We start from the raw sequence: 72,089 nt of genomic DNA, 5'->3' as shown, positions 1-72,089 counted from the left end.
TTTGATTGAGAATAATAATGAATCTATGGATGTGAATTTTGTTGGTAGGAACAATTTTGGTAATAACGCGCATAGAGGTAATTTTAATCCTATGCCGTTCCCTAGTAATTCCTCTAATAATTATGGTAATTCCTACAACAACTCTTATGGAAATTATAATTATATGCCCTCTGAATTTGAGAATAGTGTTAAAGAATTTATGAGTTCGCAAAAGAATTTCAATGCTTTGATTGAAGAAAAATTGCTTAAGATTGATGATTTGGCTAGGAACGTGGATAGAATTTCTCTTGATATCCATTCTTTGAAACTTAGATCTATTCCGCCCAAGCATGATATCAATGAGTCTCAAAGCTATGAGAATTTCCATTGATGAGTGCAAGGAAAGAACCGCTAATATGCGTGCAAAAAAGATTAGTTTATAAAAGCATGTTCTTCTAGTTTCCGTGAAAATAATGATGAAGATCTTAAAGTGATTGATGTGACTCCTATTGAATCTTTGTTTTAGAATATAAATCTTGATAAATATGGGACTGGATATATGTCAACTTTAGTTAGAAGGCGTCCCAATGATTCAGAGTTTTTAGATCTTGATGCAAAAATTGATAAAAGTGGGATTGGAGAGGTCAAAACTTTAGGTAGTGATGAACTCACTCTTTTGGATTTAAAGGAATTTAATTATGATAATTGTTCTTTAATAGATTGTATTTCCTTGTTGCAATCCATTTTGAATTCTCCTCATGCTTATAATCAAAACAAAGCTTTTTACTAAACATATCGTTGATGCTATGATGCAATCCTTTGAAGAAAAGTTTGAATTGGAAGTTTCTATCCCTAGAAAACTTTAGGATGAGTGGGAACCTACTATTAAGATTAAGATTAAATATTACAAGTGCCATGCTTTGTGTGATTTGGGTGCTAGTGTTTCCACGATTCCAAAAACTCTTTGTGATGTGCTAGGTTTCCGTGAATTTGATGATTGTTCCTTAAATTTGCATCTCGTAGATTCCACTATTAAGAAACCTATGGGAAGGATTAATGATCTTCTTATTGTTGCAAATAGGAGTTTTGCGCCCGTACATAGATTTCATTGTTCTTGATATAGATTGCAATCCTACATGTCCTATTATTCTTGGTAGACCTTTCCTTAGAATGATTGGTGCAATTATTGATATGAAAGAAGGAAACATTAGATTTCAATTTCCGTTAAGGAAAGGCATGGAACACTTCCCAAGAAAGAAAATTAATTTGCCTCATGAATCTATTATGAGAGCCTCTTATGGATTGCATGTCGAATATGATGATACTTAGATATATTCGTGTTTTATGCCTAGCTAAGGGCTTTAAACAATAGCGCTTGTTGGAAGGCAACCCAATTTTATTTTTGTTTTTACTTTTTAGGTTCTGTTTTGCAATAAATAATTCATCTAGCCTCTGTTTAGATGTGGTTTTGTGTTTTAATTAGTGTTTGTGCCAAGTAAGACCTTTGGGATAGCTTACAGTGATAGTTGATTTGATCTTGCTGAAAACAGAAACTTTTGCGCTCAGGAAAACAATTCTAATTTTTAGTAGAAGCGTGATAAAATACTGATTCTTTTTGAAGAAGATTAATAAAAAAATTTCTTAGGTCTTCCTAATTTTTTCAGAACTTTTGGAGTTACAGAAGTATTTGAAATATCCAGATTGCTACAGACTATTCTGTTTTTGACAGATTCTGTTTTCTATGTGCTGTTTGCTTATTTTGATGAATCTATGACTTGTATCGGGGTATGAACCTTGGATAAGTTGGAATATAGTAGATATTACACCTATATAAATAAAGAATGAGTTCAAAACAGTACCAAAAGTGGTGATTCATTTTCTTATACTAACGGAGCTTATGAGATTTTCTGTTGAGTTTTGTGTTGTGAAGTTTTCAAGTTTTGGGTAAGGATTTGATGGACTATGGAATAAGGAGTGGCAAGAACCCAAGCTTGGGGATGCCCAAGGCACCCCAAGGTAATATTCAAGGACAACCAAGATCCTAAGTTTGGGGATGCCCCAGAAGGCATCCCCTCTTTCGTCTTCGTCTGTCGGTAACTTCACTTGAGGCTATATTTTTATTCACCACATGATATGTGTTTTGCTTGGAGCGTCTTGTATAATTTGAGTCCTTGTTTTTTAGTTTTCCGCAATCATCCTTTCTGTACACACCTTTTGAGAGATACACGCATGAATCGTGATTTATTAGAATACTCTATGTGCTTCACTTATATCTTTTGAGCTAGGCAATTTTGCTCGGGTGCTTCACTTATATCTTTTTAGAGCATGGCGATGGTTTTATTTTATAGAAATTTATGAACTCTCGTGCTTCACTTATATTATTTTGAGAGTCTCTAAAAAACATGGAAATTTTATTTGGTTATAAATTTAGTCCTAATAGGATAGGCATCCAAGAGGGATATAATAAAAACTTTCATATAAAGTGCATTGAATACTATAAGAAGTTTGATTCCTTATGATTGTTTTGAGATATAAAGATGGTGATATTAGAGTCATGCTAGTGAGTAGTTGTGAATTTGAGAAATACTTGTGTTAAAGTTTGTGAGTCCTATAGCATGCACGTATGGTGAACCATTTGGTAACGAAGTTAGAGCATGAGATATTTTTTTGATTGTCTTCCTTATGAGTGGCGGTCGAGGATGAGCGATGGTCTTTTCCTACCAATCTATCCCCCTAGGAGCATGTGCGTAGTAATTTGTTTCAATGACTAATAGATTTTTGCAATAAGTATGCGAGTTCTTTATGACTAATGTTGAGTCCATGGATTATACGCACTCTCGCCCTTCCACCATTGCTAGCCTCTCTAGTGCCGCACAACTTTCGCTGGTACCATAAACTCACCATATACCTTCCTCAAAACAACCACCATACCTACCTATTATGGCATTTTCATAGCCATTCCTAGATATATTGCCATGCAACTTTCCATCGTTCCGTTTATTATGACACACATTGTCATATTGCTTTGCATGATCATGTAGTTGACATCATATTGTGGAAAAGCCACCGTTCATCATTTTTTATACACGTCGCTCTTGATTCATTGGACATCCCGGTACACCACCGGAAGCATTCATATAGAGTCATATCTAGTTATAGTATCGAGTTGTAATTTCTGAGTTGTAAGTAAATAGAAGTATGATGATCTTCCCTTTTTAGAACATTTTCCCATGTGAGGAAATAAAAGAAAGAAAAAAGGGAGAAAAATAAAAAAAAAGAGAAAGAAAGAAAAAAGAAAAAAGAAAAAAAGGAAAAAAAGAAAAAAGAAAAAAAAAGAGAGAGAAAAAGAGAGAAGGGGAAATGTTACTATCCTTTTCCATACTTGTGCTTCAAAGTAGCACCATGATCTTCATGATAGAGAGTCTCCTATGTTGTCACTTTCATATACTAGTGGGAATTTTAATTATAGAACTTGGATTGTATATTCCAACGATGGGCTTCCTCAAATTTCCCTAGGTCTTCATGAGCAAGCAAGTTGGATGCACACCCACTTAGTTTTTTTTGAGCTTTCATAAACTTATAGTTCTAGTGCATCCGTTGCATGGCAATCCCTACTCACTCACATTGATATCTATTGATGGGCATCTCCATAGCCCGTTAATACGCCTAGTTGATGTGAGACAATCTCCCTCTTTTTGTCTTCTCCACAACCACTTTCTACTCCACCTATAGTGCTATGTCCATATGGCTCACGCTCATGTATTGCGTGAAACTTGAAAAGGTTTGAGAACATCAAAAGTATGAAACAATTTCTTGGCTTGTCATCGGGGTTGTGCATGATTTGAATATTTTGTGTGATGAAGATGAAGCATATCCAGACTATATGATTTTGTAGGGATAAACAGTTTTTGGCCATGTTATTTTGAGAAGACATAATTATCTTGTTAGTATGCTTGAAGTATTATTGTTTTTATGTCAATATTAAACTTTTGTTTTGAATCATATGGATCTGAAGATTCATGTCACAATAGAGAAAATTACATAGATAAGTATGTTAGGTAGCATTCCACATCAAAAATTATGTTTTTATCATTTACCTACTCGAGGACGAGCAGGAATTAAGCTTGGGGATGCTTGATATGTCTCCAACGTATATATAATTTTTGATTGTTCCATGCTATTATATTATCTGTTTTGGATGTTTTATATGCATTATTATGCTATTTTATATTAATTTTGGGACTAACCTATTAACCTAGAGCCCAGCGCCAGTTCTTGTTTTCCCCTTATTTTAGAGTTTTGTAGAAAAGGAATATCAAATAGAGTCCAAATGGAATAAAACTTTCACGATGATTTTTCTTGGACCAGAAGACATCCAGAGGACTTGGAGTACATGTCAGGAAAGCCACAAGGCGGCCAAAAGGACAGAGGGCGCGCCCAGGGGGGTAGGGAATGCCCCCACCCTTGTAGGCCCCTCGTGACTCCACCGACCTATTTCTTTCACTTATATATTCTCAAATATTGCCAAACTAATCAGGAGAGCCCCGAGAACACTTTTCCACCGCTGCAACCTTCTGTACCCGTGCGATCCCATATAGGGGCCTTTTCCGGTGTCCTGCCGGAGGGGGATTCGATCACGGAGGGCTACTACATCAACACCATTGCCCTTCCGATGAAGCATGAGTAGTTTACGACAGACCTACGGGTCCATAGCAAGTAGCTAGGTGGCTTCTTGTCTCTCTTTGATTCTCAATAACATGTTCTCCTCGATGTTCTTGGAGATCTATCCAATGTAATACTCTTTTTGCGGTGTGTTTGCCGAGATCCGATGAATTGTGGATTTATGTTCAACTTATCTATGAATATTATTTTAATCTCCTCTGAATTCTTATATGCATGATTTGACATCTTTGCAAGTCTCTTCGAACTATTGATTTGGTTTGGCCAACTAGATTAGTTTTTGTTGCAATGGGAGAAGTGCTTAGCTTTGGGTTCAATCTTGAAATGTCCTTTCCCAGTGACAGTAGGGGAAACAAGGCACGTATTGTATTGCTGCCATCGAGGATAAAAAGATGGGGTTTACATCAGATTGCTTGAGTTTATCCCTCTACATCATGTCATCTTACTTAATGCGTTACTCTGTTCTTCATGAACTTAATACTCTAGATGCAGGAAGGAGTCGGTCGATGTGTGGAGTAATAGTAGTAGATGTAGGCTGGAGTCGGTCTACTTGATACAGACGTGATGCCTATATTCATGATCATTACCTTAGATATCGTCATAACTTTGAGCTTTTCTATCAATTGCTCGGCAGTAATTTGTTCACCCACCGTAATATTTTCTATCTTGAGAGAAGCCTCTAGTGAAACCTATGCCCCACGGGTCTACTTTTCATCATATAAGTTTCCGATCTACAGTTATAGTTTACTATTTACTTCCTTTGCAATCTTTTACTTTCCGTTCCATAAACCAAAAATACAGACAATATTACTTTACCGTTTATCCATCTCTACCAGATCTCACTTTGCAAATAACCGTGAAGGGATTGACAACCCCTTTATCGTGTTGGGTGCAAGTTGGTGTCTGTTTGTGCAGGTATTGGTTCTCAAAATCGAGGGAAATACTTACTCTACTTTGCTGCATCACCCTTTCCTCTTTAAGGGAAAAACCAACACAAGCTCAAGAAGTAGCATTGTGGCTGCAGGTGCATGCTCACGCGGCCATGGCGAGCACGCAACATGGGGAAGTAGGTGGCGGGGCAGAGCAGAGGCTCGCCAGATAGCAGGGGTCGCCGATAGGCAGAGGAGATCGGGCGCGAGGCATGCAGTCCTCTCTGTCTCTCTTCCTGGCGGTGCGAGAAGGGAGGAGAGGATCGAGACAAGGGGGAGGAGAGGCTGTGAGGGGTCGGGCTAGGGTTATAGGTAGAGGGGCGGCTAGGCTCGTGGACGCCGACGGCTGGGCCTTGGGCGGTGATGGCTGGCTGCAGCGGCCTGGAGGCAAAGAGAAGGACCCTCCTTTCTCTATTAAAGAAGAACAAAGAAAGAAAAGAGGGGAGGTGAAGAGTGATGCTTGGGCAAGATGGTATTCTTCTCATACTCACAAAAATGAGCTTGTACCGAGAAAATGGAAGTGGGCATGATTGCAAGAATTAAATTCAAACTCATGTAAATTTAATTCAAATGGGTTCAAACTAGGTCTAGGTTTAGAAGTGATCAAAAAAATGTTGAGATTTTTGGATGAGCCAGAATAAATGGAGAAAGAATTATGGAGAAAGTTTGGAGAACAAACTTGAGGCAAAAAGGCATGAGAATTAAATTGCAAGTGGGCTGCGGTTAATTCCAAACTAATGGAATATATATTATAGCTCCCAAAATACCGGGAGGATATGTTATAAAGAGAAATCACCACGTGAATTCCCTCGATTGAAATGGATCGAAGATCCATACAATTTATTTATTTGAGTTACGAAAATTAATGAGATGATGCATGATGACATGATGCAATGCAAATGATGCTATGAAGAATGCAACAAACAAAATAGAATGCACGGCGAACACAAAATATATGGAAGGCTTCTGGAGCATCGGTCTCAGGATGTCACACACCTTCAGGTCCCTGGTGAACTCGTGCCCTTGGGAGCACCACACATAGTTGGGGATGACTGTTGAGCAGAGCATCTCCATGCCATCGGAGACCCGCACGCGATAAGCACGTGAAAGTGGTTGGGCGCCCGCCAATTAATTCACCAATGGGGAGTCGATGGAAGAGTTTGTGCTGCCAGAGTCGACTAACATGAGCACCTCCCGGCTTTGTATCCAAGCTCGTAGTTGAAAAGCTTTGGCAGATACACCTCCTGAGACGGCGGATTTGGAGATGGCCATCGCCGTGTCATTCGGTGGAGGCAGTTGCATGGCTATTGTGTTGTCGATGCCGAAGAGGTCGAAGATCTCCTCAACGACATGGAGTTGGACCAAGGTGGGGCACACGTGATCGTGCCCCCACCGCTCGCCCCACTTGAAGCAGAGGCCGCGGGCGCGGTGACATTTTGTAGCGTCTTCAATTTTGCGGAATCCGCGCGCGCAGCGTCTGTGCCATGACGGTCGGTGGCGCCCGAGGAAGTCGCTGGCCTATGCGGAGGCAGTCGTAGCGGCAGTGGAGTAGCTGCATGCTGGATCGGGTCAGGGAAGAGACGTGAACGTGCCATCCTCCACATCCTCTTGCAGCAAGGCGAGGGCGCACGCTGTATCCAAGTCCGGTGGCCACTGTACGAGTACCACCACTCGGATATCTGTCCTCAATCCCTCCACAAATCGAGTGAGAAAGTAGGAAGGATGAATCGAATCAGAGTACGAACTCAAATGATTAATGATCAACTCAAATTTCTCGATGTAGTCTGCAACAGATGATGTTTGCCTAACAATGTAAAACTGTCGAATCAGCATCTGATGTCGATCGCGGCCAAAACGCATGTATAACAGGGAGGTAAATGAATCCCAATCAAACTCAGCCAACCATTTCTGGATCATTTGTAACCAAATGGAAGCGGTGCCAGTGAAATTGAGGGTGGCCATGGGAACCTAGAAGGTAGCATGGATTCCAAACATAGAGAAATATTGCTCACACAGGGTTTTCCACAAGTTCGGGTTCTCTCCCATGAACTGAGGAAACGTGATAGAAGGGTGGGCTTGTCAAAGACCAGCCAACATCTGACTTGCGTGAGAAAAAAGGGGACAAGGCTGAAGGTGATAGGAGGGAATCAGACTAACCGCTGGCCGGGATCGGCGGCGGTGTTTGGAATGACACCGTCGACGGCCCCCGTGGTAGGTTGAAGACGCCGTGGCCATGAGGCCCTGGAGGATGGGTCGACGCGTTAGTCACGGGCCCGGCGGGGACGACGTGTGTCGCAGACGGAGGTTGGGTCGGATCGTGAGCAGTCAGGCCCGTGCTGCCGTCCTTGGGCGGCGGTGGTTGCGCCAACTATAGTGCGGTCACCGCCTCGCTGAGATCCGCGACGCGATGCTCCATATCGGGACGCCACACGAGGAGCTTGTCGATCTTGGTCGAAGTGACCTGCTGGGCCTTGGTTTGGGCGTTGATCTTGTATTCGAGGTTGGCCTCCATCTTGGTGAGGAATGTGGAGATGCCGGGATCCATCACTTCCAACTGCGCTCGGGCTTGGCGCAGACTTCTGGTCTTGAAGAGTTTCACGAGAGCGAATGGAGAGAGAGGTGAGTGGTCTCTGATACCAGATGATAGGGACGAACTAGACTCTCGATTACTTGGCAACATTTCTCCCAGGAATATGATTTAGGTGGCAATTACAACTCGATTGCAAGTATCGTGGCTAGGGTTCATGCGAAATGGGGAACGGTAGTAGGTAGCTGAGCCCCCGGGTGCCTGATCCTCTGGATGGTTCTCTCCTCCTAGCGATGCAGGTTAAGTAGTAGGAGGAAAGAGTTGGGCCGCGGTTACCCAGTCCGGCCCGCTGACTCGTGGGTTGGCAACTCGTGGACGCTTGGCCCGTGCATCGTTCGCCCCTTGAGCCCATGTGGATAGTCCTGCCTTGTCAGGGGCGCTGACAGACTTCATCATTAATGAACAGCAACACACCGTTCATCACAGGGAATGCCCCAAGCCACGCATACCCAGGGAATGCCACAAGCCACGTGTACCGAATCACCACAACTGACCACCACAAAGTCGAAGAGGCAACTCTTATTTTGGCAAGCCACACATGTCGTCTTCCTCGACACGACAGCTCCGACTTCAACACGTCTTGGAAAAGTGATGACCCAGGTTGCGCCACCCCCTGCATCACAACATTGCTCATCTGTGTTCATCGTCACCGCACACCTCGAACAACCATAGGTCACGAGGCAGCCTCTGGTGGCCATGCCACCGCCCTCAGACTACCCACAGTGGGAGTAACATAGGTAGTAACATCACACATATCTAGATAAAATAGATGATGTGGCAAGCAATAAATGAAGAAAGAGAGGCATGTAGTAACATAGCTAGTTACTACTAGTATGAGTAACATCACACATATCAAGGTAAGATGAGTCTATAGCATAATAAATGAAGTGTTGCATGTTACCACACATATGTTACTCCCCACTATAGAGGTAGTAACATAGAGTAGTAACATGGGCATGTTACTATGCTATGTTACTACCCATTGTGGCTAGTCTCACTGCCACTCCAGAAGTAGAAGCCAACACCAACACACTCACCAGCCAATCCGGAACCACACCTCACTGGCCACCACCGACCACCACCACACCACAACTTGCCACAGCCACACCTCATCGTGGGCACTGTCGCAGCCACCCTGACACCCACAATCCAATCCCGGCCACCAAGCCAGCACACCTCCTGCCGCTCGCCTTCCCAAGAATGGAACCAAGAACCGTGTGGCCCCGGCCCGCATGGGACAGATCCGGCACCTGTGCCTCCGCCTGCCCAGTAGGAAATCTGTCGGCCCGTCCAGCACGAGCTAGATCCGGCTGGATCCGACACCCGCGCCGTCGTCTAGCGGACCGCTTCCCCACAGCGACACCTAGCACAACAGCGACATGCTTGCTGCCCTTGCCGCGCCGACGACCTCAACACATGGGCCGAAGCCCCGCGTCGAGCCCCCAAATCAGTGCCTCCGCACCTTTTGCCCCACTTTAGTTTCCCATTAGATAATTTCCCCTAGAGGCTGCCGGGTGGTCCGGAGCCACCGGTCATTAAAACAACCCTAGGGCAAATCATCCAACCCCTTGTAAAGTGAGACAAATCATCCAATCCCCTACTGGATGGATGGTTGTTGTGAGTGTTGAAGTTCAACGGTCTACTGTTCCGCCTTAGACTCCCTATAGTGGGAGTAATATAAGTGTCATCACACATATTTAGGCAAAATAGATGATGTGACAAGTAATTAATGAGGAAAGAAAGGCATGTGGTAATGTAGTACTCCCCTGTTTTTATTTACTTTGCATATTTGGTTTGTCTAAAGTCAAACTTTATATACTTTCAACAAGTTTGTTGAAAAATATATTAACATATACACCACCAAATATATATCATTAGATTCATCATTGCATCTATGTTCACATCATATAAATTTGGTTACTGTAAATGTTCATATTGTTTTCTATAAACTTGGTTAAACTTTATGAAGTTTCACTTTAGTCAAAGGTAATATGCGGAATAAATAAAAACGGAGGGAGTATGTTAACATCACACATACCAAGACAAGATGGGCCTACAATCTAATAAATGAAGTGTTGCATGACACCACACATATGTTACTCCTCACTATAGAGGTGGTAACATAGATAGTAACATATGCATGTTACTACTCTAAGTTACTCCCTACTATGGGTAGTCTTAGGGTACTAATTTTGGAGATACAGGGTATTGATCGTCGTGCCTCTTGCATGCTAAGCGAGCGTGAGCTACATTCCCCACGTTGTTTTATATTACCTTTTACTATGTATAATTGAGTTAATAAAAACTGTTCCATTGTTCATGGTGTCAACCCTACGCTCATCAAGATCAATCTAGGATATGAGCATCTACGAGAGGAGAGATTGTATCTACATACCCTTGTAGATCGCTAAGCGGAATCGTTAAGAAACGCGGTTGATGTAGTCGAACGTCTTTGCGATCCGTCCCACGAACTCCTGACCAAGTGCCGAACGGACGACACCTCCGCGTTTAACACACGTATGACTTGATGAAGCCTTCACCTCCTCGATCCAACGAGCAACGAGGAAGTAGTAGATCGAGCCCTCCGGCAGCACGACGGCATGGTGGCGATGGTGGTGGTGGAATCTCGGCAGAGCTTTGCTAAGCACTACGGAGAGGAAGAGGGCTACGAGAGAGAGGGAGGGCAGCGTCGTGGCATAGATGGGTGCGGCTGCCTTCCCTCTGCCCCTCTATATATATAGGGGGAAGGGGGAGGAGGAGGTGCCCTAGGGTTTCCCTAGGGGGGCTGCCGGATTCAGGGCTCCGCAGACCCAAGAAGGTTCAAACTCCGGGGCGTGTGCGAAGATCTCAACCTCTCAAGTCTCAAGCTCGTCACCCTACATCCTAGCTTCGTCGGGTATGCCCTCAAGCGGGGAAGAAGATGAACATGACAGTTTACCCAGGTTTGGGCCTCCTTGCGTTGTAAACCCCTACTCCTGCTTTGTGGTGGATTGGCCTCACGAGGGGCTGAGGATGAACTAGTACAATGGATGAACAACCTCGTGAGGGCTATGGTGGTGAGGGTGGAAAGTATCCCATCCCCCTCTATGGTGGTGGCTAGCCTATATTTATAGTGGCCTCGGTCCTCTTCCCTCAAAACTTAGGCGGAAAGGGATCCCACAGTGGCCAATTTGAAAGGGGACAAGAAGTACATCTAATCCTGACGAAAGGTGGTCTTCTCCTGCAAAGCTTCTAGTCATGACGCAGTGGTGGGCTTGGCAATGACATCCATCCTGCCGAGCTCGTGGTCTTGGTCTTGTTGCACTAGAATGGAAACCTTTGGGGGATTCCTTGGGAACCCGCGCTCGTCCTTGTCTCCTTAGCACCAAAGAGGAAATTGTCTCCTCTGTGCCCGCCTAGCCATGGTCGTCATGGCTCACATCATCGCAGCCTTGTGAGGCTGGGTACCTGTATAGAAATCTTCGCTCCTCGGGAGGCAACTTGGGGAGGCTGCCTCCCTTGGGAGGTCTTGGCGTCGTCTACCTCGCGAGGCCAGGGCCCTCGCGAGGTTCTTGTCCCGGAGGTCTTGGCGCTAGGCCGTACCAGGCCATCGAGGGAGCCACTTCATGGGCCGCAGGCAGGCAGGTATGGGTACCCCCATTCCTAGAATGCCGACAGTAGCCCCCGAGCCCAAGCCGCGCTTGGGCTAGCTTTTGGGCGAAGCCAAGGGGCAAGGTCAAAGCGTCGTGGGCCCTAACCGCCTGCGGGCCAGGGTTGATGCGTGGCGCTTGACGGGACTCTGACACCTTCGCTCCCCCATGTTGCCTCGGCAACTGCCCAGGCTGACAAAAGACTGGCGTCCGCAGCCGAGCCATCATCACTTCCCCTTGCCTGGCTCTAGATCCCCTTCTTTCCGCCGAAGGCTTCACCAATCGCACTCCTCCCCCTTTCTCCTCCTTCTCTGGTGCTGATAACCATGCGGATGGCGCCCGGGAAGTCGAAGCCCGTGGCGCAAGCCACAAGCTCTTCCTCTCCCGCGCCAGCACTCGGCGTGTCCTCCATTGCCGAGGTGCGGCATCTCAACCCCGTGCTCCCGCAGACAGCGAGCAACGATGACGAGTGGAATGAGACCGTGATCTGGGCTGGCTCCACCGAGTAGAGGACCTTGGCATGGATGGTCTATCCCTTCTTCCTCCATAGTATCTTTGCGGGGCTCGTCCCGCCTCTCTCGGAGTTCTTCGTTGCCGTCCTCGACCATTACAAGATTCATGCCTTCATCTTCAACCCAAATCCATCCTCCTCCTGTCCATCTTCACCTTCTACTACGAGGCCTTTGTGGGCGTGAAGCCCTCGGTGCCGCTCCTTCGCCACTTCTTCTGCCTGCAGCTGCACGATCAGACGCAGCGCTCTGCCTGCGTGTCCTTCGTTGCGGTCCACAAGGGAAATGTGCTCATGAAGGCCGAGAAGAAGGTTGAAGGCTTCTGGCACGGTGTCGGGACCCCGATACCAAGTCACATCGATCTAGCCGATAACACCTCATATCACTTTGCGGCCTCATGCACGGTATCCCCACGGGTGTTGCCTTACCCTGGCCCGGGACCGTTTGTGCCTTTTGGCTCACGTATATGATTGTGTCGCTAGCATCCATATGATAGAGAACCCGGGCTGACATGGCTAGTCGTGAACCCAAAACGGCACTAACATATGGGGACAGGCATACATGATTCACATCGAGCATGTCGGTCAGCAGCGTGTGAATCCGGGCTATAGCACTGGGCTAACAGGACTCCGGGAACCCGGGCTGTAGCAGGCTAGGCAGGACTCCGGATGTCACCGCATGACATTTCCCCGAAGGGACAGACACAGGAACGAAGTGAAACACATGCCGGCCAGTCAAGTCTCCTGAGCAGTAGTGCTGGGCTAGCAGGACTCCGGTGAACCGGGCTGTAGCGGACTACTATGGCTCAAGGAAGCACTAGACTACATTTCCCCATAAGAGAGGCTGCCAAGGATAGACAACTAGATTGTCGGATCCCACACATAGCAATACACGTCACACGTACGCATAACATGCAAGTATGTGCTGTACAACATGGCATCACAACATAACGCAAACTCATATAGATAAAGGCCCAGAAGAGCCACATAACAGGGGTCACATGACCCATCATTTAGAGCATACAAGCAAGGGAAGCATTACATGTCTGAGTACAGACAACTACAAAAGAAAAAGGCTGGGAAGCCTGACTATCTACAAGTCCCTCCCAAGGGTACAAGATCATAGCTGAGGTAACAAGCTACTCGTCGAAGTTCAAGCGGTACTACTAGTGAGACAGATGTCTCATCTGCAAAACATAAATAAAGCAAACATGAGTACCAAGGTACTCAGCAAGACTTACATCAGATCCTATCATACATGCATTTGTATCAAGAAGGTAATGTGGGGTTTAGTTGCAGCAAGCCAGCTCTGACTCAGTGGCTATCCTGTTCTACAACAACGAGAAACTTCTTTGAGATGAGGCAGTGCACACGAGTCCACTAATCACCACATCAATACACTACTATGGATTCATCCCCGTATCTCCACGAGAAGGCCATCCGTAGCACTCACACTTGTGTTGAGCATTTTAGAGTATCCACTTTAAGTTTTCTATGTACCACGTAAGCATCCAAGAAGTCCATAACCGAGGACACGGCTATTCGAATAGATCATGATAACCCTGCAGGGGTGTACTTCTTCACACACGCTCTCACCACTTATCACCATATACACATCATGTATCTCGGCAACCTTCAAGCGGAAGCCTGGCGAGGGTGTCGGCCACGACCTGACTAACCAAACAAGACTCTAATCCAGGTTTATCGCCTATTCGGGTTCCATCCGCAAGGAGATCCGGCCGGGGTTTCGCTGACGGCCCCAAACGATGTGTACAGGGTTCCCGAGCCCACCATCCGGGTGCCACTCGGTACACCGGGCCACGTGTGCCTAGTCTGTCCCAAGTCCACCCTGCCGGGTGCCACTCGGTAGAAAAATAGCACTACCTATAAACACCAGAAACTATTTGCAACTCCTGGACAGAGATCAAGTTGGCTAATAAGTCGAGAGGGGTCGAGTTACCGGAACCCAATATGTGGTAGTAGCTAGTCCTTGGGCAACATACACAGAACTCAGTTCTTAGGGACGGTTCCAGTGAGACAACCCACCATGTACTCCTACATGGCCTCTCACCGCTACCTTTACCAAATCGTGTTCACACACTTAACTCTCAACATCAGAACATAGCACTGTACTCCAATTCATTCCCAATGAATCAGACCTAACATACTCTAAGCAATAGCAGGCATGGCATGGCAAGAACACAACATGTCTCAAGCAACTCCTACACATGCTAGTGGGTTTCAACTATTTACCGTGGCAATGACATGTCATGCAGAGGGATGGGTTCAACTACCGCATCACAAAGTAGCAGTTGAATCGTTGTTGTCCTAATGCAGTAAAAGGGAGCAGGAGCGAGAGAGCGGGATTGTATCGGAATGAACAAGGGGGTTTGCTTGCCTGGTAGATCAACAGGGGGCACTACTCCTCTGACAGGTACTCTGGATCGATCTCCGGAGTAAGACCTATCGAGAAGGAACGGTGTCGAAAATCAAAGACAAGTATATGCAACAATATGATGCATGATCATGGCATGAATATGTGATATTGTTTGAGTTAAAGCATCTAGCAATTATTTGGTTGAAGTCCATTTGAGCCAAGGGTTCAAATACAACTCCAAATTAAGCTCTTAAATATGCCATAAGTGTGTTTTCATATATACAGCATGTATAGGTTGTTTTGTCATGCATGAAAATGGTACAAATGGATAGATTGAATTTTTTTGATCATTTTTCATATATAAATTATTTCAATCTGAGCTATGGTTGAATTTCTATGAATTTTTGAAGCTTATATCAATTTCTGGAATTCTCTGAATTATTTAAAACCCAAAAAAATAATTATTGCGTCAGCATGACATCACAGAGGCGTCAGCAGGGCTGACCAGGTCAAACCTGACGTGTGGGGCCACACGTCAGTGACACCGGGGCTAAACCCGAGTCAAACCCAGCTGACCAGGCTTTGACCGAGCACTGGGGCCCATAGTCAGTGGCTTCGGGGGGTGGATTAAGCGGCAGGGTTAGCAGCTAATCACGCGCCACGTCAGCCGCCAGAGTTTTGCCGGCGACGACCTCGAGCCACGGCGGAAGTTCACCGGAATGAGCTGGAGGCCATGGTTTGGCACACGGAGGCGACCGGCGGGTAGCCCGTGCACGGGCGCATCCAGCCGCGCTCAGGGGAGGCCGCGGGAATGGCGGAGCTCGCTGGAGCAGAGCTCGCGGCGGCGGCCGGAGCTCGGGTGGGTCCGGGGTTAGCACTGCAGCTTGCAAACAAGTTGGCTGTTGCGCTAGCGTTGCTCCACGGGTCGTTGCGAGTGCAACGGACGCACGCGCTGGGCCAGTTGGTCACCGGGGCTTCGCCGGCGACGAGCCCGTGCGGCGGAGCGGCTCGGCTCCGGTAGAGGAGGCGGCTAGAGGAAGCATACGAGCGCGGGGAGCAGGGGAGAAGATGGCGGAGCTCACAGGGAGTCGGATGGGCGGCTCGTTTAGCTTGGGGAAGCGTCGGAGCGAGCGGGCGGCGAAGGGGATCTCCGGCGGACCGTGGTTGAAGAAGAGGTCGGGGGAGCCGCTGCAGGGCGCGTCCGCTCGTGTGGCTTGGGGGAGAGGTTGTGGACGAGGTGGCGGAGCTTCTGGACACAGCAGCGAGGCGAGGGGTGCACGGTGGCTGCGGCTACGGCGTGCGGCAGCGACGGCAGCGCTCGGGCGTTCGCGGGGGAGGGCGAGAGAGAGGAGGGGAGGCCACTGGAGAGAGGGAGAGAGGTGCGGGGCGTCGCGTGGCGTCGCGCGGGGCATCCAGGCGAGGAGGAGGAGGACAGGCAGGCAGGCAGGTGCCATGGCGCGCGGAGCGCGCGCGCGCCGGGCACACGCCTCGCCTACTGGGGCGAGGTGGAGGACGGTGCGGTGGCCAGTGGGCTGGGCCAGCACAGTTGGGCCGGCACAGTGCCAGGCCATAGGTGGCCCAGGTAAGCATTTTTCCATTTTGTTTTCTTTTCTATTTTCTGACATTTGTTTCTGATTTAGTAAAGATACTAAATCATTTTATTTAATTCTGTCAAATTTTGCAGGGACCTAAGGAATTAATCCAAAGCCCCTCACCAAAATTCAGAATTATTGGACAATATTTTGTATATATAAAAATATTTATCCAACGCAAATAAATACTGGATTAATTCCAAATGCCCAAAATAATTACTTATGAGCTCTTTAAAATATTGGTTTGATTTTTATCTCTGTCCAATATTTTGAGAGAGCAACATGAGCATTTTCTTGGACCCTTTTGGAGCAATTTTTACTTGGGTCATTTTCAGAAATGATTTCTGAGGGTTTCACAAATCCCCATTTCAAAGTTAAATGGAATTTAAACATGATGCAAACATGAAGGCTAGCCTAGGTCATACCAGAACTAGGGATGTGACACACGGCTGGGTCTTCCTGGACACCAAGGGTCTCAACGCGTGGCTCAAGCTATCAACCGAGCTACCCAAATAGCTCGAGAGGTGGAGCCATGAGAATCTCTCCGACCCCCGGGCGGAGCCCTTCCTGAGGAGGATGACCTCGGATATGGAGGCCAAGGTGCTAACGGGGGGCATGCTTGTGAAGGAGTTCTTGACGCAGTGCCTGGCACCGCTCCAGGCGCACACTCGCCCCATGTGGGAGTTCCAGGGCACATTGGACGACAACAGGCTGTGCTCTGGGAACCTGACGGGCTAGGAGGTGGACATGGCCATGGCCGTCCTGCTCAATAGCGACCCGGGGGACCTCCCTATGGCCTATGTCCCGCTGTACTACCGCGATGATAGGGAGGATCTGGTCGCCTCCATGCCTACCTTCAATGAGCTGGGGCTCATGTCGCCCGAGCGCCCCAACTCTCCCGTGCCGGTGTCCTCCGGTGACAACGGCGGTGAAGAGGACTCGGAGGAGACCGAGGACGACGACCTGGAGGAAGTGTCTCCTCCGTCGCAGAGCAAGCTCCTCCGCAACCTCGCGGACGACGACGACATCGACGAGCTCCTGGCCGTCGACTCCCCACGCCCCACAGGGGTCCTCACGAGATTAGGATCCATGCCCTGGACCCCGCGAGCGTTGGGCCAGGCGACGCCGAGGAAAAGCGTGGAGGCGCCCCATCAGGAGGGTGCCCCACACCCCGGCGGGGCGGTCAAGACGCCGGTCCCATCCCTGTCCAAGCCGCAGCGGGTGGACGGGGCATCTGCCGCTGGGGCGGACGCGGCCCCTTAGGGTGACCCCTTCGCCTCTCCAGGCGGCAGCGCCGCGCCGGGGCCAGCCGAAGAGCACCCCACCGATCCCCAAGCATGTCCAGGGCCGCATCAAGGAAAGGCGGGGGCGCCCCAGCTCCGGCCAAGAAGGAGAAGAAGAGGACGTGGGTCAACCCTGATGAGTAAGTAACCTACCTTGCTCTTGTGTTAAGCATAGATTGCCACTATGTCCACATCACTCCCCTCCTGATGACCTGGCTTGGCGTCATGACGAAGAAGCAGAAGGCGAGCGTCGAGCCAAAGGAGACCCTAGTCCTTAGAGCGCCATCAGCCTCTGGTCGCGGCCGTGGTGGGCGCGGGAGCACATCGGGCCGGCTCAGTGCAACCCCCGGGCGCTCGGGTAACGCCACGCCCGGGCGCTTGAGTGCTCTTCCTGCTCCTAGAGCCTCGCTGACGCTTCCTAGAAGAACGCCTGTCGAGGGTGCTATGGCTTAGAAGGAGGCACCCATTGTTGCGGCTGCAATAGCCCCTGCGCGGGTGGAGGAGGTGGTCCCTTGTCCTCTCATGATGGAGCACGCCCCCGAGGACGTGGTGATGCAGCCTCAGGAGGAGCCAGCCCCCGCAGGTCAGCAGGCTGCAAAGCTGTCCGCCCTTGTCATGCCTGAAGGGAGCTCGGAGCCTCCGGTGCCACAAGCCGTCCATGCCACCACTTCCTTGGTCGTGGCGTCGGTTGACGTGCCTGTGCTGCCTCCTAGCCAGTCCATCGCACTGGCGAACTATAGCCCCCTCATCAGGCCCGAGGCCTTGGATGAAGCCTTCATCGCGCTCGGCCGAATACGGGCCGACCTCCAAGACGCTGATAGGTGCCTCGCGAGGGAGCGCCTGGGGCTTGTGTGATGCCCCAAGACCGGAGCTTCAGCTGCCTTCCATGTTTTCCGAGTTTCGTCGGGTGATTTTGTTTTTGCTTGTTGCATTCATCATAGCATCATGTGCATTGCATCAGGTCATCATGCCATCTTTTTCTGAAACTAACTAAAACTCACTTAAATAAATTGCATAGATCTTTCGATCTATTTAAACCGAGGGAATTCACATGGTGAGTTCTCTTTATAACATACCCTCCCAATATTAGGGAGCTATAATAAATATTCCATTCTTTTGGAATTAACCATAACACACTTGCAAATATTTCCCATGCCTATTCCACTTCGAGTTTGACCTTCAAATCTTGTCTACAATTCTTTATCTCTTTTTTCGAGGCTCCTCTAAAAAGCCGTACATTTTTAGACCCTCTTTTTACCGAGTCCTAGTTCAAACCCATTTGAATTAAATTCAAATGAGTTCGAATTTAAATCTTTCAATCTTGGCCTTTTCTATTTTCTCGGAACAAGCACATTTTGTGAGTTCGGGAAAATTATCCGCATGCGCAAATTCTTTTCCTAACCCCCTCTTTCTTTTTCTTCTCTCTAATGGTTTTTCGGTTAAAGTTTAAGAGTAAGAGATAGAGAAGGAGTGCCAGCCTAGCTGGGCCTCCCCAAATCCTCTCGCAGCTAGGCTGGCCCATTTCCACCAAGGCCCAGCCTGTGCCCTTCTAACCCTAGCTGCAGGAGAGAGCTATGCTAGATCCCATCTCCTCCTCTCTTTCCCTCCGCCCGCCGCCACACACCCAGCGCTCCATCCCCTCTGCTCGATCCCTCTCTCTCTCTCCCTCTCCTCGCAACGCACCAGGGAGAAGCCCCGCACCCGTTTCCCCAACTCCTCGTGCCCCAGGGCCTCGCGCACGAGCTCGACCCCGAGCGCCTGAGACGGTTTTCCCGCTGGCCTCCTTCGGGCACCGCCCCTTGTCGGTCTCCTTTGCCCGCGAGGTTTGCTGCCAGTGAACCTGGCCGCCATGGCGCCTCCTCGTCGGCAAGTCGTCCAGGTCCCGAAGCACATCACCGTCTTCTGCGCCAAGTCCCGACGCCAGCACAGCTGCTCGCGGTGCCCTGCCTCACATCGTTGTCGTCCAGAGCCACGGACACGACGACAGCTTAGGCGCCGACCCCGCCTCCTCTGCCCGCTAGTTCCCGGTCCTCCACCAGCAGGAACCTAGCTGCCACCGTGACCAAGACCTGCTCCTCACCGAGCGCCTCCTGCCGTGATTTCGCCTGACCCGCACGTCGCACGCCCGACCTCCTTCTCATGCTCCTCGCTATGGGCGTCTGGCGACCTCCCCTTCCCCTGCTCCTCCTCACCGTGCGCTCGAGGTCCATGTCACCTCCAGCCTCCAGGAGCTTCGCTTCCCTAGCTCCACGCCAAGGGTGAGGGTAGCCACTCCGTCCTGCTGCTACTCTTCCCGTGCCGCGCCGCCGCCGACCTCCTGTTGCCACGGGACCACCGCCTCGCTACCCTCGTGCGCCTTGCCTCCGAATGTGGCTGTTTCGTTTTGGGCTTCATGGAAAAGTCCTCTCCGACAAGTGTACGAGTACTCAGTGTCGCGTCCAGTACCTCTACCGGCGCCTCCGGAATCGCCAAGGCCTGCAAGTTCACCAAGACCTCGACCACAGTACATGTACGACTACAACGTGAACGAGTACCACGGTGACCCTCGAAGAGCTTGGATCCGTCAGGTTTCCACTACCACCGACTAGTACGACTACCGTCGCAAAAACGAGACCGTCAAGACCGGACCGACAAGTACCCCAACGACCTTGTACCACTGTCATCGCAATACCGCGAGTACCCCTACCGATGGCCCCGAACATCTACGGAAGTGTATGACTACCATTGCCCAAAGAACCATGGATCCGACAAGACCAAGTGTACAACTACCGTCGACCGTGGATTCGGCAAGTTCCTATCTGAAACGAACGTGTACCACTTGAGGGAGTCCTAGATTAGGGGGTCTCCGGACAGCGGGACTATATCCTTTGTCCGGACTGTTGGGCTATGAAGATACAAGATTGAAGACTTCGTCTCGTGTCCGGATGGGACTCTACTTGGCATGGAAGGCAAGCTAGGCAATATGGATATGTATATCTCCTCCTTTGTAACCGACCTTGTGTAACCCTAGCCCCCTCCGGTGTCTATATAAACCAGAGGGTTTTAGTCCGTAGGACAACAGACAATCATACCATAGGCTAGCTTCTAGGGTTTAGCCTCTTTGATCTCGTGGTAGATCAACTCTTGTAATAATCATATCATCAAGAACAATCAAGCAGGATGTAGGGTATTACCTCCATCAAGAGGGCCCGAACCTGGGTAAACATCATGTCCCCTGCCTCCTGTTACCATCCGCCTTAGACGCACAGTTCGGGACCCCCTACCCGAGATCCGCCGGTTTTGACACCGACATTGGTGCTTTCATGAGAGTTCCACTGTGCCGTCACCATAAGGCTCGATGGCTCCTTCGATCATCGCTAGCGATGCGGTCCAGGTGAGGCTTTCCTCCCTGGACAGATCTTCATATTCGGCGGCTTTGCACTGCGGGCCAATTCGCTTGGCCATCTGGAGCAGATCGAGAGCTACGCCCCTGGCCATCAGGTCAGATTTGGAAACTTGAACTACACGGCCGACATCCGCAGATACTTGATCTTCGACGGATTCGAGCCCATGCCGGACGCGCCGCACAGTCGCGACGAGCAAGACGTAACTCTGCCATTGGACAATGTTCAGGAGATCGCATCCGCAGCTACTCCAGCCGTTAATCCGGAGCAAATCGCGCCATCCAAGAGCAGAGGATAGACCCCGCCATGGAGGCCGCACTCTTAGTGGCTATAAAGCCAGATACTGACTTCACCCCTTTTGAGAGCCGCATCACTGAACCACTGGATTTATCCCCGGCCACGGACTCCGAGCCGCCTACATCCGTGCCTGTCGAATTCGATGGGGCGCCGGTCATGGAGTTCACCTCCGCGGATATCTTTCAGCACTCACCTTTCGAAGATGTGCTAAATTCATTAAGGTCTCTCTCCCTATCAGGAGAACCTTGGTCGAACTATGTCCGGCTAGAGTGGGATGCGGACGACGAAGAAATTCGCTGCCCACCCACCGCCCACTTAGTAGCCACTGTCAACGACTTAACCGACATGCTCGACTTCGACTCCGAAGACATCGACGGTATGGACGACGATGCAGGAGACGAATAGGAACCACCGCCCACAGGACGCTGGACCGCCACTTCATCACATGACATATACATGGTGGATGCACCCAGAGAGGGAAATGGCAAAGAGACAGCGGAGGATGCCCCCTCCAAGCAACCCAGGCGCCGACGTCAGTGACGCTGCTCTAAGTCCCGCCATAGCAAAAATAGCGATAACAACGCAAGAGGAAATAACAGTCCAGTCGACTCTAGAAGAAACAACGACTGCACCACTCCGGTGCCAGAGCACGATAAAAATGCAAACTGCAAATATAGTACGGATCCGACGTCCGAACACGACGACGCCAAGGATAAGCCTCATGAAACCCCGTCTGGGGAAGAAAACAGTCCGGACGAAGATGCACACATCATCCCGGAAACGCACTTGGAGCAAGAAAACCTCCGCAGAAGGCTTATTGCTACTGCGAGTAGCCTAAAGAAGCAGAAGCAAAGGCTCAAGGTCGCACAAGATACGCTCAACAACAAGTGGAACAAAGTAAAAAAGTATGGTGGAAGTTACCATAAAAATAGCTATCCAAAGCGCAACCTATTACCGGAATTCGATGATGAGGCCTTAGAGCCCATACAGCCGAAGAGTGATACAGCCAACCGGCCGAATCCACCACCTTGTGAACGCGATAGAGCGGCTAACATAGTCGCGCATAAGTCAATGCACGATCTACGTGAGGACTTGCGTCAAAAACTCGGCGCGACCAGATCCATCTATGGATCTAGGAAGCGCGCTATGGTACAAAACCAACACCGAATACTACAACCGTCCGAACACCATGGCGCATCCCAATACAGGGGTGCCGCACACCCCTTATGTTTCACTGATGAGGTGCTGGATCACGAATTCCCAGAGGGATTCAAACCGGTGAACATTGAGGCGTACGACGGGACCACAGACCCTGGAGTCTGGATAGAGGACTTCATCCTCCATATTCATATGGCTCGTGGAGACGATCTCCATGCCATTAAATACTTGCCCCTCAAGCTTAAAGCGACATCTCAGTACTGGCTGAAAAGCCTCCCCGAAAACTCAATTGGAAGTTGGGAGGAGCTCGAGGACGCTTTTCGGGCCAATTTTCAAGGGACTTATGTCCGACCTCCGGATGCAGACGATTTAAGTCATAAAATCCAACAGTCGGGAGAGTCCGCCCGAAAGCTTTAGAATAGTTTCCTCACCAAGAAGAATCAAATCGTCGACTGTCCGGATGCCGAAGCCTTAGTAGCTTTTAAACACAGCGTCCGAGACGAATGGCTCGCCAGACACCTCGGTCAAGAAAAACCGAGAACAATGGCAGCCCTAACAAGCCTCATGACCCGTTTTTGTGCGGGCGAGGACAGCTGGTTGGCCCGTAGCAGCACCAGCGACCCAAGCACATCCGAAGTCAGGGATGGCAATGGTAAACCACGACGCAGCAAAAACAAGCATCGAAATAAAGAAGGTAGCCAAGATAACACGGCGGTAAACGCCGGATTCAGGGGCTCCCGACCAGGTCAGTGGAAAAAGCCTTTCAAAGGCAGCAGAGAAGGACAATCTGGCCTAAACAAAATTCTTGACAAACTCTGTCAGATTCACGGCACCCCAGACAAACCTGCAAATCATACCCACAGAGAATGTTGGGTCTCCAAGTAGGCCGGTAAGCTAAACGCCGAACACAAAGGGGAAGAGACACCAAGCGAAGACGAGGATGAGCCTCGCCAGCAAAGCGCCGGAGGAGAGAAAAAGTTCCCACCAGAGGTTAAAACAGTAAACGTGATCCATGTGACAAAGAGGAGAAGCAAGCATGCACTCCGAGGCACACGCGCCATAGAGCCCGTCACCCCTAGGTTCAACCCCTGGTTGGCCTGCCCGATCACTTTTGATCGTAGGGATCACGAGACAAATATCCGGCACGAAGGACTGACGGCCTTGGTGTTAGACCCAATAATAAATGGGTACCATTTCACACGAGTCCTCATGGACGGCGGCAGTGATCTAAATCTGATATATCAGGACATAGTCCGCAAAATGGGGATAGACCCGACACAAATAAGCCACAGTAATACTACATTCAAGGGAGTAATACCAGGCCAAGAGGCCCGCTGTACAGGCTCTTTACTACTATAGGTGGTATTCGATTCTCCCGATAACTTCTGAAGCGAAAGGTTAACTTTTCACATCGCCCCATTCCGAAGTGGCTATCAAGCACTACTCGGAAGAACGGCTTTCGCTCGTTTTAACGCAATACCGCATTATGCTTTTCTCAAGCTTAAGATGCCCGGTCCACGTGGCATCATCTTAGTTAGCGGAAATACCGAACGTTTCCCACATACGGTAGAGGATGCGGCGGATCTAGCAGCCGCAAACTAGACGGCCTCACCAACCAGAAAAATGGCAGGTCGCCAAGACCACGGACACGGACAAATGAATCCGGTGTTCCATCCTATATACATGAGATTGGTTTGATGATCAAACCCTCATAAACGATACCACGGGCTTCCCGCGTGTAATCAGGGCCAGCCCAGCTCAACTTGGCTTCTCTTGAATTTTGATAGTTCATTGATAATAAACAATTCTTCTTTTTGGCATGAAAACTTTCACCTAAGTTCTTTCCTTTTGCAGATGACAATCATGCTACACCCGTCCAGGACATGGCACAACGAAGACACAGGCGCAGACGTGCAGCAGGGACCCGCCCAAAGATTTCTTTTTAGATTAAGACCCCGCGTAAACCTTTTTTACTGTCTCTTGTTGCTCACATCCTCCGGATACTCCATACAACCGAGAAGGATGCTGGCGTTATTAGCATGTGGCCACGTCAGGATTTTGCACGTACCTGGACACATGGGGTTTCTTATTAAGGGCATTGTTTAGCCCGGTATATGTTCTCAAGACCGAACACCTTATGGAGTGTTCGGCGTCGCGAGTTTGGCCCTATATGCATCAGCTCCGAATCATGTCTTTGGTCACATGTTGGGTTTGCCCGGCTCCCATGTTTTGGTACCTTACATTCCGTTATATCGGCTAAGGTAGCACTGGGAGAACTACTGCGATTGTGCCCTGGTTCATTCGGATGAGCACCTCAGTAGAGAAAGCCGAAAACTAACTGTCATGATATAGCGAGAGACTGGTCAACCACTCAATGACTCATCGGAATCTTCGGGATCACTCCGCATTAACGAAGGGCCATTTCTCGGTCATGTACGTACGCGACCCGTATTTGGACGAGCGCAGAAGTACCAGGGGCTATATAGTAGCCCCACCGTCAAACTCCTATGTCTAAGTGAAAGTGTTAAAGCAATATAGTCCGATTGCCTCGTTCGCTGTGCTATCACCTCCTTAACGGACCAAGCCGTTTGATCAAGTGTGGATATGCATTTTCTGCGAACACCCCCGCATTATATGCATGGGGGCGGAAGCCGGCGACTGCAAACTTTCAGGTTATATACATATATACATAAACGGCCGCACAGGAGGTGTCGTGGTTTTGTCACGGCAGATGTCCTAGAGAAAGGACTTAGTCGTGGAGCCATCGTGACGGGTTAGCTTGAAGGGGTTAAAGCGGACAAGGGATGCAAGAGAGTTTATACTACTTCGGCCCCTTTGATGAAGGTAAAAGCCTAAGTCTAGTTGTGATGGAATTGATGGGGTTTCGATGACTAGGGAGCAAACAAGCTTCGCCTATGTCTCGAGTTGTTGCCTGTTGTCCTTGAACCGCCGCCGGGTCGTCCCCTTATATACACGGGTGACGCCCGTCGGTTCCTAGAGTCCCAATACCGGCTCATAGATGTGTCCGGTTTGGTCTCTACTTATTCCTAACTTACAATACAAGTTAACTACCAACGCCGGTTTACGGCTACAGGCCTTGAACCGACCATGGGCCTTGAGCCCTCATCTGCCTTCTTGGGCTTTAACATACTTAACTACTGACAAAGTTAACCCGGCCCAGATAGGCCGGTTTACGCCCAATAGTAATATCCCCAACATTAGGCCCCAGATTGATTTGAACGGGTTCATGTCAATCCTTTAGCAAAAACTTCATCTTCAACATCTTCTCATGATTGCTGTAAACCGTCATGATGTCATCTTCTCTGATTGCTGTAAACCGGAGTGACGTCACCTGTCATACCGAAACTATCCATTATGCTTCCTTGTTTAATAGATCTGCGGGAATCGAGGCGACAGTTCCGTTTCGTGGCCCCTTGATTGTCGCGCCTGACACATGTCTTTTTGCCTTATAAATAGGACCGAAGGGTCATTTCTTTCCTCCCCTTCGTGCCTTTCTTCTTCGTCTTCCTCGCGTCGCCAGCCTCGGAGATCCGGCGCCGCCGTGAACTTCTGCACCAACCTTAGCCGCTGCATCAACCTGAACGAACCAGAGCACCGCGGCAACCTTCCGCGTCTTCCTCAACTCTGGTAAACCTTCTGCTCTTCTCAACACAGATTTGTTCTAGGGTTTCGTGTTCTTGCAGTGTTCATCACCTGTTCCTGTTCATATACTAGCTCCTGGATGCATCTGTGGACCCCTGCTCTGTGTAGCGGTAGCTTTTAGTATCCGCCTTTAGTTTCATACCCAAGACCATAGATCTCACATATATTTCTGCCCATTGATTCAATATTGTTCTGCTTCGAGATTTTGAATGTTTTTCTTATTTTTTGAACTTGCTTCAGATCCAACGCTATAGAGAAATCTTGTGAAATCTGTTTTTGCATACTTATCCATCTGCAATCTCAGCTTTTCAATGCTTAGATCAGGCGGTTTAACCTTATAGAAAATTTTCCAAACCGGTATATGCCATTAGTCCCCTTGTTGAACAGCCAGATGTTGGTTGCTTCATGAAACTCCGGTTCAGATAGTTCTGTCTCCGGTTTAACAGTGCCCATACCAACGTACCTTGATCAAATGCATTTTTGAACCGGGATCTTCTACCTTGTAGATTCCATCATGGCTAAGCAAGTATATGAGTGCAATTGGGTTCCTTCTCGCGTCACAGAGGATCAACTGGACGATTTAGTCCTGATTGGCGCTTTAGGCAGCAAAGATACCATCCATTGGAGGGCTCCTGGCAAAGAATGCCCTCCCACACCTCGAGAAGGAGAGGTTGTTGTTTTCGTAGATCACTTAGCTCGGGGCTTTAAGCCACCCGGTTCTAAGTTTTACCGGGATGTTTTAGCCGAATTTCAACTCCATCCGCAAGACACTGGCCCCAACTCTGTTACAAATATGTGCCACTTCCAAGTGCTCTGTGAGGTGTTCTTTCAAGAGGAGCCCACAGTGGAATTGTTCAGAGATCTTTTCCATCTAAACCGCCGTACTAAGTTTACTGATGGCTCTAATACGGAGTTGGGTGGCATGGCGATTCAGAAAAGGAAAGAGGTCACATACCCTCACGCCAAGCTGCACAGTCACCCCAAGGAGTGGAATCAGACATGGTTCTACTGCAAAGACACCTCCCCTGCTGGTGAGAATCCCTTGCCTGGCTTTCGTCCGGAGCGGCTCAGCAATACACACCCTTTTCCTCAAAGATTGACTGCCCAGGAGAGAAGCAAATATGCTCCCCAGCTGTCAAAGCTCAGAGCCTTTATGGCCAACGGTTTAACAGGGGTTGATCTCGCTCGCTGTTGGATATCATGGAGCATACTCCCCCTTAGTCAGCACTCCGGTTTGATATGCGAGTATACCGACAGTGTTGATGACCCACTGCGACATTCAAAACTCCAGCTCTCCGGTGAAGAAATCACAGAGGCTGTGCATAAGATACTGAATGAACCGGAACACGTCTGCGCTAGAACCGGCCTGCTTCCCTTCTGTGCCACCAACAAACCGCCAGCTGTAAGACTTTGATTTTTCTCTTTGCTGAATCTGTTATTGATATGTCTAGTCATTGTTTTTAATATCAGTGTCTGCATAATCAGGGCGATGATCCGTTTTGGAGCAAAAAACTGCCACAGGAGAAACCAGAAAAACCAGACAAACCGGAAAGAGCAACCCGGCAAAAGACTAAAGCTATGAAGAAGACTGCCCATAGGAAAAGAACCACTGCATCTTCTAATCTGGCCCCTGATGATGAGGTGGATAATCCGGACTTTGAGGTAGAGCTTGACTCACTTGGTTTATTTTTCATGCGTCTTATTGATGATGATATTTGTCAGGATGATGCCGAAGCCAGCCACGCGGATGTTGTAGAGGTAATTATTCTCTCTTCCGATTCAGAAACTTTGCCTTCACAAAAAATCCGTCAGGCAAACCGGAAAGTTAAATTTTCTCATCCTCTTGCTTACTTGGATCCTAAACTTCTTATGAAGACCCAACAACACGAAGCTCGCTGCACCACCCGGCACAGCGGCCAGGTAGTTACCTCCGCCGGTTTACCAAACAGTCCGGTTCGGAAACGCCATTCCGAGGTCTCTAATTTGCTTGTCAGTGCTTGTCCTAAAGCGGGCTGCTTTCGTCAACCTCTTAATTCGTCTGACTCCGATTACCAGGTTACTTCCCACTCATCTTCTGGCGAGTCATCGGCTACTCAGCTCCCACCGCTCAAAACGGTGCTTGGGTAAGCTATACTTATTGTGATGTTTGCAGTAATTGCCTTAGAACATATGCCGTATTTGATTTTGTTATTCTTCTCAGGGCCAAACCTAGGCTAAGCAAGAAGGGCCGCCTGGACAAAGCGGTCGAAGAAGATGTCATTCTTGAACTAGGCAAGACACCCAATCTTGAAGCGGCTATTCCTGAGGATATACCCAACGATCCACCGCAGCAGGACGATGATCTTATTGCTGATGAGAGACCTACTGACGCCTTAGGTCCTGTCAATCAGCCCACAGGTCCCATCCGGATTGAAAGTTCCACCGGTCCAGCAAAACCTACTAACAAGCCAATAGCCCCAGTGCAAACTGGCAGTACCCAGGATGATGAGGTTGTCGTTACTGGCACTGCCATACTGAGCCAAGCAATCCTGTCGCTTTATCCAAACATTCTGCCAAGGAAGAATTTGCTGCCTTTGGCAAAGGCAAGTGGAACACTGATCTGACAACTTATGCTGCTCTGAACACCCAAGATATCCATTCCGGCTATCTGAACCAGTTGTATACCAGTCGCGACTATGAAGCCGGTCTGGTTAATATGATGAAAGAGAAATATGAGGTAACTTCCATATGCTCCTTCCTGCTTGTATGCTTCCATTCTTGCTGACTCTCCTAGCCCCCAAGGCCCGGTTTGTTATATTGTTTCAAACCGGGACTTACCAATATAAATCTTGATGCTTTGAAGTTTGCTGATGTAGCCCCCAAGGGCCGGTTCAACTTAACGTAGTTAAACCGGTACTTTAAGTAATTGAAATTGCCACATCAGAATATATACGAGCAAATAGCCATTAGCCCCCAAGTGCCAAGTTGAATACTTGTATTGATCTTGGGACTTTGTAAGCAATTGAAAGATGAAGATCAAATATGCATTAGCCCCCAAGTGCCAAGTGCATAACTTGTTATGTGGTTGGTACTTCAATCCTTGTACCGTTTTGTTGAAGCATATAACTGTCTGCATGCAGGCTGAGCTGAAGACGAAAGAAAGCCAAGTCGCCATCTCCAAGAAAACCTGAAAACCCAACAAGCTGAAACCTCCAAAGAAAAAGAGGAATTAGCCAGTGCTTTAAGCGCCATGGAACAACTTAAGGAAAGCTTCAAGAAGAAGCGGCCGGATTGGGCCACTGAAAAGTCCGCTTTAATCAAACGAGTAGAGGATGCCGAGGCTGCACTAAAACCGGTGGCGGATGAACTGACCAGCATAAAGCGGCACGTGCATGCCATGACCACTGCTATCTTTGGTAAGCCAGTTTGACTTCTGAATTGGCTCTGCCTTCTGACAGAGTCGCCAGTTTATTAACCCTTTATGGTATTTCAGGGACACGCATTGATCACTTGGTGTCAGATGTGCGGAAGAAACTAAAAGCTGCCTATACATTGGTTGAACAATTGTATACTGGTGCCCAGCGGATCATCTGTACCGCATCTTATAACAAACCGGTGCCCACTTTGATTCAAGATACTCTGATGAAACTGTCGGTGCTTCCTACCCGGGTTGAAGAGCTGAAGAAATCTGCTGCTCGAACCGGTGCAATCAATGCCTTAATCCGGGCAAAAGCCTAGGTGCCGGATTTTGATCCTATTGAAGCGGCTCAGGGCTATCCCAGCTTGAAGGAAGATGGGTCAGAATTTGGCGAAGCGGATCTGCGAGCAATAAACCGGGAGGTACGTCCGCTAGCTTGTCAACTGGCTGAGGAAGCGGACTTGTCTCATTATCAAGCCCAATATGACAGTCAGAACAAGCGAATAGCTGCACCAATCCATGAATCGGAAAATCTGATCCCTCCAATCCGTAAGCATACTTACGCTCCCGATATTGACCCGTCATTGCTGATCCATGATGAAGCTATTTTTCAAGCATTAACGGGAATCGACTGGACAACTGTGGATTTCCAGCCACTGGGTAGAGAAACGGAAGCTGAAGCGGCGCAGGATGACCCACAACCATCAGGCCAGGCTGGTGGCCAAGCTTGAACCGGAAGCCGGTTTTAAAACTGCCTCTCCTTTGTGAAAAACAATTATATTATTATGGGCACCATGTTGCCTTGTAATAGGCTAGCTGATACCTTTGATGTTGATATGCCTTCGTGCATAACTTGTTCTTCCTGTGGTAATGAACTTTCCAAAACACTTTCTGAAATAAGAAATTCGTCAAGTGCCACCACGGTTGTACCGTCAGGCGGAATATGATATCTGTATATATGAAATCAAAACATCCAAAACAAAATTTTAAGTATATGATCAAATTTTTGAGATACATAATACCTGCCACCGTTGAGTGTGAAGTTGGCTTTGCCAACCTTGAAGCGGAGTTTTGCAAACCCACACTGTTGGAGGAGATAACAGCTCCTGTATATATATATACGTTGGTTTACCATGTAAACCGTGCCGGGTTATAATAAACACCATGTTACTCCATAAGAGGATGTTAACAACAAGGATCAAACCGGACAAACAGTCTCCGGATTGACGTGAACTGTGTTCCGTCAATTGATTGGTTAAAAAACTTTGTTGGTTTAAAAAACACAATGAAAAGCAAAAACCCCCCTTCAAAGAAAAGTGTGAAGCAAAAGCAACGACAAAAACGTTTTCCAAAAAAGGTTTATTTAAGCTGATCAAATGACGTTACCATGGCCAAACACGACCAAGCTCCCGTTAGGTGTAACTATGGTTCTAGTCAGCCAGGTCCCCAAGTGATTCTGTGGCATTTATGCCAACCAAATGGCATGGTCATGGTTCGGGTTCGACCGAGCCCCCAAGTGATTCTGTGGCCTTAGGCCGATCAAGAGGCATGACTGGTTCAGACATGACCAAGTCCCCAAGTGATCTGGTGGCTCTCGCCTATCAAGAGGCATGGTATTGGTTCGGACACGACCAATCCTCCAAGTGATATAACACGATGCTTTTAGCAAAGCGAACTCAAGGGGTAAACCGGAGGCCGCTTTAGAGCAACTCCATGTAACCTCACATGATGTAAAAGAACAGATACCCCGCTTTAGCTGAGGTTCTGGTTTATTATATTAACCATAATATATACATTGTCGTAATATGTACATAAGTATAGCCAATGGCTCAGGTATAGTAAGGCCGAAGATGAGCTATATTCCACGGCCTGTTAGTCTCCTCCTCTGATGTACGTGAGTCCTTATGCTCTCGAATATCGATCAGATAGTACGACCCGTTGTGCAGATTCTTGCTGACCACGAAAGGCCCCTCCCAAGGTGGGGATAGCTTATGCATATCAGTTTGATCTTGGATGAGCCGAAGCACCAAATCTCCTTCCTGAAAGGCTCTGGTTCTGACCCGGCGACTATGATAACGACGAAGATCCTGCTGGTAAATAGCCGATCGGGCGGCTGCGATGTCACGCTCTTCATCCAACCGGTCCAAAGCATCTTGCCGTGCTGTCTTGTTGTCTGCTTCAATATAAGCCGTGACACGAGGTGAATCATGACGGATATCACTGGGGAGAACCGCCTCCGCTCCATAAACCATGAAGAACGGTGTGTATCCTGTTGATCTGTTGGGTGTTGTATTGATGCTCCATAACACAGATGGTAATTCTTCTACCCAACAACCCGGCGTTCTTTGCAAAGGAACCATGAGCCGGGGCTTGATGCCTCTCAAGATCTCTTGATTAGCTCTTTCTGCTTGACCATTGGATTGTGGATGTGCCACTGATGAAACGTCGAGCCGGATGTGCTCCCGTTCGCAGAACTCCTTCATAGCACCTTTGGACAAATTGGTACCATTATCTGTGATAATACTGTGCGGAAAGCCAAACCGGAAAATCACCTTTTTGATGAACTGAACCGCCGTTGCCGCATCACACTTGCTAACAGGTTCTGCCTCCACCCACTTTGTAAACTTGTCAACCGCCACCAGGAGGTGGGTCTTCTTATCTTTGGACCTTTTGAAAGGCCCAACCATATCCAGCCCCCAAGTCGCAAACGGCCAAGTAATTGGAATCATTCTCAATTCTTGAGCCGGTACATGAGCACGCCTTGAAAACCTTTGGCAACCATCACATCGTCTGACCAGATCCTCCGCATCAGCATGAGCAGTTAACCAATAAAAACCATGGCGAAACGCTTTAGCCACCAGAGACTTTGAACCGGCGTGGTGACCACAATCTCCTTCGTGGATCTCACGCAAAATTTCACGGCCTTCTTCAGGAGACACGCAGCATTGAAAAGCTCCTGATATACTGCAATGATGCAACTCGCCGTTGATGATAGCCATGGATTTGGATCGCCGGATTATCTGCCGGGCTAGAATCTCATCCTCTGGGAACTCACCCCGGTTCTTGTACGCCAGGTAAGGAAGCGTCCAATCTGGAATAACATGAAGAGCCGCCACCAATTGAGCCTCCGGATCAGGAATAGCCAAATCCTCTTCACCAGGGATCTTGACCGACGGGTTGTGCAGCACATCCAGAAAAACATTGGGTGGGACCGGTTTGCGCTGAGAGCCCAGCCGGCTTAAAGCGTCTGCCGCTTCATTTTTCCGCCGGTCCACGTGGTCCACCTGATAGCCTTTGAAATAACCTGCGACAGTATCCACCTCACGACAATATGCTGCCATGAGTGGGTCCTTGGAGTCCCAAGTGCCAGACACTTGCTGAGCCACAAGGTCCGAGTCACCAAAGCACTTAACTCGACTTAGATTCATCTCCTTAGCCATTCGGAGACCATGGAGCAAGGCTTCATACTCTGCTGCATTGTTAGTACAAGGGAACATTAAACGGAGAACATAACAAAACTTATCACCTCGTGGGGAAGTTAATACGACTCCAGCCCCGAGCCTTCCAACTGCCTGGATCCATCAAAATGGATGGTCCAATACGTATGATCTGGCTTTTCTTCAGGTGCTTGCATTTCCATCCAATCATTGATGAAATCAACAAGTGCTTGAGACTTAACCGCTGTCTGAGGCACATACTTCAAACCGTACGACCCCAGCTCTATGGCCCACTTTGCAATCCGGCCAGTTGCTTCCCGGTTCTGGATGATATCTCCCAAAGGAGCGGAACTGACCACCGTAATTGAGTGCCCTTGGAAATATTGTTTAAGCTTCCGGCTTGCCATAAAAACTCCATACACCAGCTTCTGCCAATGCGGATACCTTTGCTTGGACTCAATGAGCACCTCACTGATATAATAGACCGGACGTTGAACCGGATTCTCCTTACCTGCCTCCTTTCGCTCCACCACAATAGCTACGCTGACCGCCCGAACATTAGCAGCAACATATAGCAGTAATGGCTCCTTGTCAACGGGAGCGGCGAGCACAGGCGGATTGGCCAATTGCCGCTTTAAGTCCTCAAATGCTTCATCAGCAGCAGAACTCCAGACAAACTGATCCGTCTTTTTCAACATCTGATACAAAGGGATTGCCTTCTCACCCAGGCGACTGATAAACCGGCTTAGCGCAGCAATCCGGCCTGCCAGGCGTTGAACATCGTTGATACACTTTGGTTTAGCCAGGGAGGTGATAGCCGTGATCTTCTCCGGATTAGCCTCAATTCCCCTGTTGGACACTAGAAAACCCAATAGCTTGCCCGCCGGTACACCAAAGACACACTTGTCCGGATTAAGCATCATCTTGTATGTTCTCAGGTTATCAAAGGTTTCCTTCAAATCATCAATCAGAGTCTCCTTCTCCCTGGATTTAACCACGATATCATCCACGTAAGCATGTACATTACGGCCAATCTGCTTGTGAAGACAATTTTGTACACATCGTTGGTAAGTTGCCTGGGCACTCTTGAGCCCGAAGGGCATAGACACATAGCAGAAGGCTCCAAAGGGAGTTATAAATGTTGTGTTCTCCTGGTCCTTAACTACCATTTTGATCTGATGATAGCCAGAATATGCATCCAAAAAACTTAAACGCTCACAACCCGCCATAGCATCAATAATTTGATCAATACGGGGGAGGGCAAAAGGATCTGCTGGACAAGCTTTATTAAGATCTATGTAATCCACACACATGCGCCAGGTGCCGTTTTTCTTGAGAACCAGCACCGGATTGGCAAGCCACTCGGGGTGAAAAACTTCAACAATAAAGCCAGCTGCTAAGAGCCTGGCTACCTCTTCCCCAATCGCCTTGCGTCTTTCTTCGTTAAACCGGCGGAGGAACTGTTTCACCGGTTTATATTTAGGATCCACATTAAGTGTGTGCTCAGCGAGTTGCCTCAGTACACCTGGCATGTCGGAGGGCTTCCATGCAAAAATGTCCCGATTCTCACGGATGAACTCGATGAGCGCGCTTTCCTATTTCGGATCCAAGTTGGCACTGATGCTGAACTGGTTGGACGAATCGCCGGGTATGAGGTCAACAAGCTTAGTTTCTGCTGCCGATTTGAACTTCAGGGCCGGATCATGCTCCGTAGTTGGCTTCTTCAACAGAGTCATGTCCGCCGGATCAACATTGTCTTTATAGTACTTCAACTCCTCGGTGGCACAAACCGACTCTGCATAAGCCGCATATCCTTCCTCGCATTCCAAAGCAATTTTGCGGCTTCCGTGAACCGTTATTGTCCCCTTGTGACCCGGCATCTTGAGCTGCAAATACACATAATAGGGCCGAGCCATAAACTTGGCGTATGCCGGTCGCCCAAACAGGGCATGATATGGACTTTGGATTTTCACCACTTCAAACGTCAATGTCTCCGACCTGGAATCATGATCATCCCCAAGGCCACTTCGAGAGCTATCTTACCAACGAGATATGCTGATCTGCCAGGCACTACACCGTGGAATACTGTATTAGACGGTTTGAGATTCTTATCTGTTAGTCCCATATGACGGAAGGTCTCATAGTACAGGATGTTAATGCTGCTCCCTCCATCCATGAGCACCTTGGTGAACTTATAACCTCCCACCTGAGGCGCCACCACCAGAGCCAACTGACCCGGTTTATCGACCTGGGGTGGGTGATCCTCTCTGCTCCATATGATTGGCTGTTCAGACCAACGTAGATAACGGGGTATGGCCGGTTCAACAGAGTTGACTGCCCGCCTCTGAACCTTCTGGTCTCTCTTGTCCAAGCTAGTGGTAAAGACATGGTACTGCCCACTACTCAACTGCTTTGGGTTGCTCTGGTAACCTGACTGTTGCTGCTGCTGGTTGTAACCACCCTGGTTGTTCTGACTATTTTGACCATTATGTCCGCCCGGATTACCATTAAATCCTGAACCGGAACTTCCTCCACCGTAACCCGGCCCGGACCCTGAGCCACCGCCAGATTCATGATCATACCGGAAATTATTAGAATTCTTGAACTCCTGCATAATAAAGCAATCCTTCCAAAGGTGGTTTGCTGGCTCCTCCTTCGTCCCATGTCTTGGACAGGGCTGGCTTAGTAGATAGTTTAGGCGGTTTGGGTTAGGGTTGGGTGCTCCATTACGATTTTTCGGCCTACCCTTGCATTGCCGGCCATTGTCCTATGCGTTGGTATTAGCCACAAACTCCATGTTACCATCCGCTTTACGCTTGCCTCCTCCGCCATTGGGAACCCAGTGATGCTGCTGACCTTTGGAGCTGCTGTTCTTCTTCCCTTTCCCTGTCTTGTCATCATCAGATTCGGGATCCTTGGTACTATCAGAATCAGCATATTTCACCAAAGAGGCCATGAGGGTCCCCATGTCGGTGCATTGACGCTTCATCCGTCCCAATTTCAACTTCAGGGGCCCAAACCGGCAGTTGCCTTCTAGGGTTAATACTGCGGTGTCAGCGTTGATGCGGTCTGAGGAGTGCAACACTTGTGAAACCCGGCGCACCCATTGAGTCGTTGATTCTCCTTCCTCCTGGACGCATGCAGCTAAGTCCACTATCGACATAGGCTGTTTACAGGTATCCTTGAAGTTGCTGATAAACTGGGCTCGTAATTAGGCCCATGAACTGATAGAATTAGCTGGCAAGCTTTTTAACCAAGTACGGGCCGTTCCTTCAAGCATCATGGTGAAGTATTTCGCACACGCCGTGTCATACACATCAAGCATCTCCATGGCCATCTCATAGCTCTCCACCCATGTCTCTGGAGGTTGATCCACCGTGTAATTTGGTACCTTGCGCAGGCCTTTGAAATCCTTGGGCAGGCGCACGTTGCGTAAAGCGGGGATAAGGAAAGGCACCCCCAAAGAACTAGAAGTAACACCAGATTCGATCGAGATGGTTGGACGAACCGGCGTGAGCTGCCGAGACTGATGCTGTGCGGCTAACTCAGCCTCCCTGCGCGCTCGGGCCCGGTTCACCACTTCCTGAGCATCATCAGCACCACCCGTCGGGTTGTTTCCACGGGTGCTCCACGTCGTTCATTACTCGACACTGCTGGTTCATCCATACGTCTGCTATAGCTTCGGCTTGGACGGGGGGTCGAGTGGATCCGGTCGCGGCTGTACGAGTACGCTTCTTGTTGGGCCAAAGCTGTCCTCAGAAGTTCCTTGACCCGTCGCGTCTCCACTGCCTGCGGCGAGTCACCTTCAATTGGAATGGCCTCCAGCCGTGCAGCAGCGGCAACAAGATTGTCCATTGGGTTGGTGTCACGACCGGATTTTCCAGACATTGATTTCCAGAAAACGGCCGTCGTGCTCACCAGCCCCAGGATTACTGTTAGCTGATGAGGCACCAACTTGATACAGAAATTCCAAGCAAAAGTGCAAAATATGTAGTACAAGACCATTGTGGCCTATGAGTACAACAATTGGGTTTCTAGTGGTTGATGGCGGAAGTGGTTTGTGAGTCGTCAGTGTCTATGGGACTCCATTTCCCACAGGAACAGCTGACCAGGTCAACTCCTATCTTCGCGAGGCTGCTATCACCGTTGCTTAGTTTCCGGGGCTGTCACCGCAACGCTCCTCTCCATGCAGAAATCTGGCCAAGACAATAGCCAGGGACAAGCCAGTGAGTACTTTGAATGTACTCGCAAACATTATGAACACTGGGATAATATAATTGATAATCATGCACTAAAAAAATTCTATGATCACATCGTCAGTCATAAATAAAACATCTGAACAACACCACCTAAAGGGCTTATAAAGTAAATAAATAACAAGCAATGCCACAGTCGGGCGTCTCAGCGACACCACATAAAGGGCTTATAAAATAAATAAATAACAAGCAATGCCATAGTCGGGCGTCTCAGCGACACCACATAAAGGGCTTATAAAATAAATAAATAAATAAATAACAAGCAATGCCACAGTCGGGCGTCTCAGCGACACCACATAAAGGGCTTATAAAACAAATAATCACAATGAATATCCAGGAGGTAGAACCGTCCCAGGGATACTCAATGATATAATGGGTTAGTCCATAATAATAATAACCATAATCTTCACAAGTCACAAGTCACAGTCCAAGTTCTGGTTTAACAATCTCTTCTCCGAAGACCGACACTAAGACCAACCCTTGACCCATCCCAGACTGTAATCCTTAACCATGGACACGGCTATTCGAATAGGTTTAACCTCTGTAGAGGGTGTACTCTTTACCCACGAGTAACGGATTCCTTTAGTCCATCGGGACTAATTCCGTCTATGGCCTTTTTGTTGAAAACACGCCTAACTTGCACACACCAGCTTAACTCATCGGTGTCTGGAATCACCCATGACACTTGTTAAGCAAAACTCTAAGTGGGGAGGCTACAACCTCGCGTAGCATGGGATCAAATTTATATCGCGCGCTCTAAGGGGTGGCCTCCCCTCTCGATCCCAACCGGAAACACCCATGCCCCCTGACCAGGTGGCATGCCTACCGGCTACAACCGACATCTTCCACCATGGCCTCTCTGTACGGTGTGTGCTGGAAAGGGGTTGACGACTTACTGAACCGTACCCTACCTGCGGCAGGGACGAGTGGTAGTACGAGGCAAATATGGGGGTTACTGGAACAAGACTCGATCTACGGCCGACTCCGGAGGCTTATAAGTTCCCTGCATGACATGTATATCAAATATATTTCAACTGACGAAATCACCACCCATTATACCTTACTATGCCATACCGGACATAACCGTCCCGACGGGGACCGGCGACAAGCTCACTCCTACCCAAGGCAGAGGCTTTCCCGGATTCCTTTCCGGCATGCATGCAAGGCACATGAGGATGATTACCATCACAAGTATATTCATTTCCAACAGCAAGGAAATCACTAATATGCCTTCATGCAAATGATCACATCGCCACATAAAATAACAAGTTCTCCAAAATGAGATGGTGTTATAAACGAGTCAACTAACACACCAAAAATATTATACCGGGGTTCAGAATGCTTGCCTTCATGGTGTGGAAGGGCAGGGTGCAGTCCAAATCTTTTGAAAGCTTCCTTCTCTTCCAAAATCCTATTTTCAAAATTATGCAAATAACACATATTTCAAAAACAGTACAAAAAAGTTGTTTGGAAAATTTTCAAATAAATCTCAAAATAAACTAGACAGAATTGAGGGATGTAGGAAAAAGAATCAACTCATTTGGAGTTGTATTTAAAAAGTTAAGCTCAGTCAAAGTTTTGGTCAAAATCTGTTATTTAAAATTAAAACAGAAAAAGAAAAACGTTTCGAATATACGTACACGTCGAAGGCGTATTTTGGTTATACGCTTCCACTTACTCCAACGTGGACGGCGCGCGAGTCACTGACAGTGGGCCCGCCTGGCCCAATGGTCAGGTTTGACTGGTCTATCCCTCCCTCCTCTTCCTCTGCCCGAACGGAGGCGAGGCAACGGCGATCGTCGCCGGCGAACGGCGGTTCCCCGCGGGTTCCAGAGGGTCTGGATGGATCCGCGAGACCGAGGCGGTCCTTCCGGTGGTCGCTGGGTAGACGGGGGTGGAAAGAGTCGTCGGCGGTGAGCTTCGCGGCAGAGGGGGCTTCGGGAGCAGAGTGGTTTTGGGGCTATGGTGGTTCCCGATCAAAATCGAGTAGGGGGATGGGTTCACGGGAGGAAGAGAAAGTTCCTGGTGAAGAGAATGGAGAGGGGGAGGCCCTTGTGGTGCCGGAATGGCCGGGGCAGTGGCGGCAGCTGCGGTTGCCGGAGATGGGGAAGGAGACCTCCCCGGGTCGATTGGCTGCCAATGGGGGTCCTAGGGAGATGGCTTGGGACTGCCTCCGTGCGGAGACGAGCTCAGGGCTCCTTAAATAGGCGATCGGGGTCGGTTCCGACGGTGGCCGCAGATAAGGTCGCCGGCGACCGCCATTCTGTAGCTAGGGCGTCGTGGCGACGACGAGCGCTAGTGGACACGCTTGTGGATGAGCTCGCGCTGTTCCAGGGGCCAGGTGGCGAGCGGGAGAGGCTTGGGCGGCGTTGAACTGAGCAGGGGCTGTCGGCGGCCGTGGCGGCTAGCTCCTGGCTTGCCGGAGCCGTGGCGAGGGGCTCTTGGCGTGTTGCGGTGAGAAGGGAGCGCGTGGCGCGGCTCTGCAGATCGGGCCAAACCCAGGGGCGCGACGCGGCGGCTCGGGTGCGGCACGTGCAAAACGCGTGCTCTGCTCACGCCCAGAGCATGCACGGAACGTGCTCGACAAAATGCCAGGGCATGCTAGAGGTCTCGGGTGAGGTTGGGGTTTAACAGACCTAGGTTAAAGTCATCTAGAGGCTTAGTGGACAGGTTAGTTTGATCAGAGGTGCAAGTTCACAGTGCAATGACAAAATTCATGTCAAAGCTGTTCATGCACTCTAGGTGTTTGACAAAATGCCACAGGCACCTAGGCATTTCTTGGAGTGGCCAAAACTTCCAGAGTGGGGTCTCTTTAGATGAATAAGAGGGTGGTGAGGTTAGTTTGTGAAAAGCACAAACTTGTTAGTGCAAGTTTTGCAAAACTACAATTCTGGACAGGAGATAAATGGCATTATTTCATGAACCAAAAATATTCAAATGGGTGCATGCTCCTGGACTTAGGGGTCTTGTAGGGTTGACTACAAGTAGGAGAAGGCACAAGGTCACTGGAGCAAACATAAATAGGGTTGTAGTAGAAATCACAAGGCTGGACCAGAATGAAAATGAGGTTGATTCACTCAAATTTTTCAAATAACATCACTGGGTTTTTGCATAAAGTTGAATCATATGCTACTACCAACATCCCATAATTTTGGTGGAGGCCAGAAAGAAATATTTAAATGGGTTGTAGTGCAAAATTGCACTCTGGACCAGAGAAGAAAAATTGATGCAGAGCTCAAAATATTACATGAATAAAAGATATTTTTGTATACAAGTGATTTAAAAATATCACATGACAACTCCAAATTTTTGGTTGGAACTTTTTGTGAATTTATCAAATGGTTGTAGTTCAAATATGGCCATATAACCTTGAAAAACCATTTTTCAAGAAAATAAAGATCAAGCAAATTAATTATGTAATTAGTTATACTGATAAAAGAAAAGTTTTTCTTGAGAGGTTAAACAAGTCCAATAACATATTTGGAAGGTTTTCACTTTAGGGAACAACTCAATGATAATAAGAAAGGAAATGTTTAAAAAAATCAAAAGGGAGTCCAAAAAAATCAAAGTTTTAATTCCTGGCAAAAAATTTAATTTAATAAAACAAGGTCAAAATTTTGGGGTGTCACAGTTGGAGTAGTGACCCGGAGGTGTTAAAGGATCCTGAGGTATAACGGTGTTTTGACGAGGCGGGTCCATCTGACGAGGCTGAATCGGTGCACCGGTCCCAGGGGCTTCTGCCCGGTTCCCCTCCAGCGGATTGCCGGCTCTTGGTTCTGGAGTGTTGAAAAGGTCTCTGGCCTCGAAAACCGGAGGTAAGCGGGATTGGTGCTTCCTCCTCATGACTTCATGCGACGCGCTCTGGTCCAACATAAGCCTATAGGCCTGTGCGTCTAAAGCGGCCCGCTCTGCGGCCATCCTGGTGTCCTCAGCCGCCAGATCCGCCTTGGCCTGGGTGATCTGTTCCTTTACCTTTGCAATCTCCGTGTTGTGAACATCCTGATCTGGCGGATTAACTTCCGCCATAAGCACAGCCAACGCATCAAATAGTTCTGATACAACCCGAGCCAGCGGGCGCACAGGGCCTCCTGCCCCGGCAGCCGTCATCGCTGCTGAACCGGAGATCGTTGCCGCGGCTGTCGAAGAATGAAGCGCTGCTTGTGTTCCGGTCATGAATATTCCAACCCGGTTGGGCAGATCAGAGGGGTCCAGAATACTGTCACCATCGGAACAACTCCCAATCCGGCCATCTTGTAGCTGATAAAGAGATTCGGTTTCTCCGGTCGAAGATTCGTCACCGGAACAAACGACAGTCGCCCCGCGAAACTCCGATCCGTCCTCATAACTTCCTCCATGGATGACTCCCACGAAGGCACGCTTCATGGCTGGTTTAACCCGGGCGGATTGCGCACGCTGAGCCGTCTCAACGAGGTCGGTGCAGATGTCCGGCTCAGGGCCCGGTTCACCGATCTTGCCAATGAAAACGTGAATGCTACCAAAGGGGACCCGGTACCCGTACTCAATTGAGCCGGCCTCGGGGCGCCAGCCTGCGTCGTCGATGTAGAGCTTGCCGCGACGACTCTTAGTCATCCGGCCTACAGCGTAGCCCTCGAGTCCTTCAAAGCGGCCCTCCAAGAACCAGAAACCATCGTGCGATAGCCCCACAGTGGGCGCCAACTGTCGTGGTTTTGTCACGGCAAATGTCCTAGAGAAAGGACTTAGTCGTGGAGCCATCGCGACGGGTTAGCTTGAAGGGGTTAAAGCGGACAAGGGACGCAAGAGAGTTTATACTAGTTCGGCCCCTTCGATGAAGGTAAAAGCCTACGTCCAGTTGTGATGGAATTGATGGGGTTTCAATGACTAGGGAGCAAACAAGCTTCGCCTATGTCTCGAGTTATTGTCTGTTGTCCTTGAACCGCCGCCGGGTCGTCCCCTTATATACACGGGTGATGCCCGTCGGTTCCCAGAGTCCCAATACTGACTCATAGATGTGTCCGGTTTGGTCTCTACTTATTCCTAACTTACAATACAAGTTAACTACCAACGCCGGTTTACGGCTACAGGCCTTGAACCGACCATGGGCCTTGAGCCCTCATCTGCCTTCTTGGTCTTTAACATACTTAACTACTGACGAAGTTAACCCGGCCCAGATAGGCCGGTTTACGCCCAATAGTAATATCCCCAACAGGAGGCATCATAGTACTTTCGGGCAAAATTATAAATACAGCCTTGATAATTCAGCAAAACATTGTTTTTACGATGGGAATACATGTCGCTAGAACATAATATTCTTCGAGCACTGAGCCTCTATCGAACGAGCGCCTTCAAGAACTTCTTCAAAGTAGTGCTCGACAGCCACTCGGCCTACGATTGAACCCTGTGTCACAACAGTGGTGGCCTCCATCTCCGCCCAGTATGTCTTGACACAGGCAAGGGCCATCCGCGCACCCTCTATGCACGCCGATCTCTTTACAGCATCGATGCGTGGCACAACACCAAGGAATTATTGCACTAAACTAAAGTAGCTATTCGGTCTTGGCCCTCCCAGCCACAGGTGATCCACAATGGACCTCGTGGCAAGTCCGGACAACCTATGGAGCTCGGCCCACTTGGCCAATCGCTCATTCAACAGCAGCGGACGGACTGGAGCGTGAAACTGTGACCATAACAGCTTTTCCACTTCGAGACCTTTCTGATCCTTGAAGTACTCGTCCGCATCAGCAGCACTTGCAGCCAAATCCATGTAGGCGTCCGCAGAACTCCATAGCCGGTCCAGAGGAGCATACTTCGGATCTCCGAACTTAGTTCGCAACAAGAAGGGCTTCCCAGACACGATAACTGCAGCTTGATTCAGATCCTCATTCGTCGCTCTAATTTTGGAGCGGTCTTCCTTGGCAGTCACCAGGGCCTTCTCCAGGTCCGTCGTCTTCGCCCGGTTTTCTTCTTCAAGAAGCTGGTAATGGTCAGCAGAATCTTTTAACTCTACATCCATCTTGGCTATTTTTTCCTTGCTCTCGCAATGCGCAGTCTGTTCGGCCCTTAACTCTTCGGCTGCCTTTAGAGCGGCCGCATTACTACTCCTTGCTTGCTCCTTGGCTCGGGCAAGTTCCGCCCGAAGAGTCTCCACGGTGGCAGCTCCATCTGTAGTCACAACATATTAAAGATACTGTCATCATGCTACTCTTATTATGTGACGATCACCAGAGAAATCACTCACCCTGTGCCTCGTCAAGCCGCTTGTTGACAAGCACGATGTCGGCATCTGCCGCATCCCCTGTTCAAGAATTCATCCGATTAACCAGTTAACTTGCCGATTAATCCCTACTCATAGGGTCCCCGAGTAGCCGATTACCCAATAAATCATCCGATTAATTGATTAAATGGCCGATTAACTTGCCGATTAGCCTATTAATCCCCTACTCACCAGCCCACCGAGCAGCTACCAGTTAACGATTTCCTCAACAATGGCCGCATCAAGTTGCCGCTTTAGCTTGGCAAACCCATCAGTCCGGCTAGCCACTGGAGCTTCAGCCACCTGCACATAAAGGCAGTCTGGTTATTACCTGGGACTATGATCCTCTGTTTGCCGCCGTTTTCGATGACAACCAGAGTCTCAGGGGCTACTATCTTCATAGGGCATACCTAACATGTGCGGTACTGTTAAAAACATACATTATTTCACGTACCTCGAAGCCTTTCAGCAGACTCATAAAGGCTTCATGCAAACCGCTTTTAGCGGATGAAATCCTTTCAATTACCGTACCCATTAGCGTATGATGCGCTTCCGAGACGGCTGCTTGCCTCAGAAGATCCTTCAGCGCGTCCGACCGCACACTGTACGGACCCTTGCTGTCGCTTTCCTTAGGAGCCGGATACTGGGGATTCCGGGTAGCCAAAGGGTTATCCTCTGGCCTTAGTGGATCCAGAGATACCCTTCGCGACGACACTTCAAGGTCGCCCGCTCCATGAGGCGGGGTGTCCGAGGGAGGCATTTCGCTCTCCATCATCTCCAGAAGAAGATCCCCCGAAGATGAACTCTGTCGAGAAGGGCTACGATCCGGACTACAATTTATAAGCATCGGTTATTGTCTTCGGAAGTAAGGTAGGATGTTTCCACTATTAAGTACTTTTCAATTACTTATAGCTCGGTAGAGGGCTGATCCCCACGCGGACATTGTGCGGCAAGAATACCCTTCGAGGCAGGACCCTATGATGAAGATTTTCTTCTCCTGCTTGGAAACCTTAGTTTCCGGGTCTTCAGAGGTAGTCCTCTTCCTTCCCCGGGGAGAGAGAATGCCAGATTCTTCCCTTTGATTGTCCTCCCTAGCGGAGGTGCTCATTCCCCCGACTGGAATAAGTAGCGAGTGAGGCCCGCTTTCGCCCTCTCTATTCCCCCCATCATCTTCCTTTGAGGGCACTGGATAAGGTGCAGGCTTGAGCATCTTGTCCAGTACCGGATTGTCCAAGCCCTCAGGAAGGGGGGACGAACACCTGATCATCATCGCCTTTGTTATCCAGTCCTGGTCAAAAAGTGGCTCTTTAGAATGATGCCATGATAAATAAAAGGACAATAGGTTCGACATGGGATTACTTACTTGGGCAGCGGGGCGGTTGCAGCTCAGACCCACGTCCTCGGTGGTGTCCAGACACTCTATTTGGGGTCCGAAGAACGATTTGTACATCTTTTCGAGCGTTATGCCGAGGAAATGTTGAATAGCTCGCGGTCATTCCGGGTTGAATTCCCACATGCGGAGGGGTCGGTGTTTGCAAGGCTGGATTCAACGAACTAGCATAACTTGCATTACCATAACCAGAATGAAATCTCTCTCGAAGAGATCTTGGATGCGGCTTTGCAGTATTGGCACGTCCTTTGCTGGACCCCATCTCAACCCCCTGCTGATCCATGACATCAGTTGCGGTGGGGGGGCCGAGCGAAAGGTGGGGGCAGCTACCCACTTGGCACTTCAGGGAGCTATGACGTAAAACCACTCCCGCTGCCACAATCCGGACACCTCTGGGAAGGAACCCTCTGGCCATGGAGCGTCAGCGATTTTGCTTATTAAAGCACCTTTGCACGCTGCGTGCTGCCCCTCGATCATATTCGGCTTCACATCGAAGGTCTTGAGCCACAGGCCGAAGTGAGGGGTAATGCGAAGGAAGGCCTCACATACGATAATAAATGACGAGATGTGAAGAAGGGAATCCGGGGCCAGATCGTGAAAATCTAGCCCGTAATAGAACATAAGACCCCTAACAAAGGGATCCAGAGCGAGGCCTAGTCCTCGAAGGAAGTGGGAGATGAACACAACGCTCTCGTTGGGTTCGGGAGTAGGGACGACCTGCCCTCGGGTGGGCAGCCTATGCAAAATTTCGGCGGTCAGATATCTGGCCTCTCTCAACTTCTTGATGTCTTCCTCTGTGATGGAGGAAGGCATCCACCAACCTTGAAGGTTGGATCCGGACATAGTTGAAGGTCCGAAGCACCTTACCTGAGCTTTGGGTGTTAGAACTCGAGGTGGGGGATGGATTCGATTGAGCGCGGGAGGGAAAAAAGAAAAAGCCTTGTCCCCTTTATAAAGAGGATGAATATCAGGCGTCCTCCTTGTGGCCGTTTGGGACTTACCTAAGATCTAGGAGTCATACCAACAGGCATGGTTGGGTTTCCCATGTTTGTATTGATGAGAATCTCGTGATAAGGGGGACACGATCTCTGCTTTGACAAGACGTGTCAAGAAAACTGCCTCGCATTATGTGCGGAGCTGGTTGAGAAAAACGGTTCGAATAATGACCGGGCCATGGCGTGATGTCATGCTATCAAAACGTGTCAGCACATTAGATTTGTGGAAATATTATTCTCTCTACGGTGGTATGTGGAACTTATTTTATAGGGTCAGACACTGTCCTTGTATTCAATCTCTTCCATGGTGTATTCGGAGGAGGAACCCGCCTTGCAATGCCGAAGACAATACTGCGCGCCGGACTCATCGTCATTGAAGCCTGGTTCAGGGGCTACTGAGGGAGTCCTGGATTAGGGGGTCTCCGGACAGCCGGACTATATCCTTTGTCCGAACTGTTGGACTATGAAGATACAAGGTTGAAGACTTTGTCTTGTGTCTGGATGGGACTCTACATGGCATGGAAGGCAAGCTAGGCAATACGGATATGTATATCTCCTCCTTTGTAACTGACCTTGTGTAACCCTAGCCCCCTCTGATGTCTATATAAACCGGAGGGTTTTAGTCCGTAGGACAACAGACAATCATACCATAGGCTAGCTTCTAGGGTTTAGCCTCTTTGATTTCGTGGTAGATCAACTCTTGTAATACTCATATCATCAAGAACAATCAAGCATGACGTAGGGTATTACCTCCATCAAGAGGGCCCGAACCTGGGTAAACATCGTGTCCCCTACCTCCTGTTACCATCACCTTAGACGCACAGTTCGGGACCCCCTACCCGAGATCCGCCGGTTTTGACACCGACACCACTACTTCCATGACTGTCACGAGAACGTCTACTTCCCCTACACCGCTTTGAACTTGGTCTGCCCAAAAACGCACGCTTCAAAGGTATAACGTCGAGACGACCACCATGGACGAATGTTGTGTGATGTACAAGATGGACCCCGTGTTAGCACCGTGCCAGTTTGTTTCGTGCACGACCCTCGGTTGCCATGCCACCGGCACATGGGGCATCCGGTAAACGAAATCACCCCAGCATCTCTAACTTGTTCCACACATCTGCACACTTCTCTTTTGCATCGGTATCTCAATTGAGTTATCGGAACCGATATGTTGCCGTGGCATCATTTTCAGATTCGTTGATGTGGCACCCCTTTCGTTTCTGCCACGATGACAAATGCTTCATATCATGCTCATGGCAACATTTTCATAAAATTGCATAAACTTGAACATATCATCCGCATCATGATAACAACATCAAGTATGTTTAAATTGTTGTTGCATGAAATTGCTAATGCATATGGGGATTTTTCGGAATTGTTGTTTGTTGTTTCCGGCCTCATTTAAACTTGCCTAGTTAGGTAGTTTTATTATGCTTCACCTCTTGCCATGTTTAATAACATTTAATATTGTTGGGTACATAACCGAGAGAGAACTAAATAAGTCATGTGGTGTTTCATCAACATGCAACTCGTTGCATATTGAGTCCCACTTAATTTGTAGTTTTGTTTGTGCACTTTGCCATGCTATGCCTCTTTAAACCGGACATGCATCATACTTGGTTGTGCATCAAGCCATGTTTATGTGATGGTTGTTTACTATGTTGCTTGCTTCTTTCCGGGCTACTTCTCTCGTTAGCTTCGAGTTCGTTCCGGAGTTGTGAGGATCCATTTGACTACGTCTGTTTGTCTTCTTCATGGACTCGCTCTTCTTCCTTGCGGGATTTCAGGCAAGATGACCATACCATCTAAATCACTTCTATCTTTGCTTGCTAGTTGTTTGCTCTATCGCTATGTCGCGCTACCTACCACTTGTTATATCATGCCTCCCATATAGCCATGTCAAGCCTCTAACCCACCTTCCCAGCAAACCATTGTTTGGCTATGTTATCGCTTTTGCTCAGCCCTTCTTATAGCGTTGCTAGTTGCAGGTGAAGTTGAAGTTTGTTCCTTGTTGGAACATGGATATGTTGGGATATCACAATATCTCTTATTTAATTAATGCATCTATATACTTGGTAAAGGGTGGAAGGCTCGGCCTTATGCCTGGTGTTTTGTTCCACTCTTGCCGCCCTAGTTTCCGTCATACCGGTGTTATGTTCCTTGATTTTTGCGTTCCTTACATGGTTGGGTGTTATGGGAAACCCTTGACAGTTCGCCTTGAATAAAAATCCTCCAGCAAGGCCCAACCATGGTCTTACATTTACCTAACAACCTTTACCTTTCCCTTGGGTTTTCGCGAGCCCGAGGGTCATCTTTATTTTAACCCCCCGGGCCAGTGCTTCTCTAAGTGTTGGTCCGAACTGGGCGATGTCCGGCGCCCCCTGGGCAACCAGGGTCTATGCCAACCCGACGTCTTGCCCATCCGATGTGCCCTGAGAACAAGATATGTGCAGCTCCTATCGGGATTTGTCGGCACATTCAGGCGGTTTTGCTGGTCTTGTTTTACCATTGTCGAAATGTCTTGTAACTGGGATTCCGAGACTGACCGGGTCTTCCCGGGAGAAGGAATATCCTTCCTTGACCATGAGAGGTTGTGATGGGCTAAGTTGGGACACCCCTGCAGGGTTTGAACTTTCGAAAGCCATGCCCGCGGTTATGTGGTAGATGGGAATTTGTTAATATCCGGTTGTAGAGAACTTGACGCCTAACTTAATTAAAATGCATCAACCGCGTGTGTAGCCATGATGGTCTCTTTCCAGCGAAGTCCACGAAGTGAACATGGTTCTTGTGTTATGCTTGAACGTAAGTAGTTTCAGGATCACTTCGTGATCACTTCTAGTTCACGACCGCTGCATTGCTTCTCTTCTCGCTCTTATTTGTGTATGTTAGCCACCATATATGCTTAGTTCTTGCTACAGCTCCACCTCATTACCCTATCTTACCCATAAGCTTAAATAGTCTTGATCTCGCGGGTGTGAGATAGCTGAGTCCTCGTGACTCACGGATACTTCCAAACAGTTGCAGGTGCCGATAATACGAGTGTAGGTGACGCAACCCAGCTCAAGTGGGAGCTCGATGAAGATCTTGATCATTGTTTTGTTTTCGTTTCCTGTTGATCAGTAGTGGAGCCCGTTGGGACGGTCGGGGATCTAGCAATTGGGGTTGTCTTCTTTTATTTGGTTCCGTAGTCGGACCTTGATTGTAATCTGGATGATGTATGTTTAACTTGTATTTGTGTGAAGTGGCGATTGTAAGCCAACTCTTTATCCCTTTCTTATTCACTACATGGGATTGTGTCGAATGTGGGGTTCCGGCAAACCCTTAAGGTTCGAACACCGAGGTGCGTGCAAAGTCTTTTCCTTCCACCGATCTACGCCCTAGCTCACTAAGATCTCGCGGATGAACTTGACGAACTCGCAACACAGAAAGACACGAGGTTTATACTGGTTCGGGCCACCGTTGTGGTGCAATACCCTACTCCCGTGTGGTGGTGGTGGATTGCCTCTAGGGCTAATGATGAACAGTACAAGGGAAGAACAACCTCCTGAGGTTGAGGTGTTCTTGAGCTCGGTGAGCTTGTGTGTGTGGGTGGTCTGAATGATCCGTCTCTCTACCTCTCTTTTTGTGGTGGCCAGCTCTACTTATAGGCCCTGGTCCTCTTCCCAAATATCGAGCGGGAAGGGAGCCAACAATAGCGGGCCAATTTGAAGGGGGCAGCTAGTACAAGCTATCCTGACAAAAGTGGTCTTCGCCTGCCAAAATTTCTGGTGGTGACGCGGTCTTGGGCTCCATGATGACCTCCATCTTGCCGTCCTCCTGGTCTTGGTCTCATTGCACCAATATAACAACCTTTGCCTGATGCATTGGTACTCTTCGCCTGCGCTGGCCTCCTTAGCACCAAAGAGGAAACAAGGACGCTGCGCGCGCTGGCGCCTGCCTGGCGCCCGCCTGGTGTCGTGCGTCATGGCTCACGTCACAAGGGTCTCGTGAGGTTTGCCCCGCCTTGATATCTCCGCCCCTCGTGAGCCTGCCCGGCTAGGCCACTCCCGAGGAGGTCTTGCATCGTCCGCCTCACGAGGCTGGGACCCTCGCGAGGGTCTTGGATGCTTTGCTGGTGAAGGTGGGCCGTACGGCCTGCAGGCTTAGCCACGCCGCAGGCCGCAGGTAGGCAAGTCTGGGGACCCCCGTTCCTAGGACGCCGACAGTAGCCCCCGGGCCCAAGGTGCGCTCGGGCTTGGCTTTGCAGGGAAGCCAAGCACCGCGGGCCCCAAAAGCCTGCAAAGTCGATTGACGCGTGGTGGATGATTGGACGTGGGCGTCTCCGCTTCCCCACGCTGCCTTGGCAACTGCTTGACTTGACAAAAGGCTGGCGCAGGCAATGTTTGCCTTCATTGCTTCTTCCTCGCCTCGCTCCAGATCCCCTTTCTCGCTCTTCGCCGCCGCTACCTATAGATCTGCTCCGGCCTTGCTCTGCATCAGCCGCCCATGGCGCCGCGCAAGGTCAAGACTTCCTTCGCTCCAGCTTGGTACGAGCCCGCTCTTGAGGCGCCCACTGTCACGGAGAAGAGCCTCGCCTCCGTGCGCCTGCTGACAACGGGGGAGAGCAACGAGTGGGGGAAGACGGAGCTTCGGCTTGCATCCGACGAGCCGGAGCCTAAGGGGAGCACCTTCTTCCCCTTCTTCTCGAGCAGCCTCACTGTTGGGTTGGTTCCTCCCTTCTCTGATTTTTTTTATGAAGTCCTCGACCACTACAGGCTGCAGGAGTTGCACCTCCATCCCAACTCTGTCCTCCTCCTGTCCATCTTCGCCTACTACTGTGAGGCGTACCTGGGCGTGATGCCGTCCGTGGCGCTCCTGCGCCATTTCTTCTTCCTCCACGTCAGTGAGGGTCACATCTCCAGATGCACCAACTTCGTTGCGGCTGGCAAGGTCAACTCGATCTCGAGCACCAAGAAGAGGGCCGACAATATTCGATCCAAATGGGTCATGATGGATGCCAAGCTCGCCCATCCGCGCCTGATGTTGCTGACGGAGGCGCCCCGATAGGGCAAGGAGTGGCCCAGGGCGGAGCTTGTCAACAACCGGGCATCGTCAGTGTTGGGACAGATGATGACTGTCCTGAAGCTAGGCAATGCGAGGGCGGCCAAGATAACGGGAGCGATGCTCCTCAGGGAGTTCTTGACGCTGCGGGTTGCCCCACTCCAGGCGCGTGCGTGCCCCTTCTAGGAGCTTGAAGGAGGGGAAAACAAGGCCCGCCTGAGGGCGGGGGACCTTCCTGACGATGAACTGGACGCCATCCTATGTCTCATAGTCGGAGACAACCAGGAGTACCCGCCTAGCGCCTTCATTCCCCTGTTTCAATGCAGGGACCAGGAGGAATTCGTCGCCTCCAGGCCGACTTTTGATGCGCGCAGGCTGGTGTCGCCGGTGTTTTCGGGAGCTCCTACAGCACAGAAATCGGTGGAGGTGTCTTCTGGCGAGTCCCGTGGAGAGGGGGAAGAGGAGGCGGACTCGGAGAAGACCCCGGAAGAGGTGGGGGAGACTTCCCCTCTGAGCAAGGCCGAGATTCTCCGTGCCCTTCCTGATGATGCCGAAGCCGACTCCTACCAAGGGGAGAGGGAGAAACCCCTCATCCCGATGAAGGGTAGGTCATCGCTGGTGGTCCGTGGTGCCGCCTCCACCCCGGCGCCTCCTGGGGCTGGATCCGGTTCCGCCTCCGCACCGCCAGGCGCCGCCGGAGCCCGAACGCCTGCCCCTCAGGTCCCGATGCTGTCAGGCCTCAAGCTTCACAAACGAAGGGTGGAGTACTTCTCGGTGGACCGGTAGGTGTTTTGAGCTTCGCTTTATCCCTGCCGCTACTTGTTATTTCTTGACGCTCGCCCTTGGTTGATCAGGCCAGCATCTTCAGCGAAGAAGAGGAAGGAGGGTACAGCGGCCGTGCCTCCCTCCACAGAGAAAGGAGGCAGCAGCGCCCGCATCTCCCTAGCCCGGTCATCCTCGCGGGGCCATGAAGAACATCGCCGCGTGGAGTCAGCCCCCATGGCCTGGTTCGGGAGGCGCCGGCGCTTGGCGCGGCTGAAGAGATCCCAGCTGCTCCGAAACCCACGGTCTCCCAAGCCCTGGTGACGGTGCCGCTTCCTCCCTCCGCAGCACCTCCACTCCATGGTTCCTCTACTCCTGCTGCTGTCTTGGGGCGTGCCCCTTCGGAGATGACCCGGCTGCAGGCGGATCTCCAGAGCGAGGACCCACGCCTGGTGGCCAGGCGTCTAGAGCTGGCCTCTGGCTGGCTTCACTCCGACCTAGCGGTTCATGCAGCGCTGAGCCAGGCTGCTGCAGCTTCCGAGGAGGAGAACCGAGGAGCCGCCAGTGCTACCGCCGATCGTGAGGCGGTGCTGAAAGACGCCAAGGCTGCCCGTGACCGGTGCCAAGTGTTGGAGGGCGAGTTGCAGAGCCTGCACGACAAGCACGCCGAAGAGGTACGCTGCCGCCAAGTGAAGGAGGAGGGGATGAAGGCCCGAGAGGAAGCCGTCAAGAACCGCGATGCTAAGCTGGCGGAGCTGGGGAAGAAACAGGCTGCCGAGCGCACCCGTTTGGAAGAGTTGGAGCGGAAGATGGGGACGAGGGAGGCCGATCTTGATGCCAAGGCGCGAGTCCTGGCCGAAGACCGCGTGGCCTTCGCCGATCTCGAGAAGAGAACTCGCAAGGCGCTGAGGATGCTCTACGAGCATGGCCTGGAGAAGCCGCTGGACACCGACGAGGACGGCCCCGCCCAGCTGCTTCCTCTCGTGGTGAAGGCGCTTGAGGAGGTCGTCGATGGTCTCGGTCCCATGGCGGAGGCAGAAGCTCGCGTCCTGTCTTCAGCCGCACTGACTCGCATCCTCAACCATCTGTACCTCCGCGACCCCAATGCCAGCCTTGACGAGCTGTTGGAGCCTGTGGTTGAAGATCACTACGATGCCACCACCGCAGCCGTTCAAGGTCAAGTGGAGGCTTTGCTGGGGAAGTTCCGAGGCTTTGTCTCCGATCCTTTGTCTGGCGATGCCGCGGATCCTGCGGCTGAAGGTGAGAACATCGTCGCCCATGGGGGAGCAACTTCCGCAGGCGATGTCGATATCCAGGGGTGACCTGCGGCTATTCTTCCCGTTTCATTCCTGCAATATATATCAGGCCTCGTGGAGGCGTTTAGACTTTTCATTTGGTATTGTGAGAACAATATGCTTGTAATATTTGCTTCGAGATTTTGTGTTTTCCTTCCTATTTGCTTTGCGTTCTGCGTCGGCAGAGCCCGGCCCTGCGCATACCTCAACCGCCATTGGGCCGACCGGAGACCAGGACGGACCAAGGAGTGGGGGGCTATGTGACCAATTAGGCTCTTGAGTCGCGATGCTCAAGAGTCCCCCTTGACGTGCAAACAACATATAGGGAGAGTTCGTGAGGATAGATTAATATTCTACGTCGGCAGAGCCCAGCCCCGCACATACCTCAACCACCATTGGGCTGACTGGAGACCAGGACAGACCAAGGAGTGAGGGGCTATGTGACCAGTTAGGCTCCTGAGTCGCGATGCTCAGGAGTCCCCCTTGACGTGCAAACGATTTCCATACCTGCCCTCGCCGAGGCATCGGGAGGGGCGCGTGACGCCCAGGTCCGGTGGACCTAGTTGGGTGGCGTGTGCTTGGGCGTAACCCGAGCGCAGCCCCCTTGCCCAGCCCCCTCGTGCGGCTCTCCCGAGGGGAGGCGTTGTGGTGAGGCTGCGCGCTGAGCTCTGCGCTCCTTGAGGTTGGTACGACCGTGGGGCCGTCCTCAGTTGTTTATCACCAGCGCGGAGCATAGTGCTTCTGCTTGTGCACGGGCATAGCCGCTCCTCGACAGTGTCGTCAGCCAGCGTGGAGCATGGTGCTTCCACTTGGGCGTGGGATGGGGGGCCCCTCCGGGAGGAGCCCCCGGGGCATGTACAACCCCGCCCTGACACGTGGCTTGCACGGTAGGGCTGCGAGGTGTATCTGGGCACTCGTGAGCCAGCGTGGGACTCACGAGGCCCTACCTCAAGGCGGGTTGCGCCTGGTCTTAAGTCTTGGTGACTGTATGTCCCTAAAAGGCGGTTAGATGCAAGCACTCTATGTCCTCAGGTCCCGGCCCTCGAGCGAGCGCCACCGCCGCTGGTATGCCAGGTCGCGATGCCATGGTCAAGGCCAGGGTGTGAGGGCTGGAGAGCCAGTAAGAGGTCCTGAGTCGCGATGCTCAGGAGCCCCCCTTTTAACGTGCAAGCGAATTGCATAGGACGAACAAACCCGTGGTGGGCATCAATCGAGCAGGTGATAACCTTGCGCAGGTTAAGCAGGGAAGGCAAATCAGCTTGGATAAATGCAGGAAGATACATGCCGCCGGGTCCGGCCCGAGCAGCTTGGGGATGATGCATCCTGAGGGGCACCCCCAACAAGGTAAGCTAAAGATATAAGCAAAAGGGATACATGCCGCAGGGACAGACCCACGTGGCCTGGGAATAATGTAGCCCGAGGGGCGCTCCCAGCTAAACGAGCTTGGAAGATGTCACCTAGTTCTGTAGATGAAGTAGAGTTGGTGCAGCTGAAGGCGTGCGTTGAAGAAATGACTCCTCATGAGCCGCCAGAACCCTGAGCCTCAGGAGGCTCCGAGGGTTCGGGAGGTTACCTGAAGACCGTCTCCATCTCCTCTAGAACGGCATGGTACCTGGCTTCCTGAGCCGCCAGGACACGTCACATGCTGCGCTGATAGGCCGACGCCACGCTCGGCAAGCCAAAGGGCATACAAACGTAGCTGTGGGGCGAGCCCAAGGAACGGCCCACACGCGAAGGCCAGAAACGCTCCTGAGATGCATCCCTATTGAGCCCTGGGACGTCGATGCAGACACGCAGCCCAGCATCCTCACCGGGATGCGGAGCTGCACCTTGTGGGCGGCCGTCGCCGCGCATGGCTCTTGCTTCTTGCAGTTCCTGGGTGGTCTTGGTGATGAACTCCTGGGCGGTGGGCACTCCTTGCCCTGTGCTCTCCTGAGGGTCGCGTGCCGCAAAGCACACCTCCAAGTGGTGCCCAAGCGCCTCCCCCGTGAGGTTGGCAAGGTCTTTGGCCCTCCAGAAGAGAGCCCCCGAGCCCTGCCTGAGTAGGGCGCAGGGCGCGCCTTCATATGCGGCGGAGGGAGGCACCCCTGGAGCGGGCGCTGGTCCTGACGTGGCTTCTGCTGTGACGCCATCCTCCTGAGGTCCTGCACGACGCGGCTGCTTCTTCTTGGGGATGGCCTCCAGAGGGCCTTCATTTTTGCTGTCAGGGTCGTCGATTGCTGTGGCTTCAAAGGCGCGCTCGAGGGAGCACACCGCATCCCTCTCTTCACACGATACCCTGATGATTCCTCCGCTTCCTGGCATCTTGAGAACGTTGTAGCCATGATGAGTGACTGCCATGAACGCTCGGGAGTGAAGGCGCGGCAGCCAGCCATGGTTGCCGGGGCCCGCTTCAAAGGTGGAGCTTGGTCTTGACGGGGTCCGTGCTACACCATTGCGGGTGGTGCACGGTCTTGACAAGGTGGCGCGGGGAGCGTAGGTGTAGCTTCTCGCGGCCGCGAAATTTCTTGGCAGCTTCTCTCTTCACGCGCGGGCGACGGGCGCGGCGGATCACATTACGGAGCCGCGTGCCTTGGTGCCAAGGAGACGTCTTGGGGCTGAGGTGGTGGAGGCGCGCCATGAGCCCCGTCGCCCGCGGCTGGCTGATGGGGAGGCAGAGAGTGGGACGGCGCCGGAGAGCCCCCCGCGGCACGGACGAGCTCGGCGACACGTTCGAGCCACTCCTCGTAGAGGTCGTCGATGGGGCGGTAGCGCAGGAGCTCGTTCACTGCGACGAGCGCGGCCCGTGCCTCCATGGGAGCGCAGTGCGCGTGAGATGAAGAACCGGCAGGGGTTAGCGATGGAGTGGCGGTGCGGCCGTCCTGCCACACCGAAGGATGCAGCAAGGACGCCTGCTGCTCGTTCCCCGCCGGGCCGGTGGCAGCGTTGGCGGCGGGGGATGGAGAACGACGATGTGGCCCGCCGACGGGAGCCGTCTGAGCGACACGGGCGGTGAGGGCAGCCCGACGCTCAGCTCGAGCATGGCGTGCGTCCGCCATGGAGACAACGGAGCGACAGAGCGACGAACTGATGGAAGGGAAGCTACGGCGCACCCCTACCTGGCACGCCAAATGTCGGATGTGGGGTTCCGGCAAACCCTTAAGGTTCAAACACTGGGGTGTGCGCAAAGTCTTTTCCTTCCACCAATCTACGCCCTAGCTCACTAAGATCTCGTGGATGAACTCGACGAACTTGCAACACAGAAAGACACGAGGTTTATATTGGTTCAGGCCACCGTTGTGGTGTAATACCCTACTCCAGTGTGGTGGTGGTGGATTGCCTCTAGGGCTAATGATGAACAGTACAAGGGAAGAACGGCCTCCTGACGTTGAGGTGTTCTTGAGCTCGGTTAGTTTGTGTGTGTGTGGGTGGTCTGAATGATTCGTTCTCTCCCTCTCTCTTTGTGGTGGCTATCTCTACTTATATAGGCCCTGGTCCTCTTCCCAAATATCGAGCGGGAAGGGAGCCAACAATGGCGGGCCAATTTGAAGGGGGACAGCTAGTACAAGCTATCCTGACAAAAGTGGTCTTCGCTTGCCAAAAGCTCTGGTGGTGACGCCGTCTTGGGCTCCACGATGACCTCCGTCTTGCCGTCCTCCTGGTCTTGGTCTCGTTGCACCACTATAGCAACCTTTGCCTGATGCCTCGGTACTCTTCGCCTACGCTAGCCTCCTTAGCACCAAAGAGGAAACAAGGACGCTGCGTGCGCTGGCGCCCGCCTAGTGTCGTGCCTCATGGATCACGTCACAAGGGTCTCGTGAGGTTTGCCCCGCCTTGATATCTCCGCCCCTCGTGAGCCTGCCTGGCTAGGCCACTCCCGAGGAGGTCTTGCATCATCCGCCTCGCGAGGCTGGGACCCTCGCGAGGGTCTTGGATGCTTTGCTGGTGAAGATGGGTCGTATAGCCGCAGGCTCAGCCACGCCGCGGGCCACAGGCAGGCAAGTCTGGGGACCCCCGTTCCCAGGACGCTGACAGATTGTGTGAAGATTACCCCTCTTGCGACAAACCTACCATGCAGCTATGCCTCTAAGTCGTGGCTCGACACGTGGGAGATATAGCCGCATTGTGGGTGTTACAGCTTCTCTCGGGGTGGCTTCAGGCCGACACATCTGCCAGGACAGCGCAGGGTCGGGCCGAAGCCGGCACCGTGGAGAGCAGGAAGGAAGCCGCCGAAGCCAAGGAGGCTCGCAATGCGGTGCTGGCTAGCGCAACGTCTGCTAAGAAGCGCTGCAACGAGGTGGAGGCCAAGCTGAAGGCCCTTCAGGAGGATCAAGCTGCACATTCCCAATGGCTCCAGCAGGAGGAGGAGGACCTCAAGGCCCGCGAAGTGAAGCTCATCGATCGCGACTCCCAGCCGGCCATGGTGACCACTGACCAGGCCGCAGAGTGTGATCGCCTGGCAAAGCTGAAGGAGGAGGTGAACAAAGCCCAGGCGTCCCATGCTCAAAAACTTTTCTGAGGAGACAACCCAGCTGGAGGCCAGGGAGAAGATCCTTGCTGCCGCCGAGAAGAAGGCGGCCGCGGAACATGAAGCCTTCCTCTCCCTCGAGCTCAGGTCTCACGAAGCGCTGTGCTCTATTTGCAGGGGAGGGTATGAGGAGCCGCTGGAGACCCCTGAGGACGGCTTTGCAGGGCTCTCCTCCAAGCTTGCTGAAGCGCTTGAGGGCGCTGCCACTGAAGTAGACTCCATCTTGGAGGAGGAGTGTCCCTCACTCTTCACCGCAGCTGCGACGTGTGTCTTCAGCCAGCTCTACCTCTAGGACTCGGGCTTCAACTTCGATGGGGTGATCCTCCCAGGTGCTCCCGAGCTGCTGCTGCAAAGGCTGTGAAGGATCGTGTGGACGCGTTGCTAAAGAAGTTCCTCTGCATCCCCTACACCGCGCCGACGGTGGTGGAAGCCAGCATCGGCGATGATGGCGGCAGTGACGTCGACGATGAGCTCCCAGCGACTGGGACAAGCGGCAGCGACGGCCAAGGTGGTGCTGGCGCTTCCTCCTAGTTTTTATCATGCAACATTTACCGTGCCTCGTGGAGGCATAAAACTTCTGCTTGAACTTGTGGAAAACTTTGTTCTTGTAATAACTGTTAGGACTCCGTGATTTTGCTATTCGTGCTTGGTTTCTTTCTTGTTCGCTCTTGCGCTCTGCGTCGGCAGGGCCAAGCCCCGCGCATACCTCGACTGCCAGGACGACGCCAAGGGGCGAGGGGCTACATGACTAGTGAGGCCCCTGAGTCGCGATGCTTAGGGTCCCCCTTGACATACGAGCAACCCTCATGAAGGAAATATGGGCAGCGACGAAGTTAATCCGAAGTCCTCCATACCTTTCCCCGCTAGCTTTCACCTAGGAGGGGTGCGAGAAGGCCAGGTACAAGGGACCTAGTTAGGTGGCGTGCTCCATGTTGGGACTGGGTCTAGCCCTCATATCCAGCTCCCCCGCGCGCGCATTCCAGGTGAATGTGGCGCGATAGGGCCGTGAAGCCATCCTGAGGTTGGTACATTCCCCGACTCAGGAGCCCCCTACTTGATCGAATCATTGGCATTGTTGAGTCTAGAAAAATGTTTTGAGTCTTTTAGGAGTTATATATATCGGAGAGTAGGATTCTTTTTACTCCTCAGTCCCTTCGTCACCCTGGTGAGGCATCCTGACGTAGAGTTTTGACTCTTCTCTTCTCAAATTTCACTAATTTTTTTTTAGGATCACGCGGGTATGTTGGAATCGTTTCGATGGTTTTGTGACGAGAACATTGTTCTTGGTGCCTCCTGACATTTAGGGGTTGTGGCAGTGTCCCGGGGAGTTAAGCTCCGAGTCATTGTCGTCACAATTTTATTGTTGCAGTTTTGGAATACCTGAGTTTTGCCGAGATCGAAAATCTCTTTTATGTAGTTGTTGGTGAGATAACCTCGACGCCACCCATTACTAGGGCGGGAGTTCGGGAGTATTGCCATAACTCGTATAACGGATGATTTTTGAAGGTTGAGGTAAATGATTTCCGAAGGTTTCTTGGTTATGTGTTGAAGGATGGATACAGCTGGATGTAGGATTTGCTAGTTTTGGGTGAGATATTATGCTTCCCCTGTATCCCCAACAGCTGATTGCATAACCGGGAAAATTTCAGGAGTTTCATAGGTGGGAATTCATGTAGCTCTAGTATTTCTTCCGCGAATATTTGGTTTGTGATTGGGTAATCCTCACCAAGTATTTGTTCATGTCCGTACCTTGTTGGTTTATTCATCTACTGCTATCTAAGTGCCTTCTCAATTTATGGAAGTGTGACCATTTAATTTGGAATGCATTCGTTCATTCTTGTTCGGATGTTAAGACTATATGTTGCTATTTCGATCCATTTGATTTAGCTTGAATATATGTCTGTCAAGATGCTAACGGATGTCACCCTCTTCAGGATGGCTCCTCCAACGCGTCAGAATCCTGAACCGCCGCCACCACCTCCACCTCCAGAGGCATGGCAAGCTATGATGGCCGCTACCAACGCCAACACGCAGTTGATCATGCAACTCTTGCAAGAGCGCAACCAAGGAAATCAAGGCCATTGGCACCAACATTTGCTTCAACACAGCTTTTCATCCTCAAACTAGTGGCCAAGTCGAGCGAGTCAATCAAATTCATGAAGATATGCTCAGGGCATGTGTCATTTCTTTCGGTATGAAGTGGGAATATTGTCTTCCATATGCCGAGTTCTCCTACAACAACAACTTCCAAGCGAGTTTAGGCAAGGCCCCATTTGAGATTCTCTATGGTAGGAAGTGTCGTACTCCTCTTAATTGGTCAGAGACTGGTGAACGCCAACTTCTTGGAAATGACTTGATCACAGAGACTGAAGAAATGTGCAAAGTCATTCGTGAAAATCTCAAAGACGCGCAATCGCGCCAGAAGAGTTACTATGATAGCAAGCATCATGACTTGGATTTCGAGATCGGAGACCATGTCTATCTCCGCGTCTCTCCAATGAAAGGTACTCGTCACTTTGGTATCAAAGGGAAGATTGCCCCTAGATACGTGGGTCCTTTCAAGATCATCGGCAAAAGAGGCGATCTTGCCTATCAACTTGAGCTGCCATCCAACTTTGCAAACATGCACGACGTGTTTCACATGTCTCAGCTTCGCAAGTGTTTCAAGACTCCTGACCGCACCATCAACTTCGAAGAGATTGATCTCCAAGAAGACATGTCTTATCATGAGCATCCCGTTGCTATTCTTGAAGAAACTGAGTGCAAGACTCGCAACAAGTCTATCAAATTCCTGAAAGTGAAGTGGTCACATCATTCCGACCGTGAAGCCACCTGGGAACGTGAGGACCACCTCCGTTCTGAATATGCGGAGTTTTTCCAGTCCTAGATCTCGGGACAAGATCCTTTCGTAGTGGTGGAGTGTTGTAACGTCCTATATGTAATCTGCCATATTTGTATTCCAACTCTTGCCATTTTCGGCACTATTTATGAGATTCCTCATTGTTGGGTTTTTGTCTTCATGTTGCTTTTGTCTTTGTCATGCATCTCATATCATTCCATCATGTGCATCAGATTTGCATACGTGTTCGTCTCATGCATCCGAGCATTTTCCCCGTTGTCCGTTTTGCATTCCGGCGCTCCTATGTCCTCCGGTGTCCCCTTTTATGTCTTTTCGTGTGCGGGTGTTAAATGTTCTCGGATTGGACCGAAACTTGTCACGCGGCCTTGGTTTACTACCGGTAGACCTCCTGTCAAGTTTCGTGCCATTTGGACTTTGTTTGATACTCCAACGGTTAACCGAGGAACCGTAAAGGCCTCGTGTGTGTTGCAGCCCAACACCTCTCCAAAGTGGCCCAAAACCCAGCTAAACCCCTTCATCGTCTCGGTCGTTCGATCATGATCACATGGCCAAAAACTGTGCTCAATTTGGAGCCTCCTAGCTCCCTCTACCAATAAAAAGGCATATCCCTCGAAAATCACGGTTGAAACCCTAACCTCTCCATCTCCTCGCACTGCCGGACGAAAATCGCCGGTCGGACATGCCCGACCCGCGCCGCCGCCGCCACATGGCACCTCCCAATTCGCCGTCGCCCGCACGCCCACTTCACCGCCTCCCAGCGCCGCCGCCGACCCGCAGGGCCCATGTTAGGCCCGCAGGGCCCGTTCCCTGCCGCCGCTCCAGCCCGGCTGCCTCCGTCGTCCCTCCGCGCCAAGCTCCAGGGAGAGGATCTCCCGAGCTCCGGCGGACCACGTCGCCGGTGCCCTGTGCGCCGCCAGCCCGCGGGCGCCGCCCCGCGCCGCGGTTGCCATCCTCCGCCGTCCCGCCGCCGACCTCGCTGCCCAACGCCGCCGTCCGGTCCATCCACGCCGGATCTGGCCTCCCTGCCCTTCGGCGCATCTCCGGCGAACGACTCCCCCAACTCCGGCGACCCCGCGCTGATTCCGGCGAACCTCGTAAAGCATGCATGGACCCTAGATCCAGATCTGGGAGGTTGACCTCGATTTTCTCCTAAGTCCCAGTAATTTTTAGCATTCTTCATCGCATCATAACTTCGCATTCGTGTCTCCGTTTTGTGCGTGTAGCATGTCAAATTATTCGTCTCGATGAGTACTTCATTTCATTCCATTGCACCATGTTCATTTGAGTTCATCTTGATGCCCTAAATGCCGTTGCAAGAGTGCTATGTAATGTTAGTTTCAGATCCTTAACAGTTTTTGGACATTTGTCATTTTTTCCATGTTTAATGTGTGCCTCCTATGAACTTGAGCCCTACATGTGTTTTGAAGTATGCCATGCCATATTTACAGGGGTGTATGCCATGAATTTTTGTGATCTTTGTGGTGACTAGCACAAGCATGCAAAGTAGCTCTTGTGATGTTGCGGATTTCAGGGGCTTAGAAATCTTCTAAGTCTTTTCCCTGATGATATTTTTATGCCATGTATTCTTGTTGCTACAGAGTGATCCATGCCTCTTTTGAGCATGTTCAGTAAGGATGATTTTGAGATAATGTTTTGCTCTATCCATCCATGTCTTTGTTTGCAATTATGGAGTTCCATAGCATGACTCAATCGAGCTCTACTTTTGCTATAAAATGTTCCTGGCAGATTGTTTACATGTTAAGCAATTTTGCAGAGGTTGTTATAGTTTATCCATGCATGCTATGAGAGTGTTCTTGCCATGGTTAGCTTATCCTTCATGTCTACTTGCTGGGTGTATGCTTAGTTTGTCATGCAATGCCTTGTGGTGAGTGCATCGAGCTCGTAAACATGCCTACGTGAATCTGTTTTGCCATGTTCCAGTTTTCTGCTAAGTCTGAATCTATTAACGAAAGTTGCTATGTTCACATGGTTTCCATTGTATTTTCTGATCCCTTTTGGCTTATGGTCAGTAAGAGACTTTTGTTGTATGCTTTGAGTAGCTTCATTTCATGCCTTGCTTTGCCATGATATGTTCCTGTAGCATGTTGATATCTTGCTCTAAACATGGCTTCCTGATGTTAAATTCCTGGCATGTTATTTTCACTAAGTCTATAACCTCATATCTTTTGCACATTTTCCATGCTTGTTTGAGCCTGCTATTGTGTGAATTAGCAGTAGCTCAGTGTTCATATTTTGTCAAGCATCTTGAGTGGATCACTGACATGTGCTTTGTTGTTGTGTTAGAGTGCAGTAGCTCGTTGCTCTTGATGCATTTAGATAGCCTCGTGCTGTTAATCGCAGATCGGTGCCATATTTGTTTTGCTTGCCATTTGCAAACCGTGCATCGGATTCCGGTGATCTTTATATCGATTTCGACCGAAATCAACTCATCTTTCTAGTGACACTCTTGGATTTCCAAGTTGAGGCCAGGTTCAATCTTTCCTTTCCGAAACATGCATATGCATCGCATATCACATCCCGCAGATCATGCCATGTTTTGCATCATGTTGCTTGTGCATTGCACGTGGTTGATTGTGTCTCCATTTTGCTTGTATTATTGCTTTGGGTAGAGCCGGGAGACGAGTACGTGATCGAGGAACCCGTTGAGTATGTTTACGAGGATCAAGCTAACGTCAACTCGGAGAGCTTTGCAGGCAAGATGACCATACCCTCAAAATCACTTGTATCTTTGCTTGCTAGATGCTCGCTCTATTGCTATGCCTATGCTATGACACCTACCACATGCTTTACCATGCCTCCCATATTGCCATGTCAAACCTCTAACCCACCTTGTCCTAGAAAACCATTGTTTGGCTATGTTACCACGTTGCTCAGCCCCTCTTATAGCGTTGCTAGTTGCAGGTGAAGATTGGAGTTTGTTCCTTGTTGGAACATGTTTATTGTTGGGATATCACTATTATATTTTGTCTATTTTAATGCATCTATATACTTGGTAAAGGGTGTAAGGCTCGGCCTTATGCCTGGTGTTTTGTTCCACTCTTGTCGCCCTAGTTTCCGTCATACTGGTGTTATGTTCCTTGATTTTGCGTTCCTTACACGGTTGGGTTATAATGGGAACCCCTTGACAGTCCGCCTTGAATAAAACTCCTCCAGCAAGGCCCAACCTTGTTTTTATCATTTGCCACCTAGCCTTTTCCCTTCGGTTTCGTGGACTCAAGGGTCATCTTTATTTTAACCCCCCCTCCCCCGAGCCAGTGCTTCTCTAAGTGTTGGTCAAACTGGGCGATGTCCGGCGCCCCCTGGGCAACTACGGTCTATGCCAACCCGACGTCTTGCCCATCCGGTGTGCCCTGAGAATGAGATATGTGCAGCTCCTATCAGGATTTGTCGGCACATTCGGGTGGCTTTGCTAGTTTAGTTTTACCATTGTCGAGATGTCTTGTAACCGGGATTCTGAGTCTGATCGGGTTGTCTTGGGAGAAGGAATATCCTTCGTTGATCGTGAGTGCTTGTGATGGGCTAAGTTGGGACACCCCTGTAGGGATTTGAACTTTCGAAATCCGTGCCCGCGGTTATGGGAAGATGGGAATTTGTTAATGTCCGGTTGTAGAAAACCTGAAACTTAACTTAATTAAAATGAATCAACAGCGTGTGTAGCCGTGATGGTCTCTTTTCGGTGGAGTCCGGGAAGAGAACACGGTCTCGTGTTATGCTTGAACGTAGGTTGTTCTAGGATCACTTCTTGAACATAGTTTCTCGACCGTGCCTTGCCTTCTCTTCTCGCACTCATTTACGTATGTTAGCCACCATATATGCTAGTGCTTGTTGCAGCTCCACCTCATACCTTTTAACCTACCTATAAGCTTAAATAGTCTTGATCGCGAGGGTGTGAGATTGCTGAGTCCCCGTGACTCACAGATTACTTCCAAAACCAGATGCAGGGACCGATGATACCGTTCCAGGAGATGCGACTGAGCTCAAGTGGGAGTTCGATGAGGACTCAGGACGATACTACGTTTCCTTTCCAGACGATTAGTAGTGGAGCCCAGTTGGGGCGATCGGGGACATTATGCATTTGGGGTTGTCTTTATTTTGGTTCCGTAGTCGGACCTTGATTGTATCTGGATGATTGTAATGATATATTTATGCATTGTGTGACATGGCGATTGTAAGCCAACTATGTATCTCTTTTCCTATTCAGTACATGGGATGTGTAAATATTACCCCTCTTGCGACATTGCCTACAATGCGGTTATGCCTCTAAGTCGTGCTCCGACATGTGGGAGATATAGTCGCATCGTGGGTGTTACAGCTCACCACAGATAGCCCGCACCTCCTGAAGCTCCTCGGTCGCCTTGGTGATGAATTATCGTGTGCCTGGCGCCTCGCCCTTGCTCCTTGCTCGCAGGGGTGTGCCTCAAAGCACACCTCCAAGTGGTTCCCGAGCCTCCCTCGTTGCACTGGGCAGGTTAGAGGCTCTCTAGGTGGAAGCCCAGAGCCCGTCCTGATGGAAGTGCCGGGCGCGCCTTCCTATGCGGGAGGAAGGGGCGCCCCAGCAGCCGGCGCGGAGCCTGAGGCACCGTCGGCAGGCACTCCAGCCAACGGACGACTCTTGGGGATAAGTTGCTTCTTCTTCTTGGGGGTGGCCTTAGGAGGCAGGATAGCGCCCTCATCGTCAGAGTTCTCGGCCGCCACAGACTGGTAGGCGCGCTTGTGGGAGGACAGCACATCTTTCTCATTGCAGGCGACCGTGATGATGTCGCCACACCCTGGCATCTTGAGGACGTTGTAGCCATGGTGGGTCGCTGCCATGAACTTGGCGAGGGCAGGGTATCCAAGGATGGCGTTGTATGGGAGACCGATGCGAGCGACGTCGAAGTCGATGAGCTCGGTGTGGTAGTTCTCGCGCGTGCCGAAGGTGATGGGAAGGCGCACCTGCCTCAGGGGTACCGTGGAGCCGTCGGTCACTCCTAAGAAGGGGTTGGTGGGAAGGAGCTGATCATAGGGCACTTGGAGCGTCTCGAATGTCTCGACAGAGAGAACATTGAGCCCTGGGCCACCGTCGATGAGGGTCTTGGTGATGAGAACATTGTTGATGGTGGGCGTGCAGAGCATGGGAAGCGCGCCTGAGGTAGCCGAGCACTTGAGTTGGTCTTTGGAGTCGAAGGTGATAGCGCACCGCGACCACTTGAGGGGACGCACGACCTCTAGCTTCAGGAGGGCCACATTAACTTCATGAGCCAACTGCTTGAAGATGCAATGTGAGGCACGTGCCTAAGCACCACCCAGGATATAGGCAATCACACGAGGTTCTTGGAAGCCCCCAGCCCCATCATCCTGCTGGTTGTCATCATTTCTCCTTGGCGGCGGTGGTAGCGGAGGGCCCATCGCGAGGCTCATCATGCCAGCGGTTCTCGCAGGGCTGGTCGCGCCAGTCCTGATGAGGGCCACGGTTTTCCCAGCGGCCTCCTCCACGGTCGCCACACTCGGGGCAGTGGCCGAGGCGTCCATCGCGGAGGTCCATGAGTTGGTGTTGTGGCTGTGTATGTTGTGGAAGATGCAGAACAAGCGGTTGCGTGATACGTCTCCTCGTGGTCATGGCCACGTGATATGTTTCCAATGTATCTACTTTTCCTAATGCTTTTCCTCTTGTTTTGGACTCTAATTTGCATGATTTGAATGAAACTAACCCCGGACTAACGCTGTTTTTAGCACAACTACCATGGTGTTGTTTTTGTGCAGAAATAAAAGTTCTCGGAATGGAATGAAAATTTGCGAGGATTTTTTATACAATAAAAGAGAATTTCTTGAGCCAAGAACCACCGGAGGGGGGCACCTGGGTGGGCACAACCCACCAAGGCATGCCCAGGTGGGTTGGCCCCACCTGGTGGCCCCGCAGACACTGAAACCGACGCTATAAAATCCCACATTTCTAGAAAAATTAGGGAGAAAGAATTATCGCGTTCCATGAGACAAATCCGCCATCACCTCCTATTCTTCATCGGGAGGCCAGATCTGGAGTCCGTTTGGTGCTCCGGAGATGGGGACCTTTGATCTTCGTCATGACCAACCCTCCTCCATCGCCAGTTCCATGATGCTCCCCACCGGGAGTGAGTAATTCCTTTGTAGGCTCGCTGGTCGGTGAGGAGTTGGATGAGATTCATCATGTAATCTAGTAAGTTTTGTTAGGGCTTGATCCCTAGTATCCACTATGTACTGAGATTGATGTTGCTATGACTTTTCCATGCTTAATGCTTGTCACTTTGGGCCCAGGTGCCATTATTTCAGATTTGAACCGTTTGTGTTATCACCATTATATCCATGTTCTAGATTCGATCTTGCAAGTTATAGTCACCTACTACATGTTATGATCCAGCAACCTCGGAGTGACAGTAGTCGGGACCACTCCCGATGATGACCGTAGTTTGAGGACTTCATGTATTCACCGTGTGTTAATGCTTTGTTCTGGTTCTCTATTAAAGAGGCCTTAATATCCCTTAGTTTCCAATTGCACCCCGCTGCCACGGGAGGGTAGGACTAAAGATGTCATGCAAGTTCTTTCCATAAGCACGTATGACTATTTATGGAATACATGCCTACATTATATTTATGAACTAGAGCTAGTGCCGTATCGCCCTAGGTTATGACTGTCACATGATGAATGTCATCCAACAAATCACCGATCCAATGCTTACAAATTTCTCTTATATTGTTCTTGCTAAGTAATACTGCTATCGTTACTATTGCACTTGCTACAAAATTACTGCTATCACTATTACCATTGCTATTGCTACTACTATCAAAACTACCATATTATTTTGCTACTAATCACTTTGCTACAGATAATTAATCTCCAGGTGTGACTGAATTGACAACTGAGTTGCTAATACTTGCAAATATTCTTTGGCTCCCCTTGTGTTGAATCTATAAATTTGGGTTGAATACTCTACCCTAAAATTTTTTTGTGATCCCCTATACTTGTGGGTTATCACCACGCTTCATCTCGGGTTCAGCCGTGAGCACGGCGGGACCTTGCGCTTCGCCTCCTTAGCCTTGGCCTTCTTGTCTTTGGGATCAGCCTCCGGGAGCTCGATGAGGAAGAGGCGGCCCTCTTCGGCCCTCGCACACTTGTTCGCCAGGTTGAACATCTCCAGGGCCGAGAATAAGTCCTTGTGGATGGCGAGCTCTTCCTTCATTTTGACGTCCCGGACGTCGTCGATGAACGCCGAGATAATGGCCTCGTCTGACGCTTTTGGGATCTTGAGGCGGACGTTCGTGAAGCGTTGTATGTACTTGTGCAGGGTCTCGCCCGACTGCTGCTACACGCGCCGCAGGGGCGCGGACACGAGTGCCGTGAAAGTTGGCGATGAAGCGCTAGCGAAGCTCATCCCAGGAGGAGATCGACCCCTGTGGGAGGTGCAGGAGCCAGAAGCGCGCGTAGTCCTTGAGTGAAGGAAATATGCCCTATGGCAATAATGAAGTTGTTATTTATATTTCCTTATATCATGATAAATGTTTATTATTCATGCTAGAATTGTATTAACCGGAAACTTAGTACATGTGTGAATACATAGAAAGACTGAGTACCACTAGTATGCCTCTAGTTGACAAGCTCGTTAATCAAGATGGTTAAGTTTCCTAGCCATTGACATGAGTTGTCATTTGATTAATGGGATCACATCATTAGAGAATGATGTGATTGACTTGACCCATCCGTTAGCTTAGCATGATGATCGTTTAGTTTGTTGCTATTACTTTGTTCATAACTTATACATGTTCCTATGACTATGAGATTATGCAACTCCCGAATACTGGGGGAACACTTAGTGTGCTATCAAACGTCACAACGTAACTGGGTGACTATAAAGATGCTCTACAGGTTTATCCGATGGTGTTTGTTGAGTTGGCACAGATCAAGATTAGGATTTGTCACTCCGTGTATTGGAAAGGTATCTCTGGACCTCTCAGTAATGCACATCACTATAAGCCTTGCAAGCAATGTGACTAATGAGTTAGTCACGGGATGATACATTACGGAACGAGTAAAGAGACTTGCCGGTGACCAGATTGAACTAGGTATGTCGATACCGATGATCGAATCTCGGGCAAGTAACATACAGATGACAAAGTGAACAACATATGTTGTTATGCGGTTTGACCAATAAAGATCTTCGTTGAATATGTAGGAACCAATATGAGCATCCATGTTCCGCTATTGGTTATTGACCGGAGATGTGTCTCGGTCATGTCTACATAGTTCTCGAACCCGTAGAGTCCCCCAAGCCCAATCCAAATTGGGTGGGGGGGTGGGGGCAGCGCCCCTTTCCTTCCCTATCTCTCCCCCTTCCTTCCTCTCATACTCCAACTAGGGAAGGGGGAATCCTACTCCCACCGGGAGTAGGACTCCCCCCTTGGGCGCGCCATGAGAGGATCGGCCCTCCCCTCCTCCACTCCTTTATATACCGGGGAGAGGGGCACCCCATAGACACACAAGTTGATTGTTTAGTCGCATGCCGTGCCCCCCTCCACAGATTTCCACCTCGGCCATATCGTTGTAGAGCTTAGGAGAGGCCCTGCGTCGGTAACTTCATCATCACTGTCATCACGCCGTCGTGCCGATGAAACTCTCGCTCAACCTCAGCTGGATCTAGAGTTTGTGGGACGTCACCGAGCTGAACGTGTGCAGATCACGGAGGTGTTGTACCTTCGGTGCTAGGATCGGTTGGATCATGAAGACATACGACTACATCAACCGTGTTGTCATAACGCTTGCGCTTATGGTCTACGAGGGTACGTGGACAACACTCTCCCCTACCATTGCTATGCATCACCTAGATGGATCTTGCGTGCGCGTAGGATTTTTTTTGAAATTACTGTGTTCCCCAACAGTGGCATCCGAGCTAGGCCTATGCATAGATGTTATACGCACAAGTAGAACACAAAGGAGTTGTGGGCGTGAGTATGTACATATTGCTTGTCGTCACTAGTTGATTCTTGATTCAGCGGTATTGTTGGATGAAGTGGCTGATATGTCTCCAACTTATCTATAATTTTTTATTGTTCCATGCTATTATATTATCTGTTTTGGATGTTTAATGGGCTTTAATATGCACTTTTATATTATTTTTGGGACCAACCTATTAAACGGAGGCCCAGTGCCAGTTGCTATTTTTTGCCTATTCCGGTGTTTCGCAGAAAAGGAATATCAAACGGAATGAAACCTTCGCGAGGATCTTTTTTGGAACAAACGCAATCCATGAGACTTGGATTGGAGGTCAAGGAAGCAACGAGGTGGCCACGAGGTAGGGCGGCGCGCCCGGGGGGGGGGGGCAGGCGCGCCCCCACCCTCGTGGGCCCCTCATAGATCCACCGACCTACTTCCTTCGCCTATATATACTCTTATACCCTGAAAACATCCAGGGGAGCCACGAAACGAATTTTCCCCCGCCGCAACCTTCTGTACCCGTGAGATTCCATCTGGGGACCTTTTCCGGCGATCTGTCGGAGGGGGATTAGATCATGGAGGGTTTCTACATCAACACCATAGCCTCTCCGATGATGTGTGAGTAGTTTACCACAGACCCTTAGGTCCATAGTTATTAGCTAGATGGCTTCTTCTCTCTCTTTGGATCTCAATACAAAGTTCTCCTCGATGTTCTTGGAGATCTATTCGATGTAATTCTTTTTGCGGTGTCTTTGCCGAGATCAGATGAATTGTGGGTTTATAATTAAGATTATCTATGAACAATATTTGATTCTTCTCTGAATTCTTATATGCATGATTTGATATCTTTGCAAGTCTCTTCGAATTATCAGTTTGATTTGGCCTACTAAATTGATCTTTCTTGCAATGGGATAAGTGCTTAGCTTTGGGTTCAATCTTGCGGTGTCCTTTCACAGTGATAGTAGGGGCAGCAAGGCACGTATTGTATTGTTGCCATCGAGGATAAAAAGATGGGGTTGATATCATATTGCTTGAGTTTATCCCTCTACATCATGTCATCTTGCCTAATGCGTTACTTTGTTCTTATGAACTTAATACTCTAGATGCATGCTTGATAGCGGTCGATGTGTGGAGTAATAGTAGTAGATGCAGAATCGTTTCAGTCCACTTGACATGGAAGTGATGCCTATGTTCATGATCATGCCTAGACATCATCATAACTATGCGCTTTTCTATCAATTGCTCAGCAGTAATTTGTTCACCCACCGTAATACATGCTATCTTGAGAGAAGCCACTAGTGAAACCCATGGCCCCCGGGTCTACTTTACATTATATAAGTTTCCGATCTACAATTCTAGTTTACTATTTATTTTGCAATATTTACTTTCCAATCTATACAAAAATACCAAAAATATTTATCTTATTATCTTTATTAGATCTCACTTTTGCAAGTGGCCATGAAGGGATTGACAACCCCTTTATTGCGTTGGTTGCAAGGTTCTTATTTGTTTGTGCAGGTACTAGGTGACTTGCGTGTAATCTCCTACTGGATTGATACCTTGGTTCTCAAGAACTGAGGGGAATACTTACTCTACTTTGCTGCATCACCCTTTCCTCTTCAAGGGAAAACCAACACATGCTCAAAGAGTAGCAAGAAGGATTTCTGGCGCCGTTGTCGGGGAGATACACACTCTAGTCAAGACATACCAAGTACCCATCACAAACTCTTATCCCTCGCATTACATTATTTGCCATTTGCCTCTCGTTTTCCTCTCCGCCACTTCACCCTTGATGTTTTATTCGCCTCTTTTCCGTTCACCCTTTTTCCGTTCGCCTTCGTTCGCTTGCCTCTTGTGTTATTGTGTGTTGGATTGATTGTTTTTCACGATGGCCCAAGACAATACTAAATTATGTGACTTTACCAATACCAACAACAATGATTTTATTAGCACTCCAATTGCTCCTCTTACCGATGCTGAATCTTGTGAATTTAATACTGCTTTGATGAATCTTGTCATGAAAGATCAATTTGCTGGCCTTCCTAGTGAAGATGCCGCTACCCATCTAAACAGCTTTGTTAATTTATGTGATATGAAAAAGAAGAAAGATGTGGATAATGATATTCTTAAATTGAAGCTATTTCCGTTTTCGCTTAGAGATCGTGCGAAAACTTGGTTCTCTTCTTTGCCTAAAAATAGTATTGATTCATGGAATAAGTGCAAAGATGCTTTTATGTCTAAGTATTTTCCTCCCACTAAGATCATCTCTCTTAGAAACGATATTATGAATTTTAAGCAACTTGATCATGAGCATGTTGCACAAGCTTTGGAGAGGATGAAATTAATGATACATAATTGCCCTACACATGGTTTGAATTTATGGATGATTATACATAATTTTTATGTTGTATTGAATTTTGCTTCTAGAAATATTTTAGATTCGGCCGCGAGAGGCACTTTTATGGAAATCACTTTAGGAGAAGCTACTAAAGTCCTAGATAATATTATGGTTAATTATTCTCAATGGCACACCGAAAGATCTACAAGTAAAAAAGTTCATGCGATAGAAGAGATTAATGTGTTGAGTGGAAAGATGGATGAACTTATGAAGTTGTTTGCTAATAAGAGTGTTTCTTGTGATCCTAATGATATGCCCTTGTCCACTTTGATTGAGAATAATGATGAATCTATGGATGTGAATTTTTTTGGTAGGAACAATTTTGGTAACAACGCGTATAGAGGAAATTTTAATTCTAGGCCCTTCCCTAGTAATTCCTCTCATAATTTGGTAATTCCTACAACAACTATTATGTAAATTTTAATAATACGCCCTCTGATTTTGAGACTAGTGTTAAAGAATTTATGAGTTTACAAAATAATTT

This window comes from Triticum urartu, chromosome 4 (genome assembly GCF_003073215.2).
Source record: "Triticum urartu cultivar G1812 chromosome 4, Tu2.1, whole genome shotgun sequence".
Lineage (NCBI taxonomy): Eukaryota > Viridiplantae > Streptophyta > Magnoliopsida > Poales > Poaceae > Triticum > Triticum urartu.
Note: the sequence above shows the minus strand (reverse complement) of the source record.